The sequence below is a fragment of the Arachis hypogaea genome, chromosome 5 (assembly GCF_003086295.3).
Source record: "Arachis hypogaea cultivar Tifrunner chromosome 5, arahy.Tifrunner.gnm2.J5K5, whole genome shotgun sequence".
NCBI lineage: Eukaryota > Viridiplantae > Streptophyta > Magnoliopsida > Fabales > Fabaceae > Arachis > Arachis hypogaea.
Genome location: NC_092040.1, coordinates 69,944,245 through 70,016,333, shown reverse-complemented (window position 1 = coordinate 70,016,333; position 72,089 = coordinate 69,944,245). Strand labels below are relative to the sequence as shown.

The window sequence follows — 72,089 nt, the reverse complement described above, 5'->3', positions numbered from 1 at the left end:
GACTTTAGCTTACAGCTTAAATCAATAAACCTTTATTAGAGATAACTTATGACATAGTATCAAAGTCTCTTTGACCAATTAATCTTGAACTCGATTATTGTTGCCTACCATTCTTGAAAAAAGATTAAATATAAATTAAACTTCAAAGAAGGTAAACTGAACATATGCATTGCTTAAGCTTCAACTCCAATAGACTCTTTGTGAAACTGCATGTTAGTTAACAAATCATTAAAATGCCTCTATCCAACTATTAAGCTTTTAGAAGAACAAGCATGATGATATAAGTATCAAAATAGATTTTTAGAAAATAAAATAAGGCTCTGCACTGGTGCTCTCTTAATTAACTATTAATTAATACATTTATATGTTTATGATATTGGTTTCTTGATTCTTAATTTGATGCAAAAAAGTTAAAAATGAGCTGAAGTGTTTATGGATCACACTCTTGCATTACCTACATTACTGCCATGGCAACACATATATGATTTATGAAAGGGATTTCAGATTTCAAATTTGAATTCCAACTAGAACAACAACAACACGAATCAACAGCAATGTTAAATCAAGCAGGATTTCAGTATCCAATTTTAGAACTGCAATCAAATTTAACTATAAATCTAGAAAATCACTTACTCTCAGAAACAATTACAAAGAAAGTAGCAAATTGCAACAATAGATGAGAAATCAGAGCATCTTTCGAAGAGTCAGCAAAACCGCTCTTCTCGTGGGGTCATCAATAGCGATGTTCACGTTTGCGGGACAGAGACGATGCATAAGGGCGGTGACCGTGATCGGAGGCGGTTCTGCGATGACTACAAAGCCAGGAGCAACGGATGGCCTACCTGCAAATCGACGGTGACAATGACGATAGCTATCGCAGCAAGCAGAGGCAGGAACAACGAGCATCGATAATTCAGATATGGAAATTAGTAATAGTTGAGAAATTGAAGAACTCCGTGAATAGAAAAAGATTAAAGAAGAGAGAAAATTCTTACCGCAGTGGAGAGTGAAATTGAGAATTTGAATCTGAAGGAAGAGCAAGATATGATTGAGGTTTGAGGAGGAGCGAGATAGGGTTTATAGCGTTTTATAGCCTGAATAGGAGTGAGAACTGAGAATGATTACGAGTGATTTTTATTTACCCTTCAGATTTGTTTTATTTAGGAGTGACTTTTAAATGACAATAGGTAACACTTTTAGGAAGTTTTTGGTGGACGAAATTGTGATCATCAACAATGGCTCCAAAGACTTGATGCTCTCAAACATAAATCACACTTTGTCACAACTCCGCACAACTAACCAGCAAGTGTACTGGGTCGTCCAAGTAATACCTTACGTGAGTAAGGGTCGATCCCAAAGAGATTGTTGGTATGAAGCAAGCTATGGTCAACTTGTAAATCCCGGTCAGGCGGATTCAACTATATTAAGAGATTATTGGATTTTCGCAGAATAATAATAAATTTAAATAGAAAATAAAGATAGAGTTACTCATGTAATCCAATGATGGGAATTTCAGATAAGTGTATGGAGGTGCTACGTTCCTTCCGAATCATTGCTTTCCTACTGCTTTTATCCAATCTTTGTCACTCCTTTCTATGGCAAGCTGTATGTAGGGCATCACCATTGTCAATGGCTACATCCCATCCTCTCAGTAAAAATGGTCCAAATGCTCTGTCATAGCACGGCTAATCATCTGTCGGTTCTCGATCATCTTGGAATAGAATCCCTTGATTCTTTTGCGTTTGTCATCACGCCCAGCAAACGCGAGTTTGAAGCTTGTCACAGTCATTCAATTCCGGAATCCTACTCGGAATACCGCAGACAAGGTTAGACTTTCCAGATTCCTATGAATGCCACCATCAATTCTAGCTTATACCACGAAGATTCTGATTAAGGAATCCAAGAGATATGCGCCCGGTCTAAAGTAGAACGGAAGTGGTTGTCAGTCACGCGTTCATAGGTGAGAATGATGATGAGTGTCACGGATCATCACATTCATCATGTTGAAGTGCAACGAATATCTTAGAATAAGAATAAGTCGAATTGAATAAAAAATAGTAGTAATTGCATTAAAACTCGAGGTACAGCAGAGCTCCACACCCTTAATCTATGATGTGTAGAAACTCCACCGTTGAAAATACATAAGTGATAAAGGTCCAGGCATGGCCGAATGGCCAGCCCCCAAAGTATGATGTGAATTTGAAAAATAAAGGAGAAGGACCAGATATGTGGTCAAAAGACTGGATAGTCAAAGACATCTAATAAACTAGTAAAAAGTTCTATTTATACTAAACTAGCTACTAGGGTTTACAGAAGTAAGTAATTGATGCATAAATTCACTTCCGGGGCCCACTTGGTGTGTGCTTGGGCTGAGCTTGATCTATCCACGAGCTGAGGCTTCTCTTGGAGTTGAACACCAAGTTGTAACGTGTTTTGGGCGTTCAACTCTGGTTCGTGACGTGATTCTGGTGTTTGACTCCAAAATACAGCATGGAACTGGCGTTGAGTGCCAGTTTACATCATCTAATTACGAATAAAGTATGGACTATTATATATTGTTGGAAAGCTCTAGATGTCTAATTTCCAACGCCGTTAAGAGTGCGCCATTTGGAGTTCTTTAGCTCCAGAAAATTCATTTTGAGTGCAGGGAGGTCAGATTCCAACAGCATCAGCAGTCCTTTGTTAGCCTCCTATCAGAGTTTTGCTCAGGTCCCTCAATTTCATCCAGAAAGTATCTGAAATCACAGAAAAACACACAAACTCATAGTAAAGTCCCGAAATGTGAATTTAGCATAAAAACTAATGAAAACATCCCTAAAGGTAACTAGATCATACTAAAAATACCTAAAAACAATGCCAAAAAGCGTATAAATTATCCGCTCATCACAACACCAAACTTAACTTGTTGCTTGTCCCCAAGCAACTGAAGATCAATTAGGATAAAAAGAAGAGAATATACCATAAATCCCAAAATATCAATGAATATTAATTCTAATTAGATGAGCGGGACTTGTAGCTTTTTTTGCTTCTGAACAGTTTTGCCATCTCACTTTTTCCTTTGAAGTTTAGAATGATTGGCTTCTATAGGAACTTAGAATTTCAGATAGTGTTATTGATTCTCTTAGTTAATTTTGTTGATTCTTGAACACAGCTACTTTGTTGAGTCTTGAACGTGGCCCTAAGCATTTTGTTTTCCAGTATTACCACCGGATACATAAATGCCACGACACATGACTGGGTGAACCTTTTCAGATTGGACTCAGCTTTGCTAGAGTCCCCAGTTAGAGGTGTCCAGAGCTCTTAAGCACACTCTTTTTGCTTTGGATCACGACTTTAACCACTCAGTCTCAAGCTTTTCACTTGGACCTGCACGCCACAAGCACATGGTTAAGGACAACTTGATTTAGCCACTTAGGCCTGCATTTTATTTCCTTGGGCCCTCCTATCCATTGATGCTCAAAGCCTTGGATCCTTTTTACCCTTGCCTTTTGGTTTTAAGGGCTATTGGCTTTCTCTGCTTGCTTTTTTTTTGCAAGCTTTTGCTATTCACTAATTTTTCTTGCTTCAAGAATCTATGATTTTTCAGATCATCAAAAACATTTCTCTTTTTCATCATTCTTTCAAGAGCCAACAATTTTAACATTCATAAACAACAAGATCAAAAATATGCACTGTTTAAGCATTCATTCAGAAAACAAAAAGTATTGTCACCACATCAATATAATTAAATTAAATTCAAGGACAATTTTTGAAATTTATGTGCTTCTTGTTCTTTTGAATTTAAAACATTTTTCATTTAAGAGAGGTGAAGGATTTATGGAATTTATTCATAGCTTTTAGACATAGTTACTACATACTAATGATCATGAAGTAGAGACACAAAACATAGATAAAAACAAAAAAACAGAAAAAATAAGAAGAAGGAATGAATCTATGATGAGCGGATAATTTATACGCTTTTTGGCATTGTTTTCAGTATGTTTTTAGTATGTTTTAATTAGTTTTTATTATATTTTTATTATTTTTTAGTTAAAATTCACTTTTCTGGACTTTACTATGAGTTTGTGTATTTTTCTGTGATTTCAGGTATTTTCTGGCTGAAATTGAGGGTCCTAAGCAAAAATCTGATTCAGAGGCTGAAAAGGACTGCAGATGCTGTTGGATTCTGACCTCCCTGCACTCGAAGTGGTTTTTTCTGGAGCTACAAAAGCCCAATTGGCGCGATCTCAACGTCATTGGAAAGTAGAAATCCTGGGCTTTCCAGAAATGTATAATAGTCCATACTTTGCCCGAGATTTGATGGCCCAAACCGGCGTTGCAAATCAGCTTCAGAATTCCCAGCGTTTAACGCTGGAACTGGCATAAAAATTGGAGTTAAACGCCCAAACTGGCATAAAAGCTGGCGTTTAACTCCAGAAAAAGTCTCTACACATGAAAGTTTCAATGCTCAGCCCAAGCACACACTAAGTGGACCCAGAAGTGGATTTTTACGTCATTTTACTCATTTCTGTATACCCTAGGTTACTAGTTCACTATTAATAGGATCTTTTGACATTGTATCTACACCTCATGACACTTTACACATTTCTCATTGTATCTTCTACGGCATGAGTCTCTAAACCCCATGGTTAGGGGTGAGGAGCTCTGCTGTGTCTTGATGGATTAATGCAATTACTACTGTTTTTCATTCAATCATGCTTGCTTCCATTCTAAGATATCATTTGTTCCTAAACCTGATGAATGTGATGATCCGTGACACTCATCATCATTCTCAACTATGAACGTGTGCCTGAAAACCACCTCCGTTCTACCTTAGATTGGGTAGATATCTCTTGGATTCTTTAATCAGAATCTTCGTGGTATAAGCTAGAATTGATGGCGGCATTCAAGAGAATCCGGAAGATCTAAACCTTGTCTGTGGTATTCTGAGTAGGATTCAAGGATTGAATGACTGTGACGAGCTTCAAACTCCTGAGAGTTGGGCGTTAGTAACAGACGCAAAAGAATCAATGGATTCTATTCCAACCCGATTGAGAACCGACAGATGATTAGCCGTGCTGTGACAGAGCGCGTTGAACATTTTCACTGAGAGGATGGGAGGTAGCCATTGACAACGGTGAAACCCTACATACAGCTTGCCATGTGATCATCAACAATGGCTCCAAAGACTTGGTGCTCTCAAACATGAATCACACTTTGTCACAACTCCGCACAACTAACCAGCAAGTGTACTGGGTCGTCCAAGTAATACATTACGTGAGTAAGGGTTGATCCCACAGAGATTATTGGTATGAAGAAAGCTATGGTCATCTTGTAAATCCCAGTCAGGCGGATTCAACTATATTAAGAGATTATTGGATTTTCGCATAATAATAATAAATTTAAACAGAAAATAAAGATAGAGTTACTCATGTAATTCAATGATGGGAATTTCAGATAAGTGTATGGAGGTGTTGTGTTCCTTCCGAATCTCTGCTTTCTTACTGCTTTTATCCAATCTGTCACTCCTTTCTATGGCTGACAAACCCCATTTGTAGGGTTTATCTTGTATTGATTTTAGGGGATTTTATCACCTTTTACCCACATTTATTCAATAAAATAGCATGGTTTTATAACTTCTCCCTTAATTGCGCTTAAGAGTGAAAACATGCTTTTTAGGTCTTAAAATAGATAAATGTAATTTACCTTGATTCCATTAGATGCCTTGATATGTTTGTTAAGTGATTTAAGGTTTAGGAGGCAAATATTGGATCAAGGGAATGAAGAAAAAGCATGTAAAGTTGGAGAACTCATGAAGAAATGAAAGAACCGGAAAGCTGTCAAGCCGACCTCTTCGCACTTAAACGATCATAACTTGAGCTACAGAGGTCCAAATGATGCGGTTCTAGTTGGGTTAGAAAGCTAACATCCGGGGCTTCGAAACGATATAAGATTTGCCATAGTTGCTACAAGTATGGTGGCGCGCACGCGCATAGTACGCGCACGTGCCGTTGCTGCCACCTAGTCCACTTGAAGCAAAACGTGGCCAGCGATTTTAGAAGCCTTGTGGGCCCAATCCAACTCATTTCTGATGCTATTTAACCCAAGGAGTAAAGAGGGAAACACATGTTAGTTACTATTAGTTTAGTTTAGTTCTAGAAGTAGTTTTTAGAGAGAGAAGCTCTCACTTCTCTCTAGGATTAGGATTAGGATTAGGTTTAGTTCTTAGATCTAGATTTTAATTCATCTTCTTCTACTTCTATCTTCTCAATTCCTTGTAGTTACATTCATTCTTCTTCTATTCTTTTGGTGTAATCTCTTTTATGTTGTTCTTATGTTTTGTTGTAGATCTACTATTGTTTCTTCCATTTTCTTTCAATTCAATAAAAGGTAATTCATTTAGATCTTGTTTCCTTTAATTGTTGTTGCTAATTCTTTACATTTGATTGTTGTTAGAATTAATTCTTGTTGTCAATTTACTATGCTTTTCTTTTGTGCCTTCCAAGTGTTTGATGAAATGCTTGGTTGGATTTTAGAGTAGAATTTTATACTCTTGGCTTGGAAAGGTAACTTAGGAACTCTTGAATTACTAATGTCCAAGTAATTGATGATTGGGAGCCATTTACTCTAGTTCTCACTAATTGAATTAGTGGAGAGTTAGGACTTATGGACTAGGATTGATATAGCTCATTTGACTTTCCTTTACTACTAGTTAGAGGATGATTTAATGAGATTAATCCTTGCCAATTCTCATATTGTGGTTAGTGATTAGGATAGAGATCCTTGACCACCAACCCTTGCCAAGACCTTTTTAGGCCTTAGTTTACTTTCTTGCCATTTATCTTTCATGCTTCATATCAAAACCCCAAAATAACTCACAACCAATAACAAGACACTCTATTGTAATTCCTAGGGAGAACGACCCGAGGTTTCAATACTTCGGTTTATAAATTTAGGGGTTTGTTTTAGTGACAAACAACTTTTTGTATGAAAGGATTATTGTTTGGTTTAGGAACTATACTTGCAACGAGAATTCATTTGTGAAATTCTAAACCATCAAAAATCCAATCGTCAAAATGGCGCCGTTGCCGGGGAATTGCAATGGTGTTATGTTATTGGTTATTGTATATATGTGAATAGTGTGAATATCTTGCTTTTTGCTTTAATTTCTAGTTGTAGAATTTTGTTTCTCTTGTTTTCTATTAGCTTTTGTTTTTACTTTCTCTTGCTACCATGAATTCTCACTTCGGCTATGAGTGTGATTACAACTATGTTGTAGGTGATGAGGACTATAATGAAGTTGTGTATCAAGGATGGGATAATCAAAGGTGGGAAGAGCCATATGCTTATGATCAATCCTCATGGCAACAACCTCCACCAATGCATTGTGAAGAAGAGCCATTCTATGATGCATACCGATCAAATGGCTATGGTGAATCTCCTTGTGATTTTCAAGAACCACCACCATATGCCTATGAGTCATATCCTCAACATGAACCACACTCACAAGTCTCTTCTTACCAACAACCTTCATATGACCCCGATCCATATTCATTACACCAACCAACTTTTGAACCATATGAGCCATACATGGAACCACAATTCCAAGATTACTACTCCCAAGAACCACCTCAATACACACCACCACCTTACCAAGAAGAACCACCTTCCTATAATGAACCCTTTCTCCAAAATGATGAACCCTCCCATCCACCCCAATCTCTAATGGATGAAACCCTCGGTGTTCTTCTTCAAGGACAAGAGGAGATGACAAGGGATGTGCAAAATTTCATGGCCGCCTTGGATGCGGTAACAAATCAATTAGCCTCCCAATGCTTGAACACTCAAGGAACTCCCATGGCTACATGTGGAGAATCAAATGAAGAACATAGCATGAAGGAGAGATTGGAAATTCCGGTGGGAAATGAAGGAAGTTGCTTTGTATTGGAACAATTGGAGGAAGCTTTAATTGTTGAAGATAAGGAAGAAGTGGTAGAAGACTTAGGAGATGCGGAGCCTCCATGGGAACATAGAGTTGAAGAAAACCCCTCCAAGATGATTAAAATTGATGCTAGGGAGGAAAGTGCACACCTTCCAAGGCATATTCCATATGAAGACTTGGATGGGATAGAGAAAGAATTGAGTTCCCTTAGAGATGAAGATCAAGCATCAAGTCTTAGTGGTGAAGAATCCTTTGAGCATGAAGAACCTTCTCCGGTTGGATTTGAAAGCGTTAAGGAGGTAAATGTTTCTCACCCTCCCTATTATGATTTGATTAAAGGAAAAGGTTTAGATAAAATTGTTGAACAAAGGATTGAGATTAAGAGATATTGTGAAGAGGTGGAAGTCCTTAGAAATAGAAGGATGGGAGTGGAATATGCTTTGTCAAGATCTTTGGAAGCTTCTTTACCTAGGTTGCCATCTATTCCCTCACTTGAGTGGGTAAAGTTCATTTCTATTAGCTTTATTGTCCCACTTGAGTATGGCTTGCTTGAAATGGATGGTCAACTTAGGATGCTTTGTGGGATGAAGCGTAAGCGAAAGATGTTTCGTGGTTGGCATTGCAAATCAAGGCTCATTTTGGTTGATACTTCAAGAGTTGAATACAAAGGTTGGAATAGTGCACAAATAGATGGGTCTAGAAGGATTGTTGGGCACTTCATAGAGAATTCGCCTTACTCACCACCCGGTTGGACTAATAATGATGATCAACCTCAAGACGGGTGTGAAAACAAAGTGTGGGATCCCGGATCACAAGAAGAGGATCAACTTTGGGAGCCCCAAGCTTGTGAAGAACTCCATCAACACTTGGCTCAATCCATAAGAAATCTTGGGGCGCAATGGAGAACCAAGCAATGGTGGGAGTTCCAAGATGAGTACAAGCACAAGCCACCTTGATGAGGAGCTCCCCATAAGTCCAACTTAAGGACAATAAACAAAAGTGCTAGGTGGGAGACACCCCACCATGGTAAACTCTTTCCATACTCTTTTAGTTTTGTTAATAAGTGACTTGAGTTGCCATTGTAGGTAGATTCTCATTTTTATTTTTATCTTTTGTAAATATTGGTAGAATTAGTTTAATTTCTTGTTTTTATTGTTTTATTGAGTTTAGTTACTAGTATAGTATGTTGAATAAGGTTCTAGGGTGTTTTGGTAGCTGTTTGGAGGATTGAAAGGCTTGGATTGGTGCAAGAACTTAGAAAAATTTTGAAAAACAGAACACCATCCACGCGTGCGCGCACCTAACGCGTACGCGCACCTGAGCATTTTTTGACCATCCACGCAGACGCGCACTGTACGCGTACGCGTGGATGCAAAATTTCACCTCCAGCCAAAAACCCGAGAGTTAGGCCTGCACTGCGCAAACATTGGGCCTAAGGCACAAGTCTATGCACGCGTGCGTGCACCTGGCGCGTACGCGCACATGATCCTAAATTGGCAATGCATGCGCACGCACACTGTGCGCGCACGCGTCGATTGCACGATTCACACTCCTGGTACTTTTACCCGAGAGTTGTGCCAGACTTGGGCCAACATTATGCCTCTCGCCTAACTCGACGCACGCGTGCGCGCACCTGGCGCATACGCGTCCTTCGACCAATATACCCATCGACGCGTAAACGTGCATGACGCGCACGCGTCGGTAAAAAAAAAAAAGAAAAAAGAGTTTTTTTCTCCCCTTCCATTTTCTTTTGCTTATTACATTCGCATACTTCTACTCTTCCCATTTTCATTTAGTTTTTGTAGCATGTTTTCGTTTTTTTTCTAAGTCATTTTAATAATGGTGTTGCATCTTCCTACTCAATTGTTGAGGATTCCTCGCATTACTTTGGTGCCTCTTCATATGCCATTTTCTCTTATTGTTTCCTCCTCTACATGTTGTAGCTACCATGTAGTAGAGAACCATACCTTTACTTGGCATTAGCCCCCGCCTATGTTCTATTTGCTTTGATATCTTTGTTATAGGCCTAATATTCCTTTCCTTTTCTATCCTTTTAGGTTGGCCACCACGGAGGAGAAAGAAAACTTTTAAATAGGGCAATCCGCACAACCATTGGAGGAACTTATCAATTGTAGCAACCCGTCCACCCTGCTCTTCTTTGCATGCACCGAGGACGGTGCAAACTTTTAAGTGTGGGGAGGTCGTCCGACCGTTCGGCGATTTTGGGGTGACGAGTTTCTAATTCCAACACTTTTGCATTTCATTTTAAGATTTTAGGATTTTTACTTGTTTTCTTAATTTTTGCATATGTATACACAATAAGCATAGTCAAAATAATGAAATTTTCAAGGATTTCTATCTATAGGGCACCAATTGATTTGAGTGAAAACTTTTCATAGAACTTGCTTGAAAAATATATATATTATGGATCATATTTTTTGAGCTAAGAACACAAGCAAGTGAGATTTGAGCCTAATGGTGTGGTTACATCTTATAACCACTTATTTTCCTTCTTGTGTGCATTATTCTCCTCCTATGATTGTAATCTTTGATTTGTTTGATTCTTTATGTCCATTATTTTGTGTATTCATGCATTTATATGATTGAGGCCATCATTTCATTTAGCTCACTTACCCAAATAGCCTTACCTTTGATCTTCCATTGTTAGCCAATTTGAGCCTACGCTTAACCCACTTTGTTCTTATTTTAGCACATTACAAGCCTAACGCGGAAAACAATAAAAGTCCTTATTTGGATCTTTGATTAGCTTAGGCTAGTGTGTGTGAGTATCATTCAAGTGTGGAAATCTTGGGACATTGGGTGAATAAAAGGGTGTATTTTGTATTATTATTGGAAATATTGGGAATTGGGTACATACTCATGTATTAATCAAATGTAAAACCTTATGCATTGAGGTTCTTGTATATAGAAAGAAAAAAAATGAGAAAAACAAAAGAAAAAAGAAAAGAAAAATAATATGGAAAAAAGAAAAAAAATTGAGAAAAACAAAAGAAAAAGAAAAAGCAATAAAAAGGGGACAAAATGCCCCAAAGCAAAGTGTAGCTCAATAAAATCAATGCATATGTGTGTGAAATTAAAAAGGAATACATGAGTATGTGAAAAAGTGAGGAATGGGTAGTTAGATTAGAACTTAATTGTATAGGATGTCATAGGTTAGGTGGGAAGTTTAAGCCTATCAAAGATTCAAATTTCAAGCTCACTTAACCAAATATGCATCCTACCTTGACCCTAGCCCCATTACAACCAAAGAAAAGACCTCATGATACTTGTATGCATGCATGAAATATATGTTGATTGTTAGAAGAAGAACAAATCTTAGAAAGCATGATTAAGAGAGAATTGAGTGAATCAACCCTAAACACTTGAGCGAATAGAGTGCAAACACATCCGGTGAGGGTTTGATGCTCAATTATATGTTTTCACCTATGATCATAATTTTCATGCAAGTTTGTAAAAATATTTAATAACTCAATTCAATTGTGAATTAGACTTGCTAGTCCTTAGCCCTAGTGCATATATGCTTCTTGGGAATTGATTTATTTTGACCAAGCAATTGCATTCATTTAGATAGTTGCATATAGTTTAGGTTGCATATAGTTTATTTACATTGAATAAATGTTGATGCCATTTGCTTTCTCTTGGCTTAAGCATGAGGACATGCTTGGTTTAAGTGTGGGGAGGTTGACAAACCCCATTTGTAGGGTTTATCTTGTATTGATTTTAGGGGATTTTATCACCTTTTACCCACATTTATTCAATAAAATAGCATGGTTTTATAACTTCTCCCTTAATTGCGCTTAAGAGTGAAAACATGCTTTTTAGGTCTTAAAATAGATAAATGTAATTTACCTTGATTCCATTAGATGCCTTGATATGTTTGTTAAGTGATTTAAGGTTTAGGAGGCAAATATTGGATCAAGGGAATGAAGAAAAAGCATGTAAAGGTGGAGAACTCATGAAGAAATGAAAGAACCGGAAAGCTGTCAAGCCGACCTCTTCGCACTTAAACGATCATAACTTGAGCTACAGAGGTCCAAATGATGCGGTTCTAGTTGGGTTAGAAAGCTAACATCCGGGGCTTCGAAACGATATAAGATTTGCCATAGTTGCTACAAGTATGGTGGCGCGCACGCGCATAGTACGCGCACGTGCCGTTGCTGCCACCTAGTCCACTTGAAGCAAAACGTGGCCAGCGATTTTAGAAGCCTTGTGGGCCCAATCCAACTCATTTCTGATGCTATTTAACCCAAGGAGTAAAGAGGGAAACACATGTTAGTTACCATTAGTTTAGTTTAGTTCTAGAAGTAGTTTTTAGAGAGAGAAGCTCTCACTTCTCTCTAGAATTAGGATTAGGATTAGGTTTAGTTCTTAGATCTAGATTTTAATTCATCTTCTTCTACTTCTATCTTCTCAATTCCTTGTAGTTACATTCATTCTTCTTCTATTCTTTTGATGTAATCTCTTTTATGTTGTTCTTATGTTTTGTTGTAGATCTACTATTGTTTCTTCCATTTTCTTTCAATTCAATAAAAGGTAATTCATTTAGATCTTGTTTCCTTTAATTGTTGTTGCTAATTCTTTACATTTGATTGTTGTTAGAATTAATTCTTGTTGTCAATTTACTATGCTTTTCTTTTGTGCCTTCCAAGTGTTTGATGAAATGCTTGGTTGGATTTTAGAGTAGAATTTTATACTCTTGGCTTGGAAAGGTAACTTAGGAACTCTTGAATTACTAATGTCCAAGTAATTGATGATTGGGAGCCATTTACTCTAGTTCTCACTAATTGAATTAGTGGAGAGTTAGGACTTATGGACTAGGATTGATATAGCTCATTTGACTTTCCTTTACTACTAGTTAGAGGATGATTTAATGAGATTAATCCTTGCCAATTCTCATATTATGGTTAGTGATTAGGATAGAGATCCTTGACCACCAACCCTTGCCAAGACCTTTTTAGGCCTTAGTTTACTTTCTTGCCATTTATCTTTCATGCTTCATATCAAAACCCCAAAATAACTCACAACCAATAACAAGACACTCTATTGTAATTCCTAGGGAGAACGACCCGAGGTTTCAATACTTCGGTTTATAAATTTAGGGGTTTGTTTTAGTGACAAACAACTTTTTGTATGAAAGGATTATTGTTTGGTTTAGGAACTATACTTGCAACGAGAATTCATTTGTGAAATTCTAAACCATCAAAAATCCAATCGTCAATGGCAAGCTGTATGTAGGGCATCACCGTTGTCAATGGCTACATCCCATCCTCTCAGTAAAAATGGTCCAAATGCTCTGTCACAGCACGGCTAATCATCTGTCGGTTCTTAATCATGTTGGAATAGAATCCCTTGATTCTTTTGCGTTTGTCATCACGCCCAGCAATCGCGAGTTTGAAGCTCGTCACAGTCATTCAATTCCGGAATCCTACTCAGAATACCACAGACAAGGTTAGACTTTCTGGATTCCCATGAATGCCGCTATCAATTCTAGCTTATACCACGAAGATTCTGATTAAGGAATCCAAGAGATATGCACCCGGTCTAAGGTAGAACGGAAGTGGTTGTCAGTCACGCGTTCATAGGTGAGAATGATGATGAGTGTCACGGATCATCACATTCATCATGTTGAAGTACAACGAATATCTAAGAATAAGAATAAGTCGAATTGAATAGAAAATAGTTGTAACTGCATTAAAACTCGAGGTACAGCAAAGCTCCACACCCTTAATCTATGGTGTGTAGAAACTCCACCGTTGAAAATACATAAGTGATAAAGGTCCAGGCATGGCCGAATGGCCAGCCCCCAAAGTATGATGTGAATTCAAAAAATAAAGGAGAAGGACCAGATATGTGGTCAAAAGACTAGATAGTCAAAGACATCTAATAAACTAGTAAAAAGTTCTATTTATACTAAACTAGCTACTAGGGTTTACAAAAGTAAGTAATTGATGCATAAATTCACTTCAGGGGCCCACTTGGTGTGTGCTTGGGCTGAGGTTGATCTATCCACGAGCTGAGGCTTCTCTTGGAGTTGAACACCAAGTTGTAACGTGTTTTGGGCGTTCAACTCTGGTTCGTGATGTAATTCTGGCGTTTGACTCTAGAATGCAGCATGGAACTGGCGTTGAGTGCCAGTTTACGTCGTCTAATTACGAATAAAGTATTGACTGTTATATATTGCTGGAAAGCTCTGGATGTCTACTTTCCAACGGCGTTGAGAGCGTAGGGAGGTCAGATTCCAACAGCATCAGCAGTCCTTTGTCAGCCTCCTATCAGAGTTTTGCTCAAGTCCCTCAATTTCAGTCAAAAAATACCTGAAATCACAGAAAAACACACAAACTCATAGTAAAGTCCAGAAATGTGAATTTAGCATAAAAACTAATGAAAACATCCCTAAAAGTAACTAGATCATACTAAAAACTACCTAAAAATAATGCCAAAAAGCGTATAAATTATCCGCTCATCAGTTTTGTAAAAATTAAATATATTTACTAACATTTATAGATAAATGTTACTTAGCATCTAATTTTATGACCATTACTAACACTTTAACAAATGTTAAAAGAAAATTGTTACTAAATCCTCAAAATGTAGTAGTGTATCTCTATTGAATTAATCATAAAGGTTAATAAAATATAATGGCATAAATTTCACCTAATTGTAGCAAGTTTCTCCATTGAAAATATTTGCTAATTATTACTATGTATAATTAGTGTGTGTGTGTGTGTGGATTAATAGTGAATTGTTACAATTATTTATAATCTAGAAAATTCGTACCTCAGACATAGATCTTCTGTTTATGATTTTTCATACCTAAGGACTACTAACTACGATTCTATCAACAGTATTACTTATGATAGATTATGTAATGAAAAAGTTTGAAAAATAAAGACAAGAATTATAAACAGGGGCAAAGCTCGAACCCCTTTTAGAAGGGGGCTAACATGAAAAATACAACTAAATAGAGAACAAAAAATAAAATTAGGAAGGCCAAATTATAAAATTAGAGGACTTTATAAGTAAAATTTATTTATTTGGGAGGGCCATTGCCCTTTTCATATATACTAAGCTTCGCCCCTGGTTAAAGGTTATGGAAAGTCACATCTAATTTGACAAGAACAAGACGACTTACATAGAAATGATTCTCATTGATGATAAGGTAAGTTGATTATTTTTCATGATTATTACAAGTGATGCTAGGTCTATTTTATAAATATTTTTTGTTCATATTTTAAGTTTATTTGATAAGTAAACCCTTGCATGAATTAAAGACAATGCAATTTTATAGATTTATAAATGCTAATAGCTTTTACATTTAATTTGTTTTATAGTATAATAATGGCCAATATATTTGTTGATAGATTTGACTATTATTATATTATTTAGAATTACATTCAGTATATATATTTAATTTATTGAAAAAAATAGATTATTAAAACTGACTAATAACTATTTTATAATTAATTTAAGTAACACTAAATTAAAATAAAAATCAAACAATACATAATATATTATTTTTTATTAATTAAATTATTATAATTAAAATAAATTTTTAAAAAATAATTTAAAATTATAATTTTAACCTGTGCATAGTACGACTAATTACCCTTGTGATAAGTCTATTTGATACTTTCTCTTTGTAAGTCATACGATCACCCACGTTAAGTCTATTTAACACTCTCTCTTTATATGTCACAAGTGAATAGGATGTTTATTAATGACTCATGACTACACTCTCTCTTTATATTTTATCATTTCTATTTAACGCACTACTTTAAAATAAGGACTTCTATAATAACTTTTTAAATACAAAATAACTTATTTAAAAGTTGTTATTAATAAAAGTCCTTATATTTTAAATTCTTTTTGTAAAATAACTTATTTAAGAAATTTAGCCTAACTGGCGCTAAATATGAGTGATAAAATAGCTTTTAAAAATAGGAGAAGTCACATTTTTTAATTTCTTCAAAAACTCTTAAATAACTTTTCTGAAAAATTAAAAGTTTATCTAAAAAATTGTACCAAACACTATTAATGTAACTTTTTATAAGTTAAAAGTTAAAAAAAAGTAGTTTTTTGGTGTTTCCCAAACGGACCCTAGATATGCTAAGGGCCAGTTTGATTAAACTTCTTAAATAAGTTCTTTTGAAAAAAAAGCTTAAAATATAAGAACTTTTATTAATAATAACTTTTAAATAAGTTATTTTGAGTTTGAAAAGTTATTATAGAAGTCCTTGTTTTAAAGTTGTGCATTAAATACGAATGATAAAATAGCTTTTAAAAATATGAGAAATCATATTTTTTAACTTCTTCAAAAACTCTTAAATAACTTTTTAAAAAATTAAAAATTTACCTAAAAAATTATACCAAACACTATTAATATAATTTTTTATAAGCCAAACGTAAAAAAAAAAAAAAAAAAAAAATAGCTTTTTGGTGTTCCCAAAGGGACCTTAAGCTATATATGCTTGGTGCATGAAATAATAAATAGTGTACATACACACTTGAAGCAAAAACTATCACAATAATTAGATAGATACTCACTGGTCACTGGCTGCAAATTTAAAACACACATGTAATGTAGCTTGTTAGTAGTGCGAATTAAATAACACTTTGAGAATATTTTCTTTTCTTCAACTTTCTTTTTCCCTCTAAATATTCATATTTTTCTAAGAACCAGAACAAAAGTGATGGGTTTTATGTCCTCCTTGACCACTTCATCATCCAAAAGTCTAGCAAAATTATCAAACAAAGCGTCTAAGATCTTTTCCCCAAAGTGGCTTGAGATCATTGATTCTTGGATGGCTCTCACCGCCTTTGCAACCGTTGTACCATAGCTTTCAATGCCTTGTTCAATTGTATCCATCTCAACGGTATCTAGCCTCTCCAATTTTATTGACTCTTGTTTTCTAACCTCCTCTTCTACTTCTTCCCTTGAAGGTGCATAGAAATGCACATCATATGAATCAAGCTTCTCTTGTTCTATTCCTCCCTTTTAGTCAAACCATAGATATCGGGAAAAAAAAGAAAATTAAGAAAGAAGGAGACAACGAAATTCATTATTATTTAATCATGTATAAAAAATATAATTCTGCACCAACTATATTCAATTGTTATTGTTGGATGTTTACATTTTGTGGAAGATGATTGATTTCATAATATATTATTAGAACACTTAGTACCAAATATTATGATCTAAAAATTTAAATTTTGATTTTTATTGTATAGAATTTCAATATATGACAAAAAGAAAATTTATATATAATTCATGTTTCAAGTCTAAAAAGTTATTGCGTGAACATGTGTTAAAATATATAATTGTTTATGTATATCGGTTTAATCCTCCTTAGGTGAATTCATGAGAGTCTTGTATGTATAGAAAACTTTTGAAACTTTATTGATGCCATGGATTTTTGTTGTTAAAAAATAACCGCAACAAGAACTTACAGCACTAGCTAGCTTAAATGAATGCCTCGACAATAAAGGAAAAAGTTAGAGGAAAAAGAAAACAGAGAGAGAATATAAACAGCGCATATGATAAGGACCTATGATATATTGATATAATGATATGGGGAGATTAAAATTTTGAAAGCTATACTAGGCTGGAATGTTAAGAAAAATGAATGGGTGTGATGAAACTGAACAAAATCAGTAAGAATATTTTCTTTCCTTTTCTAAGTTTTCTTAGGTGAATATATCCTTAATAAAATTTTATAAAAATAGTAATTAGTCATTACAAAAATGTGTTTTGATAAACAATGCGGACAGCCGGACACTGATTAAGAATCTCTTTTTATAGAGTTACCAAAAGCTAGGAATTAGTATTTCAAGATATAAGATACAGGGAATAGAGTCGAGAATACAGGAACAGGACTAAAACAAAATATGCAAAAAATGAAAATGAATCTTTTTAATTTTTCTCTATATTGATCTTATAAAGAATAGGCTTACGCAATACAAAATTTAAGTGAAGCAAAAAAAAAATTGTAAGTATTGGGAAATCACACTTTACAAGATCAATTATTTTTAAGCAGTAGCAAAGATATCCTTTTCCTCTTTTCGTTGGAGTATTAACTAGCAAAAATTCGGATAGTTATATTATTTAAATGAATCCTTCAATCCTTCTTAAGGTTATAACTAATAATGAGAGAGGTTAGATAACTTAGTGTAACTATGTTATATCAGTTAGTAGTTAGCAGTAGACGGTTAGTAATTAGTATGATATATAAAGTGTATAGAACTACACATCCAAATGTTTTGGCAATTAAGTCCAACTAAGTTGACTCAAACTCAACAAAAACCACTTTCATCACACCAGCACGTACATACGCGTATTTTAATAATGCAAAACATATCCTTCTTCGTCTTTGTCTTCGCAATGTTTCTTTTTCGTGTTCTTCCTTCTTCTTCTTTGCATTCCTTCTCTTTCTTCTTCACGTTCTTCTTTCTTTTTCTTTGCGTTCCTCCTTCTTCTTCTTCGCATGTTTTCTCTCAATCGTCATTCTTTTATTGCTGCTGTTGTTGTTGTGTTGTCTCTTTTTCTCCTTTTAATTGAGGTTCATTTGGATCCATAAATGAATTCAGTGTGTTTTTGTTGATAATAGTCTTTTTGACTGCTTATTCAAAATTGAACTAATTTCAATTCATTTGTGAATTAATTGAAGTTCACTTGATGTTGTTGATAAGTATTGACCAAATTTTTTATTCCTTAAGTAATTTCGGTTTATTTCTTAGTTAATTGAGGTTCGTTTGGATCCAGAAATAAATTGTATGTATTTTTATTGATGATTGAGTCTTTTTGATAGATTGTTCAAAACTAAACTAATTTCAGTTCATTTGTGTATTAATTGAGGTTCACCTGATGCTGCTGATAAGTATTGACCAAATTTTTTATTTCTTAAGTAATTTCGGTTCATTTCTTAGTTTATTTGAGGTTCAATTGGATCCAGAAATGAACCGAAATTACTTAAGAAATTTGGTCAATACTTATCAGCAGTATCAAGTGAACCTCAATTAACACACAAATGAACTGAAATAAACTAAAAAATGAACCGAAATTATTTTATGATGGTATTAGAGAAAATCAGAACTAATACAAATATTTACAAAATATTAGTGTTATTGGTCACGACGATAACAAAAGAGGAGGAGAAGGAAGAACAGGAGGAGGAGGAGAAGAAGGAGATTCAGGAGAAGGAGAAGAAGAAGGAGAAGAAGAAGGAGGAGGAGGAGGAGGAGGAGGAGGAGGAGGAGGAGGAGAAGAAGAAGAAGGAGAAGCGGAAGCAGAAGGAGGAGAAGCAGAAGAAGAAGGAGAAGAAGGAGAAGAAGAAGAATGAGAAGAAGAAGAAGAAGGAGAAGAAGAAGAAAGCGCGTGATTTGAAAGTTGTCATAACAACTTGGTTAGACTTGGTTAAGCATTTTTTGGATGTAGAGCTTTATTGTAAAGTGTATCATCTATTTTAAATCATAATACAATTCTACAATCAATGCTATTTTGTTTTGGAAAAATATAGGTTAATAATTTTTAGTTAATCAATTTTAAACAATTACAACTAATAATCATTAATTTTGTATTTTTAAAAAATAAAATTAAATAATCACTAATTAATAATAATTAATTAGTATAGAGTGCAATTTAAAAATACTAATTAGTTTGTTATTGGTTAGACTCTTACCTAACGGGATTGATTTGTTTTCTCTCATCTTTGATGACTTATTCTGAGTTTTCGAGATCTCTGTGTCCTTCTCTCTGCTCTTAACACATTATTCTTCTATACTAGCTTCCCAAGAAATGTTACAATCCTAAACTTTAAATATTATTGATTTTGGTTTTGATTTTTATATAATTTTTTTGGATTTTTTTAAATTAGTTATGATTCCTTTTATTTAAATATCTTTTTTGTGAAAAAAGAAGCAAAATTTTTCTTTTGGTTTGAAGTCAACAAAATTGGCTAGAGATTACAGATGATACAAGTGGAGCAAGATGAAATTTCAAGAAAATTAAAGAACATTATAGAACTTAAGCTTGGTGTAGAATCAAGTATGATGCAAATGGTTTTTATTATGTTAGAAGACTCATAAAACTACTTGCAAGTTGTCCAACTTGCATAGTCAAAGTTTTAGGCAAAATTTGCAACTTGAAGATAAGTTAGCTTAGTTACAATCTTTGACTTAGTCAAAGAATGAATTGTTACATAAGTTAATATTTATCAACTTGTTATACAACTTGATAAAGATGAATATGAAAGAAGACTCCAGTACACATACTTGTATAATTTGTGCACAACTTGATCAACTTATAAACCAAATACACCTCCACAAAATACTATATAGGGGGTTAAGGCATTTGTTAATGTATGTCACATTTTGCATAGAATTAGTGAGTGAAACTTCGAGAGAAAAGTAGTAAGGCCTCTCATATGTGTAATCTCTTTGTAAAAATTTTCATAATACGTAAGAGAGTATTATAGACTTCTTTATGTATTGTGAGACATTGTAATTTCACCACTTTGTCATATTATTTTCACTATTGTTTGAATTCTTGTTCAATTCTTCTCGTTCACAAATTGTAGTTGCATTATTTTGTCCCTATTGACTCTGGTACCTAACAGTGGTATCAGAGCTTTAGGTTCTTAATCTTCCACAGCAAAAGGGTAAATTGGTTTCAAAACCATGGAAACAAAATTTAGGATCGAGAAATTCAATGGGAATAACTTTTTTCTTTGGAAACTGAAGATCAAGGCAATTTTGAGATGGGGAAATTACTTAGAAGCAATAAAAGGCAGGCCTATCGGCACTCTTGATGACAAGTGAAAAGAGATTGAGGAAAATTCTGTTGCCAATTTATACTTGGCTATGACAGATTTTGTATTGTCAAGCATCTCGAAAAAACAGATAGCAAAGGAGATTTGGGAGGCACTCACTAAGTTGTACGAGGTAAAGTCACTTCACAATAGGATATTCATGAAAACAAGGCTATATACTCTTTGTATGAGTGAATCTACATCGGTGACGGATCACATCAAGAATCTTAATACTATATTTTCACAACTGATAGCCATGAAGTGTCAAATTGTAGAAAATGAATGTGCTGACTTCTTCTCCAAAGTTTACCAAACTCTTATGATCAACTTATCATTAACATCACAAATAACGAAATTGTTGATCAACTTTGATTTGATGATGTTGCTACCACTATTCTTGATGAAAAAAGCAGACACAAAAATAAAGATGGTCAAACAGAGAGTTCAAAGCAAGCAGAAGCTTTGTTGGTGATGAGAGGCAGATCAACGGAACGTGGCTCTAGTAAGAGTTAAAGTCGTGGGGGATCAAGGTCTCGAAAGAAGAACCTTACTTGTTATAATTGTGGCAAGAAAGGACACTTAAAGAAAGATTGTTGGTTTAACAAGAAGAGCACAGAAAAAATTACTAATGCAACTACCTCACATGGTCGTGTTGCAAACACCTCTGTTGATGGAGATGTCTTGTGCATTGAAGCTGTTATTGGTCATGAAGACAATAAACCACTAGCTGATGTCTGGCTATTGGATTGTGCAGCAACATATCACATGACTCCACATCAGAAGTGATTTAATACTTATGAACCTATTTCAAAAGGGTCTGTACTCATGGGAGATGATCATGCCTTAGAAATTATGGGAATCAGTACCATCAAAACTAAGATGTTTGATAGCTTCATCCATACAGTTTAGGGTGTAAGACATGTGAATGGCTTGAGAAAAAATTCGTCATCCGTTGGGCTGTTGGATTCACAAAGGTACAAGATTAATATTGAAAATAGATCGTTGAAGGTGACTAATGGTGCTCGTGTGATCATGAAGGCAAAATGGCTAACAATCAATCTCTACTTACTTTCTTGAGATACAGTTTGAGACGCAGAAGTATCAGTTGCATCTGCTGACCAAGAAGATACAAAGATGTTGTGGCATCGTAAATTAGGCTATATGTTAGAACATGGTCTATAGGTTCTTGCAGAACGTAATCTCCTTCCAGGGCTTAAAATGGTGAATCTACCTTTTGTGATCAATGTGTGACAAGCAAGCAGCGTATATTGAAATTTGAACGATCAACCGCTAGAAGCAAGCATATATTAGACTTGATTCATTCTGGTGTGTGGAAATCACCAGAATTATCACTAGGAGGAGCAAAATATTTTGTCTCCTTCATAGATGATTACTCACAAAGAGTGTGGGTATTCTCCATCAAGAAGAAGTCAGATGTGTTTCCAAAGGAATTTAAAGCACGAATAGAGCTCAAAACTGGGAAGAAAATGAAGTGCTTGAGAACAGACAATGTGATTTCATTGCATTTTGCAAGCACGAAGGTATTTAAAGGTAATTCACAGTTGCATATACACCTCAGCAAAATAGAGTTGCAGAATGGATGAACATAACTCTTCTAGAAAGAACTCGAGCTATATTGCAGATTGCAGGATTAACCAAGTCTTTCTGGGCAGAAGCAATCAAAACAGCCTGCTACGTGATTAATAGATCGCCATCAACAACAATTAGATTGAAAACTTCAATGGAGATATGGCAAAGTAAGCCACCTGATTATTCCTTTCTTCATATGTTTGGATGTCCTGTTTATGTGATTTTCAGTAGAGATATTATATTTGTTGAAAACGAGTTACAAAAAAAGCAAGAAAATAATAATACAACTAAAGAAACTACTTTAAAATACATGACTGATAAGTCTAGAGAAAAAGACTCTTCTGAAGCAGAACCTGAACAAGTTGTACAAAGAATAGCTGAAACTTGAGAACAACACGTGAACTGAGAAAATCATCATGGCATACCGACTATGTCAGGACTTGCCATGATGCATATTGTTTTGTTAATGAAGATAGAGACGATTGAAAGTTTAGAGTCTTCTTTTTGGATGACATCCATGCAAGAAGAAATGGAAGCACTACGCAAAAACAAGACGTGGGAGCTTGTCCCACTCCTGGGCAGAAGGAAAGCAATTGATAACAAATGGGTTTACAAAATAAAGCGTGACAATCACGACCAGATAGAATGTCATCGTGCAAGACTGGTGGTGAAGGAATTTGCTCAGAAAGAAGGTATTGATTTGAGTGAAAGTTTTTTCTACAATTGCTAGAATTTTTACAATAAGAGCAGTTCTTGCTATATATGCTAGATGTAAAGACTGCCTTTCTTCATGGTGAACTTGAAGAAGAAATATATATGCTCCAACCAGAAGGCTTTGAAGAATTAGGAAAAGAAAACTTGGTTTGCAAGTTAACCAAATCTCTGTACGGCTTTAAGCCGGTGCCAAGATATTGGTACAAGAGATTTGATTCCATCATTATTAGCCTTGATTACAACAGACTTCAGTCAGACCATTGTACTTATTACAACAGGTCTAGTAATGATGATTTCATCATTCTGCTGTTATACGTGGATGACATGTTGGTGATAGGCCGCAACAAAGATTGTGTCAAGGAATTAAAGGCTCAGTTGGCTATGGAGTTTGATATGAAGGATCTGAGACCAGCAAACAAGATTTTGGGGATGCAGATTTGGCGAGACATAAAAGATAGGAAGATTTGGCTATCCCAAGAAAATTACTTGAGGAAGGTCTTGCCGGACTTCAACATGCAAGAGTGTAGGTCAATATCTACCCCACTTCCTGTCAATTTTAAATTATCTTCTGAGATGTGTCCTAACAGTGAAGTAGAGAAGATAGAAATATCTTGAGTATGGTATGCATCTGCAGTGGGAAGCCTTATGTACGCCATGATTTACACCAAACCAGATATCTCTCAATCTGTCGAGATGGTCAGCAGATTCATGGCAAATCCAGAAAAAGAGCACCGGAGTGTTGTGAAGAGGATCCGAAGATATATCAAAGGAACCTTTAATGCTGCTTTATATTTTAGAGAATCTGAACTTACCATCAAAGGTTACATTGACTCTAATTTCGCTAGAGACCTTGACAAAAGAAAATCCACTATTGGTTATGTGTTCAATCTTGCAGGAAGTGCAATAAGTTGGTTATCAAAATTACAAGCAGTTGTAGCATTATCAACTACAGAAGCTGAATATATGGCAGCTACCCAATCTTGTAAGGAAGCAATTTGGTTGCAAAGGTTAATGGAGGAATTCGGGCACAATCAGGATATGCTTCCAATATTTTGTGACAGTCAGAGTCCCTTGCACATCGCAAGGAATCTATCCTTTCACTCAAGAACGAAGCACATAGGCATTCAATATCATTTTGTTCATGAAGTATTGTAGGATGGAAAAATGGATATGCAGAAAATCTACACTAAGGACAATCTTACAGATATCATGACAAAACCAATCAATACAGTTGAATTTGACTGATGCAGATCTTCTCTTGGCCTATTGAAAATATGAGCAATATGAATACACCAAAAAAATAATTTTGAGTGGGAGATTGTTAAAAAAAGAAGTAAAATTCTTCTTTTGGTTTGAAGTCAACAAAATTGGCTAGAGGTTACAAGTGATACAAGTGGAGCATGATTAAATTTCAAGAAAATTAAAGTATGATGGAAATGGTTCTTATCAAGTATGAAGAGTCATGAAACTACACATAAGTTAGCTTAGTTGTAATCTTTGACTTAGTCAAAGAATGAGTTGTTACATAAGTTGATATTTATCAACTTGTTATACAACTTGATAAAGATGAATGTGAAAGAAGACTCTAGTATACACACTTGTGTAATTTGTATACAACTTGATCAACTTGTAATAAACCAAATACACCTCCACAAAATACTAAATATAGAGGGTTAAGGCATTTGTTAATGTATGTCATATTTTGCATAAAATTAGTGAGTGAAATTTTGAGAGAAAAATAGTAAGGTCTCTCATATGTGTAATTCTTTTATAAGAATTTCCATAATACATAAGAGAATATTATAAACTTCTTTATGTATTGTGAGAAATTGTAATTTTACTATTTTATTATATTATTTTTATTATTGTCTAAATTCTTATTCAATTTTTCTTCGTTCGCAAATTTTAGTTGCATTATTTTATTACTATTAACTCTGGTACCTAATATTTTTAATATATGTTTAGCCAGCTCACCGATATATATAGATGTAGTTTCTAAAATATTATTGTAACTCAATCTCAGCAAGATTCTGAAAGTATTATTGCAAAGAATATGAGCAAAAATAGGCCCTTAAATAAGTTTTTATTTGCTATAACATACCTTTTCTTTTTGTTTTCTGTCCATATATATATATATTTTTTATTTTGAGCCAGTAAAAATCTAAAAATTGTGTACTTTAATTTTGTTATTAATTAGTTTGCTTTATTAAGTACGGATGACAATGGAGCGAGTTTTTATCTTACTCGATTTTATTTTGTTTTACAATAGTTCACATAAAATTTGTTTTGTTTTTATTCGTAGGCAGTAAAAAATTGAACTCTAATCCTTTCAATTCTTATAATTATTAAAATTCAACAAATAAAATAAAATTTAAAATTTACATAACCATCAATAAATAAATAATATAAATTAAAATATAAACTTAAAAATAATATAATATTATAAATTATTTTACTAATTATTTTACGTATATGACATTTATTATATATATATATCGAAACTATTACTTAAATCCAATTTCTTATTGTGTCCAAAATTACACCCTATTAAAAATTTGCCTTACATTCGAATGAGTAATTATCCGTCTTGAATGAATAAAAATAAAATAAATACCTACGAATCTGGATAGTATTATCATTCTTACTATTAAATATATTAATTAGACTAATTCTGTCGTGCTAATATTTTAGTCTGTTACTTTAGTATTTAGCCTATCAAATTAGCACTTACAAACCAAAACCATAAATTAAATTAGACAACGAACTTTTCATTTTTATTACCAAAAGAAACCATTCATAGGTCCAAAAGCTTATTTAAGCCAAATATCATATTTTTTGAAAACCATAAAATCAATATTAATTTCATATATAGATTACAAATTAAACAAAATAACAACAGGGACTTAAACTAAATTATTTTAAAAACATTTGGATTTAAACCGTTTTTATGTAAGGACTAAAATAAAACCAAAATATTTTCAATTTACAAGTAATATTAGACTTGATTACATGAATGATTTTTTTACATAAAAGAAATGATAATGTTTTTGTACTAATTAAAATATTATTTAATCCTGATATGAATAATCGATAGAAACCATTATAATTGGATTTCTCTTGGGCACTAAAATTGGTAACTATTCTAATTTTTTTTTTTTTTTTTGTAGTGATGCATTTATTTGTTGTAAATTGTCTCTTATAATAACTTAAATGATTAGGTAGATATATATAAATAGTTATATATTTAACAAAATTTTTTATCAAAAGTTTTTAGAAAAAAAAACTAAAAGCTTAGATTACATACATGTTTACATTTATTTTATGCTAAAATTTTGTCTCTCTTCAAAAATATGTGATAACTAGACTTTTTAATTCATGTAACCGACCCCACTTAGTGGGACAAGACTTTATTGTTGTATAATAATCAAATTGGTATCGAACAAATTTTAAATTGGATGTTTTGAATTTTAACAATTTTTTATTATTACTTTAGAAGTCTTAAAAAAAATTGGTTTTTCTCCAGAGAGGACTAGTTTATCTTATAATAATTTTTATTAGAATTTAGTTGCTTTATAATAAAATATGCTAGGAATTTATTTTTTCAATACACATATATTAAATATGAGCAATGCTAGGGCCAGCAACATTTGTTATTGGTAGCCATCAACTAGCCATCAATGATGATTTGATGATGTGAGATTGGTATGAGATTTCATTCAATGGCTCACCTTTTTCTGCTGCTTACATACTGGCCAAAATGCAATAAAATTGTTCGCTCTCTAGACTTTTCTATTAAATATTTTATTGTAAGATATAAAAAGAACAAATAATCTGATAAAACTAATACTTAAAGACTTTAAAAATAATAAAAATTTATTGAAAATTAAAATATCTAATTTAAGATTCGTTAATAAGGATCAATTTTTCAGGATATACTAAATTATACTTCTATCTATGCTTTTCCAATTCACGGGAAAAAAATGTACCTGTGAGACAAGAATAGCAAATGAACGAGAAAGAATCTGCCAGAAGAAAGAGTTGCCTTTATCAACATGTTCTGTGCCTCTCCTTCCCAGAAATATGAGTACCATCCTCCCATCCACAACTAGTTCTTCAGACCTTGATCTTAAGAACAATGAAAAATCCTGTTGGAACTGATTCAAGTATGCTTTTTGAACCACTTCAGGGCTTGACTCTGAAATGTATACACACCCTTTGTTCAATGAATTTCCCTCCTTGTCATATAGTGCTGGTGGAACCTGCATGAATAATCATTAATCATCATCATCATGATGACATAATAAACCATCAATGTGTATGGTCCAGGGCATGCGCATAATGAAAAAGGTGAAAAGCCAAATTAGGAAAATTATTCTCTGAATTGGGAAAATCAATCATTCATATAAATAGACCTCTTTATATGAAAATTATTTTTGAAATTGGGTTGGAAATGATTTTTTTAAGATTATAAATTGTTGAAATATTAATCTCAAACGTGACACTATTTAATTTAAAGTACAAAAATCAGACTTTGAAAAAAAAATTAGACCTCCAATTTCTACTTTTGTAGAATTAAAAAATTTTAAAATATTTTTTAATTTCTGTTTTAAAAAAAATAAAGATTTAAATTAGACTCTTCGATTTTTATTTCAAAAAAATGTTTAAAAATTTAAAATCTGAAATCGGACCTCTAGTTTTACTTTTTGCTAAACGGTCTCTATAATTTGAAAAAAATAATTAAAAAAAAACAATAGACTTAAAAATCTTACGTTTTAGCCCTACTATATGAATTTCTTTTGCTCCTCTTTATATACATAAGCCAGCACCATGTACAAATATATCTGCTAATAATAATTTGTGTTACATTCAGTGGCGGAGCTTAAAAAAAATTTTGGGTTAAAATTTTAACATAAAAATTCTATAATAATATTTATATTAAAATAAAATTTATAAATATAATTATTTTTAATTTTATTATTAATATGACAATAAATAATTAAATAATTATATAGATAGATATTATAAAATATTTTAAAAATTTAGAATTAAAATTGTAAAATAGATAACTATATAAATAAAAAAATTAATTTTACTTAATATAAAATCTAGTTGATAATGGGAATAATAAATGATAACAAAAATAGAATTTTAATTTATATGAATAAGTTAATAAGACTTTTAATTTATAAATATCTATTGAAATCAAGTCTGAAATGTTATTGTAAAATAAATAATAATTTAGATAAAAGAAATTAATTTTACTACAGTTAATTCTAACATTAAAATTGTAAAATTTTGTTCATAATAAAAATAGTAAATGATAATGAAAATGGGATTTTAATTTATATGAATAAAGTAATAAAATCTTTAATTTATGAAAACTTTTTGAAGTCTAAGCCCAAAATATTAATGTTTAAAACTAAAAATGATTGAATAAGTACAGAAAGTGAAAATAAATCTTACAAACTTAATATATATAAAAGTGTAAAACTTAAACCAATTAAACTATATTTGTTTTTTATATTAATACTATTAATTCTTTTATAAAAATTTGGGGGTGCAAAGGGACACGGTCCTCTGTCATCTGAACTAAGTTCCGTTCTTGATTATATTTGTATGAAAGTGAGATATTTTATATATATATATATATATATATATATATATATATATATGCTTCATGTACTGTAGTGAGAATAAAGTGAAAAATTCATGAATTAGATTCATTAATAAGGACATTATTTATGAATCTAGCTAGCACAAAATTTTATTTTACCCCTGTTTTTGGTAATTAATTATTTTACCCCTTTTCCATCCTATAGAAAATGCACGCCTAACATACGTTAAGTTGTGGATAAAGCTGGGATAAAAATATTCATGAATGAGTATATAATGTGTAAAATTATGAGAAAAACTCATCAAAATGTCTAATAATTTTCTATTTTGGGAATTATAAAAAATATAAAAAATTTATTTAATAATTTTTTATCATTTTAAATATAAAAAATAACAAACAAAAAATACCAATTTTATAGTGTCTATGAATTGGTGTTTAATTTAAATATTTAAATTATTTATATTTATGTTTTTTAAATAAACATTAATTTTTATTTTTTTAGTAAATTAGAAATAACAATCATAAAAGAAAAAATATCAAAATAATTTTCTATTTATGTCATTTTAAATATTTATTTTAAAGCAATATACCAAAATAAGTGTATTATTCTAATAATGCAAAAAACATTAGACATAACTCTAAAAACAAGGAAGATGTGAGATAGATAGATGTATATGGTGGCCTACTTACCCTTGAAAGCCAGTGTAAACTGTAGGAGGAGTGGACAAAGTGCAAAGAACTGTTTGGGAACAGTCTTCCATAAAAAGAGCCAGGGTAACCTCCCATGAAAATGGAAGGTATCAACCCATCATTATTATCTTTATTCTTGTCTTGCCTAAGAAGCCTGTGGAACTCAGGCAAGGCCTTGAAAATTGAGTTGAAGTCATTGGTTGGGAGATCATTTAGGTAAACCCTGAACTCATCCGAGATAAGGTGGTGGGGATGGTGGCGGCGGTGCATCATGATCTTGTGGCTTATGCTTTGAATTGCTTGAAATATGTCCTTGATTATTGAGAGAGTGTTGGGACCAGATGAACAACCCAAGTCAGCAATGCCTATGCTCTTTGGAGTTGTTGCAAGGTAAACCTCCTCAACGGCTTCTAAAATTATGTGCTTCACCTTATCACATGCCTTCTTCTATCATATGGTTAGAAAATTAAAAATGATAAATTAGATTGTGCAAGAAACACATGTAAATACGAAAATACATTTTTTTATTTTTTATATCTTCATAAAAGGATAAATTAAACAAAATTTATGTCACCGCTACTAAATTCAGTATATCTGGGATGGAAAAGAGAGTCGAGGAAAGTGATCAGGAGAGAATGAATGAACCTGTAGTGAGGAATTCTTGGCATAGCTAGTTTTGCCAACTCCGCCAGTCATGTGGAAGACTTTCTCTACATCCATTTTTTTTCTTTCTTCTTCTTCTTTTTTTTTTTTTTTCTGGTTGAATAGAATAGCCCTTTCTTTCTTTCTTTCTTTCGTTCGAGCTTGGTTGTGAACTTGTGTATGGTCTCCTTTTAAAGGTAAGATTTCCATGATGTGGTCTTTTATTTGTTATTTTTAGTTTGTTTTATTTTAGTTTGAGAGTGTGTGCCTTACTCTACCAAAATTTAATAACACTTTACATATCATGGGAGTTCAGAATAAACTATTTGGTGAGTGTCACAACTCACTCGTGACAGTGATTGTGTTGCTTTTGACACTCTCCTTAAAGAAACTAGTCAATCAATAAAATAAGGATGATAGTGAATGTTTGGTTTGGTTTGGTTTACCCTTTCAAAGGTCACAATTTTTTCACTCCTTTTAACTTTTTGTCATATCAAAATATCAAATTTTACTAAAACCGCAGTAAGTTATGAAATTAGCCTATTAGGTATTAGAGTCAATTAATGGATTAGAATAAAGTACCTAAAATGTGTATTGTGAATAAGAATTAAAAGTGTAAAAATGATGCAAGTAATTTAGATAATAAAAACTATTACAACTAAATGTTAAGATTATAATTTATAAAATAAAATCCAAAATAAAAATATAATTTATATTTCAACGATCACTCTAAATTAGAGTCAAGCTTCATTTAATAATAATAAAAAATATGAGTCCTTTCAATGTTAATATATGTATACTGATATAAAATAGGGTGTGAATAATAAGCCTGATACGCAATTTTTTTCTCCAAAATTTTTTATAATCTTTAAAAAATATATTTTGCTATTTTCAAAATTTAATATTTAAGACATCTTAGTTAGAGAGCATATAGATACTTATAATTTTAAGTAATATTAATTCTATTTATTATTTTTACACATATTTAATAAATTAAAAAATAAATCAATAGGTATATTAATGTCTATTATTGATGATATATAAATATGTAATGTATAAAATAGTCATTATTCATACACTTAATGGAATGAGCATTCAGCAGGGTTAATAGTAATACCCATCATTCCCAATTTCCCATGATACCCAAACAACAGAATTATTTAGAAGGCCTTCACATTAGGGTTTTGGTTTCTTTTCTTATCGTTTCTTTGTAGGCCGTAATGATTTCAGGCCCATCAGAAAAGCCATAACGTTAGGCATCATGCTCATACCGGTGAAAGTCAAGTAGTGGGGCATTCGCACTTTTTTGTCCTCAAAAAACGAAAAAAGTTTTACTCAATTTAGAAAAGATAAACTACTAAAACCGCACTGATATTTTGCAACGCTGATAAAAATAATTTTTATTTTTTATAATGATGAAATTATCTTTAAATATTATAAATTAAAACAAAAATAATTAAAAATAATACTTTTTTATAAATTATAAATAATTTTTGTAATTAATAAATTACTTATATATTTATACAAAAATTTGTAGAATATTTGGATAAAACTATTTATAAAATACATAAAGAAAACTTAATAAAAATTCGATTTTTAAAATATTTTTTATATTTTAAAAGTATTTTTGGTTATTAATAAAAGGATAACAAAAAAATCTACATAGTATAAAATTATCAATTTTTTTTAGGAATAAAATTGTCTTATTTTTTCAATTATGTTTGTACAAAATTATGTCATAATTTAATCACTAAAGCACTTTTTGAGAATTTATATTTAGTGTTAGATATTTTTATCGCGTTTTAAAATATTTTGAGAATAAATTTTGTTGTTAACAAAATTTAGAGATATTTTTGTGAATGTGTTCAAGAATCTGAGATTTTAGTAATTTACCTATTTTTCAGGATTTGTTTTAGCGATTAACCAATATAAAATAGTGAATCACAAATAATAAATGTTTTAATTATATATTTTGTATATAAAATTATAAATACATTTTTTACGAAGAATATTAGAGTGAAATAAAAAATTATTATTTTTGACTATCTATTATTTATTAATGTTTAAAAATATAGACTAAAGTATTTAATTAAATTATTAGACTAAAAAATTTAAATTTATAAAAAAAAGTGATGAACAAAAATAATAAATTTTAATAATTTTTTAATATTTTTTATTTTATTAAATTTTAAAGTATAAATATTAAATTTTTAATTCAATTAAATTTATAAACGGTTAGATTTCTAATTCCACTTATTTGATGATTGGCTTCATTTTTAAAATATTAAAATTTTGAGTTAGATACAAACTTTTTTTAAATTTGAGCTAATTATTTTATGTATTAGGATATTTATAAGTCAATGCAAATTAGTTATCATATTTGATAATATTAAATATTCTAATGTTAAATAAATAAGAAAATAGTAGAAAAAAAAAAGTTTACTTACACGAGAGAGTTGTGATTAAGTGGAAAATGGACCTAACTTGTGAATGGTGCCTGTCAGTGTCACTTTGTTTGGATCACCCAACTTTCAATCCATCAAATCATTGAAGCTTTAGTTGGGTAATTAGATATTATCTTTTTATATATTTAAAATTAGTTTGGTCAATTATTTGTCCAACAAGACAATGGAATGATGACATATGTTGCTAAGGGGTTGAAGGAAAACTGTTTCCTATACTCAAGTTTTTGTTTTTTTCTTAGTTATACAATATAATGCAAATATTTTAAATTAATATATTAGATGAAACATTAGATTCAATCATGCATACAAAATTCTATACTTGGTTTTTTTTTGGTGATTATACTTGGTTTATTAATACGGAAAAGTAAATTAATTAATTAATTCAATTACCAAAAAAATATAATTTTATATAACATATTTTATAATTGAAGAGTACTTAACTATTTTTTTTTGGTGACTAGAGTACTTAACTATTTGTCTATTAAAATAATCACCTTATAAATATTTGGTAATATAAAATATTTTAAACGAATGACCATCTTTTTATTTTTTACTTTTGCTAAGATTAGTATTTAATTTGCAAAAATCATATGTTACCCAAATTAAAATAGAGAGGTAGTAAAAAAATTTACAAGGATGGAGGTAAGAATTATTAGGAAATGAAAATGCTGGAACTCCAACGATAGTACAAGAAGTACTCATCGCACACCTAAAATAATTTGCTAAATCTTTATTAAAAAAATAATTACCTGAAATGATAATATAATTTATGAATTTATATATAAAAGGTTAAATTTAAAATTTTAATTATTATTGACTTTGTTAATATAAAATTTAAAGAGTACTATCACATAAATGTGATCAATAATCAATGAAGAATTTTATATTTAGCATAAATTAATCTTAAAATGTTATAAACAAATTTTTTGTATTTTTTTCAATTTTAAAGATTATTTTTTTAATAAATATATTATAAAGTTAAATGTTTTAGGTTATATCATATTAAATTATTTTGTATTATTTATTATGTTGTATTAATTTTTTTATTAATACCCATACATATTTGTAGAGGTTGATTTAAAGTTATTGGTACTTATTATTATATCAACCATTACTGTCCAAAAGAATTTTGCCCTTAATATAGTCTAACAACACTCACCTTCCATTGTGGGAGTAATTAAATGTTAGTTTAAATTTTTCCAATATAATATACGAATCTTGTAAATTTTATTTCAGAAGATAAATTGAGATCTTTTATCATTATTTTAAATCTCATCTATAAAATAAATATTGATAGATTATATTTTATCTTGTAAAATAAAATTAAAAGTTTAGAGAATCTAAAACAATAATATCCAATAATTCATCATTGATTTAATCTATCGTGCATTGTTGATGAACACTAAATTGGACAAATTATAATGTGATTTAATGTTCATGCATCTTACAAGATAAATGGGATTCAATATGTATAACATAGAGCATCCACTATCAACCAAACATTATCTCAAGACTATTCAGACTAGCAATTTTTATAAATAATCAGAAATCAGTCTTATCAAACCAAGTTTATGCATCTTACAAGATAGATAGGATTGAATATGTATGGTTATAGAGTATCCACTATCAACCAAACTTTGTCTCACAACTATTAAGAGTAGCAATTTTTATAGATGATCAGAAATCAGTCTTATTTTTTTTTTTTACAGTAAATCCAATATATATTTATAAACTATTACATGCAGTTTCCATGATAGTAAAAAATATAATATACATTCTAATGTCTGACCACTTTTAAGTAGTTTTTTTCAAACTAATCTAATTTTTTATGAGTATTAAATTAGTTTTCATATTTCATAATAAAAAATATGAGCATTAAAATATTATCATTAAAATAATTGTATGTTTATTCTAATTGAATGATATCAATATAAGTTGGAGTATAATTCATTGAAGCAGAAAATGGTTAATAACGAGAGTATTGGAGAATACTAAAGTACAATCAAATAGCATAATCTCAAAGGACAGGTGATATTGGAAGAGAGACTCTCCTATATTAAATGAGAGTTGAAAGAAGAAATGATAATACAGACATGCCTTCTACAGATTATTTGAACTTCACATATCGAACCCTTTAGTCAACTTTGTCACTAGTGCTCTTTGAAGGTTGTGGTAAGCTTAGAGAAGGGGTTGAATCTATGCCTTTTTTTTTAAGTTGCTGTTAAGATCTTTTTAAACAAACTTTTAATTCTGCCTCTGTTTGAACTTAGCAGCGAAAAATTTATGAGAAAATTTATTTTTGTCTCATGAATATCAAAAAATAGAACACAGGAGAGAAGAGAGAAGCTAATACCAGCATGTATCCTGGTTTGGTTTCCTTGTGCAATGCAACCTACGTCCAGTCTCCTCCACAACAATGGAGGAATTTCCACTATAGTTAAAAGTATTACATACACCAATTCCATAGTATTGACACAATCCTTTCGCATTCAAGTTCTAACCTAACTTGACATTGGCTATGCTAATACCTAACTTTTCACTCTTGGTGCTCACCCAACTAAGAAAGGGGTACCTCACTGGTACAAGATGCAAGATACAGACTTACCTAAAGAAATCTGAAATTAACTCTAGACTTTTCTCTCAAGTGTTTCACTCAACCTCTCTTCACTCATTGGCTTTACTTGAGCCCACTCAATATGGCTTTTCACTCAAAAAATTACAGAAAGATAAACATTAAAAAGAAAATTACAATCTATAAAACATGAAGGAGATTGACTCATCAACAGCCTCTTTGCTACGTGATAAACCAGATTTGCATGTCTCTGATTCAGTTCTTCATTTTTGGTGGAATGCTTCTTTGAAAAAAAGCATTGTCCAAGTAGATGAACTTCTTCAGAGAACTTCTTTATAGAACAAAATCTCAATACACTGGGTTATCTTTCCTTGGTTTCTGAATGAACAGCAAACCTCTTTTATCTCCTTGCATGTTGCTTGGTTGCTCGCCCTTGTTCAACTTCTTGAGCCTTGAGCTTCACCAACCTAGCTGCTCACTTTTTCCCAGTAATCCTCAAAGTGGGAACTTTGCTTCTGACTTCTCTATCTTGACTGAAAGCCACATTATCAGCAGAAAGGAATTTCTTCAATGGTAAACCCAGATCTTGACCATTGAAATACAACTTTGTCCCCAAGTATCACTTGTGACCGTAGATACACAGTAGTGAAGAACACAGATTAACTTTCCTTTGTATCCCATTTTGGACTGAGTAGAGAGTTGGGAAGAGGCGAAGAAGATATGTTGCATGTATAAGGAAATGGATTACCTTTTAGCTTATGATCTTTCTTGATGTTGTTTGAAGTGGTTGATTAGACCTTACCCTTCTTTGCTTAACCTTCTCTTACATTCTTCTTCCGTGACAAGCTTAGGAGCTAAACTTTCTTTCTTACTTTTTCTGAGTTATGTGATTTGAATGAGACAGAGAAAAGGAACGTTGCTTTGGAGGCAAGACGGAGGGGTTTGCTGAAATCAAATCTAGCTTGGATCGGATATCCATTAGGCAACCCGTTTGATTTCTTTGGATTTGTTTTCTTTTGGGCTTCTCTTGATTAACCTACCCATTAGCCTTGATATTTATTTTCATTCCAATTTGGGCTATAGGATTGAATTTTGGCCTGCAACATTTAATAAATAATTAGCAACATGTAATTATTAACACTCAACACTAATTATTTACTTTGCCCAAAAATAATATTTGTCATCACTAATTAATTTAGTTAATTTCTTAACTCAACACTCTCCCCCTTGAAGACAAACATATTTAAGGAATAACCAAAAGAATTGAATTTTAGCAAAGTTAGAAAACTTCCCTTTGATTGATGTTTCTTGCTTTTGTGTTGTTCCCCCTTTCCTTTTCAATAGTAGCTCCCCCTAGATTTATGCTTTCCTCTTTGTTCCTGTTTTACATTGTAGTTATAGAGAACACAATAAAGAGCTATACACATTTATCTTGTCTAAGGGATATAAAACAAACAACACCACAGAATCAGCCCAACATATCATGTCAACAGCAAAAACAAAGTATCAAGATTAATCAAGGGCAAACTGATATCATATGAAAGCAATTTCCAATTTGCATGTCGATTCATTCCCTGCAGTAGCACAGTTGCAACTCAAAATTTATATGCTCAACACTATCATCGGCAGCAATAAGAAATTCACAATTAAATCACAAAAAAAATTTAGTAGCAGCAAAAGTAGAAAAAGTCAATTCAGCCCCCTTTTGTCATCAAGGGTGGATAATAATCAAGATCAACAAAAACATCACCTTAAATCCTGCAAGAAAGAGTTAGTGCACAGTTCAAAATATGAAGAAAACTAAAATTAACTGCAACAGTATTTAGATAATTACAGTCATCCAAGACAACAACAGAAAAAGTTCAAAAGTAGCAAAATAAGCAGAATTCATGAGACAAGAAAAAAGATAGTAGCAGCTTCATGTAGCAATCCTAGGCATCAGAATCGTTCCCCTCAGAGTCAACTTCTTCATCAGCGTCAGTGGCAGGGTCTTCATCCTTCTGTAGGTTGTCAATAAATGTCATAAACACAGCCACTCTATTCCTTGATTTTCGGAGAAAGTTTTCATGTTTGCTGGCTAGCTTTCTTTGCTCCTTGCTCATTGTAATCAAGTGATTAGATTGGGAGACAAACTCCTGAACAACATCCTTTACAACATTCATCAGAGCAGATTTCTTGCCAATAGAGATGGAAGTACCCTCAGTGGAAGAAGGAGGAGATTCCTTAGGGACAAAGTCATCATCTTCATCATCTAAGACCATTCTTTCAGATCGAGTAGGTGCTTTTTGCTATTTCACTGCACCACCTCCCTTTAAATAGGAATGTCTATTTTGATAATCCTCATTGTTCAAGTCAACACCAAAATACTCAAATATGCAGGTTAGAAACATGCCATAAGGAAGTGCTTTGTCTTTCTCACTCCTAACAGAGTCAAACATGTATCTAACCATCAAATATGCAAATGAAATTTCTATTTTAGTGAGAAGGGCATATAAAACAAGAGTATCAGTGTAGGAAACCCTTTGATATAAACCACTTTGAGAAAGTATGATGTGGTTGACCATTCGGTGCAACTGAGTATGTTCATATCCTACGGCTTTGTGAGTGGGTGTAATGCCATCAATTAAAGAAACATGTTCACAAATGTGAGCCAATGCATCATTGTAAGAAATTCCAACACCTTCATCCCCACTTAACTGAAGTGTAAGCACAAGGCCCAACATCAGTGTACTTCAATACATCACTAATTGTTTCATTGCTCAACACAATGTCTCGGCCTTTAACATAAGAATGAACAGCCCCTTCATGATATGTCAGATTTGCATAAAATTCTTGAACTAACAGAGGATAAACGGGCTTTTTGATTTTCAACAAAAGGAAATCCTTTCTTTTTCAAAGTTGGTAAGTCAACAAGAAAAGATGGACACAGGATACGGTACTTAACAACTCCTTCAAAGAAATCATTGTTCATGGCAGACCTAAATCTATATGGATTATAATTTAAGTGTGACGTCATGAAGTGGGATTTATAAGCAAATGGGTCAATATATGGTTCTCTAACAGATTTGAGAGAAGGATGAGATTTACCTCACTGAGAACGTAATGGAATAGACCTAGACATTGGTTGTGCGGGCTCAGATGGAGGTTCAGGAGCAGCTGGTCGCTTCCCCTTTGATGAACTTGGCTTCGATGACCCTGGTTTGGATGTTGGTTCCTTCGAAGGTGGAGGGTTTGGCGTCGGCTTGGCTGAAGAGAGGAACCTTGAAGGGTTCTTAGTGCGAGCCATGGGATCGGTTCGTGGAGGAGAGGTAGGAGGAGAAGGTGAGGGAGTGAAAGTTTTGTCTTGGGAGCGAGTTGAAGGTTTAGTAAGAAGCTTGTAGATTCTTTCACGAGGAGGCTTGTGTGCTACTGTTTTCTTTCTCATTTGCTGGTTTTTGAGTTTTGAAGAAAGAGAAATAATAAAGATAGTGGGAAGAAACCGAAAGGTTTGAGGAGGAGTTATGGAGGGAAGAGAAAGAATATTGGTAACCGTACCAAAAAAATTTTCTTAAACCATGCAACTGCATCACCTGTTGATATGACTTGAAAATATATGACCTCATAAAAAGAAAGATTTTAATTGATTTTAAAATGAAACAGGAAATTAATATTAAATTTTTAAAACCCGTTAAAAAAACAACCCAAAAGCCTTTTTAAACAAAAAAGAACTGAAACACACAAGCGAACGAAAAAGACAAATATTAACAAATGTAACATTCATATTGGCCCCATAGGTGGTTTGAATAAAGAAAACACATAGGACCACCCATGATATGATTTTTGAGGTTGGCCCATATCAACTTTCACTTGCAACAAGCCTAGAACACGCTGATTGAAGGGAACGTTCTTTACATGCCTAGAATTGTCTCATACCTGTTTATGAGTCAAAATGCTCCAGAAAACACATTAGCAACTTTCAAACAAAGAATCATAACTTAAAATTCATAGACTAGTTCTAAGCATGCAGAATCTGTCCTCAGCAAGTGGTTTTTTGAAAATATCTATTAATTGCTCCTCCGATTTAACAAATTGAATGCTAATATCCCCCTTTTGGACATGTTCTCTTATTGAGTGAAATTTCACTTCAATATGCATAGTCCTAGAGGGAAAAACTGGATTTTTAGAAATATTAATGGCACTCATGTTATCACACAGCAAAGGAATATTTTCAACATTTAATTTGTAATAAGCAAGCTGTGTTTTTAACCACATAAGCTGAGAACAACATGAAGAAGTGACGATCGGATTTCCTGTCGGTAAAGAATTTTCACAAATATAATCGCATTGTAAGTATAGCTTCTAAACCAACAGAAAATCCTTTCGTATAAACGTTTGGTTGTCACAAGTAACAAACCCAATAAAATTTATAAACCGAAGTATTCAAACCTCGGGTCGTCTTCTCAAGGAATTGCAGGGAAGTATGATTTATTATTGGTTATGGAAAACAATATTTTGGGTTTTGAACAAGAGAAATAGATTGCAGGGAATTAAATCAATTAGTAAAGAAAAACTCTTGGCAAAGTATGAAAACTGGAAGTCCTATCCTAGTTATCCTTATCAGGTGTGATGAGTATTGTCCGTTGCTCCTACTTAGTCAACCCTTACTAACTAAAGGAAAGTCAAGTGGACCAATTAATTTGATTCCTCAAGTCCTAGTCAACTCCTAAGGAAAGACTAGCTTTAGAGGGATCCAAATTAATCAGCAAACTTCAAATATTAATCAACTGCTAAGTTTGATAACTTAAGAGTCACCAATCAATCAACTAGAGCCAAGAATATAGGAAACTAAATAAAAGTCATATGTCTGAAATACCTCAAATATTAATAAAAGAAATTAAATCCAACATCAAAAAGTTCATAAGTCAAATTGGGAAAATAAAAGGAACATTGAACCTGTAATGAGGGGAAGTAGTCTGAACATAATAGAAATCCTAATCCTAATTCCTAAGAGAGAGGAGAGAACCTCTCTTTCTAAAAACTACATCTAAATCCTAAAACTATGTATGAATGTATGTTGTAACATCCCCCTGATGAATGGATGGATTCCTCAATATATAGTCTTTAATCTGTGTTCTCTGGGTTTGGATTTGGACCAAAAAGGGTCCAGAAGTCACTGGGGCCGACTTCTGCAAATTTTGCAGATCGCGCACGTCACGCGTTTGCGTGGGTCACGCGGTCGTGTCATCTGGAGTGTTACTCTTTGGTGCACGAAATTGTGATCATCAATAATGGTGCCAAAGACTTGGAGCTCTCAAACGTGAATCACACTTTGTCATAACTTTGCACAACTAACTAGCAAGTGCACTGGGTCGTCCAAGTAATACCTTACGTGAGTAAGGGTCGATCCCACGGAGATTGTTGGTATGAAGCAAGCTATGGTCATCTTGTAAATCTCAGTTAGGTAGATTCAAATGGTTATAATGGTTTTCGAAAATATAAAGATACATAAAGTATAAAATAAAGATAGAGATACTTATGTAATTCATTGGTGCAAATTTCAGATAAGTGCATGAAGATACTGTGTTCCTTTTGAATCTCTACTTTCCTATTGCTTTCATCCAATCCTTCTTACTCCTTTCCATGGAAAGCTGTATGTAGGGCATCACCATTGTCAATGGCTACCTCCCGTCCTCTCAGTGAAAATGGTCCAAATGCTTTGTCACAGCACGGCTAATCATCTGTCAGTTCTCGATCATGTCGGAATAGAATCCAGTGATTCTTTTGCGTCTGTCACTACGCCCAACACTCGTGAGTTTGAAGCTCGTCACAGTCATTCAATCCTTGAATCCTACTTGGAATATCACAGACAAGGTTTAGACTTTCCGGATTCTCAAGAATGGCTGCCAAAGGATTCTAGCTTATACCATGAAGATTCTGATTAAGGAATCCAAGAGATACCCGCTCAATCTAAGGTAGAACGGAAGTGGTTGTCAGGCACGCGTTCATAGGTGAGAATGATGATGAGTGTCACGGATCATCACATTCATCATGTTGAATGCAGCGAATATCTTAGAATAAGAATAAGTTGAATTGAATAGAAGAACAATAGTAATTACATTAATACTCGAGGAACAACAAAGCTCCACACCTTAATCTATGGTGTGTAGAAACTCCACAGTTGAAAATACATAAGTGATGGTCCAGGCATGGCCGAATGGCCAGCACACATGAAGGTCTAAGAACTAAACGTCCAAAGATATGACAAGACTAATGGTCAAAAAGACACTGAATACAATAGTAAAAAGTTCTATTTATACTAAACTAGCTACTAGGGTTACAGAGATAAGTAATTGATGTAGAAATCCACTTTCGGGGCCCACTTGGTGTGTGCTTGGGCTGAGCTTGAGCTTTATACATGTAGAGGCTTCTCTTGGAGTTAAACGCCAAGTTGTAACGTGTTTTTGGCGTTTAACTCTGGTTTGTGACGTGTTTCTGGCGTTTTACTCTAGAATACAGCATGGAGCTGGCGTTGAGCACCAGTTTGCATCATCTAAAATCGAATAAAGTGTGAACTATTATATATTGCTGGAAAGCTCTGGATGTCTACTTTCCAACGCAATTAATAACACGCAATTTGGAGTTCTGTAGCTCCAGAAAATCTATTTCGACTGCAGGGAGGTTAGATTCCAACAACATCAGCAGTCCTTTTTCAGCCTTAATCAGATTTTTGCTCAGATCCCTCAATTTCAGCCAGAACATACCTAAAATCACAAAAAAACACAAAAACTCATAGTAAAGCCCAGAAATGTGAATTTTTCATAAAAACTAATAAAAAAAATCCCTAAAAGTAGCTAGATCTTACTAAAAGCTACCTAAAAACAATGCCAAAAAGCGTATAAATTATCCGCTCATCACAACACCAAACTTAAATTGTTGCTTGTCCCTAAGCAAATGAAAATCAAATAGGATAAAAAGAAGAGAATATACTATAAATTTCAAAATATCAATGAATATTAGTTCTAACTAGATGAGCGGGACTTGTAGCTTTTTACTTCTGAACAGTTTTGCCATGTCACTTTATCCTTTGAAGTTTAGAATGATTGGCATCTATAGGAACTCAGAGTTCAGATAGTGTTATTGATTCTCCTAGTTAAGTATATTGATTCTTGAACACAACTACTTTTTGAGTCTTGGCCGTGGCCCTAAGCACTTTGTTTTCCAGTATTACCACCGGATACATAAATGCCACAAACACATGACTGGGTGAACCTTTTCAGATTGTTACTCAGCTTTGCAAAAGTCCCCAGTTAGAGGTGTCCAGAGCTCTTAAGCACACTCTTTTTGCTTTGGATCATGACTTTAACCACTCAGTGTCAAGGTTTTCACTTGGACCTGCATGCCACAAGCACATGGTTAGGGACAGCTTGATTTAGCCGCTTAGGTCTGTATTTTATTTTCTTGGGCCCTCCTATCCATTGATGCTCAAAGCCTTGGATCCTTTTTACCCTTGCCTTTTGGCTTTAATGGCTATTGGCTTTTTCTGCTTGCTTTTTCTTTTTCTTTTATATATTTTTTTTCTTTCGCCCTTTTTTTTCTTTTTTTCGCAAGCTTCTTTTTTTTCACTGCTTTTTCTTGCTTCAAGAATCAATTTTATGATTTTTCAGATCATCAATAACATTTCTCTTTTTCATCATTCTTTCAAGAGCCAACAATTTTAACATTCATAAACAACAAGATAAAAAATATGCACTGTTCAAGCATTCATTCAAAAAACAAAAAGTATTGTCACCACATCAATATAATTAAACTAATTTCAAGGATGAATTCAAAACTCATGTACTTATTATTCTTTTGTATTAAAAATATTTTTCATTTAAGAAAGGTGAAGGATTCATGGAATTATTCATAGCTTTAAGACATAGACACTAGACACTAATGATCATGTAATAAAGACACAAACATAGACAAACATGAAGCTCAAAAACTGAAAAACAGAGAGATAAGAACAAGGAAGTTAAGGAATGAGTCCACCTTAGTGATGGTGGCGCCTTCTCCTTGAAGGACCAATGGCGTCCTTGAGCTCCTCTATGTCTCTTCCTTGCCTTTGTTGCTCCTCCCTCATAGCTCTTTGGTCTTCTCTAATCTCATTGAGAATGATGGAGTGCTCTTGTTGTTCCACCCTTAATTGGTTCATGTCTTGACTCAATCCTTCTAGAGAAGTGTTGAGTTGTTCCTAATAGTTGTTTGGAGGAAAATGCATCCCTTGAGGCATCTCAGGGATTTCTTGATGATGAGCTTCCTTAAGTGTCTCTTGAGATCCATGAATGGGTTCTCTTGTTTGCTCCATCCTCTTCTTAGTGATGGGCTTGTCCTCTTCAATAAGGATGTCTCCTTCTATGACAACTCTAGCTAAGTAGCATAGATGGAAAATGAGATGAGGAAAAGCTAGCCTTGCCAAGGTGGAGGGCTTTTCGGCTACTTTGTAGAGGTCTAGAGAGATGACTTCATGAACTTCTACGTCCTCTCCAATCATGATGCTATGGATCATGATGGCCCGATCCACAGTTACTTCGGATCGATTGCTAGTGGGGATGATGGAGCGTTGGATGAACTCTAACCATCCTCTAGCCACAGGTTTAAGGTCCAGTCTTCTTAATTGAACCGGCTTGCCTTTTGAGTCTCTTTTCCATTGAGCTCCTTGCATACATATGTCCATGAAGACTTGGTCCAACCTTTGATCAAAGTTGACCCTTCTAGTGTAGGGGCGTGCGTCTTCTTGCATCATAGGCAAGTTGAACGCCAACCTTACGTTCTTCAGACTGAAATCTAAGCATTTCCCCCGAATCATTGTAAGCCAATTATTTGGGTTTGGGTTCATGCTTTGATCATCGTTCCTAGTGATCCATGCGTTTGCATAGAAGTCTTGAACCATTAAGATTCTGACTTGTTGAATGGGGTTGGTAAGAACTTCCTAACCTCTTCTTTGGATCTTCTCCGGATACTCATTTTCTTGAGCATGAAATGGACCTCAGGGATCACCTTTTTCTTGGCCACAACTTCATAGAAGTGGTCTTGATAGACCTTTGAGATGAATCTCTCCATCTTCCATGACTCAGAGGTGGAAGCTTTTGTCTTCCCTTTCCTCTTTCTAGAGGTTTCTTTGGCCTTAGGTGCTATAAATAGTTATGGAAAAACAAAAAAGCTATGCTTTTACGACACCAAACTTAGAATGTTGCTCGCCCTCAAGCAAAAGAAGAAAGAATAGAAGAAGAAAAAGAAAATATGGGGGAGAGGGAGATAAGTGTAGTTTCGGCCAAGGGGGGTAAGAGAGGATTGTGTTGTGTGAAAATAAAGAAGGATGAAGGGGTTTATATAGTTGAGGGAGAGGGGTAGGGTTCGGTCATTAGGGGTTGGGTTTGGGTGGGAAAGAGATTTTGAATTTGAATGTAGGTAGGGTGTATGGGGAAGAGAGAATGGATGTGAATGGTGAGGAGATGATGGGGAAGAGTGATTGAGGTGATTGGTGAATGATGTTTAGGAAAGAGTGTTATGAAAAGGTGTGTGAGAGAGAGAGAGAAGGTAGGTGGGGATCCTGTGGGGTCCACAGATCCTGAGGTGCCAAAGATTTCTCATCCCTACACCCTTTAGGCGTGTAAAATGCCCTCTATATGTAGTCCTGGCGTTTAACGCCAGACTGCAGCTTGTAGGGGTTGGGTTTGGGTGGGAAAGAGATTTTGAATTTGAATGTAGGTAGGGTGTATGGGGAAGAGAGAATGGATGTGAATGGTGAGGAGATGATGGGGAAGAGTGATTGAGGTGATTGGTGAATGATGTTTAGGAAAGAGTGTTATGAAAAGGTGTGTGTGAGAGAGAGAGAAGGTAGGTGGGGATCCTGTGGGGTCCACAGATCCTGAGGTGCCAAAGATTTCTCATCCCTACACCCTTTAGGCGTGTAAAATGCCCTCTATATGCAATCCTGGCGTTTAACGCCAGACTGCAGCTTGTTTCTGGTGTTAAATGCCCAAATATAGCCTGTTTCTGGCGTTTAACGCCAGCCTGATGCTTGTTTTTGGCTTTAAACGCCAGCTTGGTGTTTGTTTCTGGCGTTAAATGCCACTTTGCTTCTTGTTTCTAGCGTTTAACACTAGCTTTCCTTAGGGTGCAATCCTGGCGTTTAAATGCCAGACTGCTGCCTGTTTCTAGCATTTAATGCCAGCTTCATGCTCTGTTCTGGCGTTAAACACCAGCCAAATGCTCCTTACTGGCGTTTAAATGCCAGTAAGCTCTTTCTCCAGAGTGTGCTGTTTCTTCTGCTATTTTTTATTTTGTTTTTAAATTTTGCAATTGTTTTATGACTCCACATGATCATAAACCTAATAAAACATAAAAGAACAATAGAAATATAGATAAATAAAAATTGGGATGCCTCCCAATAAGCACTTCTTTAATGTCAATAGCTTGACAGTGAGCTCTCATGGAGCTTCACAGATGTTCAGAGCATTGTTGGGACCTCCCAACACCAAACCTAGAGTTTGATTGTGGGGGCTTTGTTTGACTCTGTATTGAGAGAAGCTTTTCGTTCCTCTTTTCCATGGTTGCAGAGGAAGATCCTTGAGCTTTAAACACAAGGTAGTCCCCATTCAATTGAAGGACTAGCTCTCCTCTGTCAACATCAATCACAGCTCCTGCTGTGGCTAGGAAGGGTCTTCCAAGAATGATGGATTCATTCTCATCCTTCCCAGTGTCTAAGATTATGAAATCAACAGGGATGTAAAGGCCTTTAACCTTCACTAACACGTCTTCTACCAATCCATAAACTTGTTTTATTGTCTTGTCTGCCATCTCTAATGAGATTCTTGCAGCTTGTACCTCAAAGATTCCCAGTTTCTCCATTACAAAGAGTGGCATAAGATTTATACCTGACCCCAGGTGACAGAAAGCCTTCTCAAAGGTCATGATGCCTATGGTACATGATATTAAGAATTTACCAGGATCTTGTTTCTTTTGAGGTAGAGTTTGCTGAACCCATGTATTTAGTTCACTAATGAGCAAGGGATGTTCATCTTCCCAAGTCTCATTACCAAACAACTTGGCATTCAGCTTCATGATGGCTCCTAGATATTGAGCGACTTGCTCTTCAGTTTCATCCTCATCCTCTTCAGAGGAAGAATAGTTCTCAGAGCTCATGAATGGTAGAAAGAAGTTTAATGGAATCTCTATGGTCTCTATATGAGCCTCAGATTCCTTTAGGTCCCCAATAGGGAACTCCTTTCTGTCTGGAGGACGTCCCATGAGGTCTTCCTCTTTGGGATTCACGTCCTCCCAGCTCTTTGGATTCGGCCATTTTGATTATATCAATGGCCTTGCACTCTCTTTTTGGATTCTCTTCTATATTGCTTGGGAGAGTACTAGGAGGAGTTTCAATGATTTTCTTACTCAGCTGACCCACTTGTACCTCCAAATTTCTAATAGAGGACCTTGTTTCATTCATGAAACTTAAAGTGGCCTTAGATAGATCAGAGACTATATTTGCTAAGCTAGAGGGGCTCTGCATAGAATTCTCTATCTGTTGCTGAGAAGATGATGGAAAAAGCTTGCTATTGCTAAACCTGTTTCTTCCACCATTATTAAATCCTTGTTGGGGCTTTTGTTGATCCTTCCATGAGAAATTTGGATGATTTCTCCATGAGGAATTATAGGTGTTCCCATAGGGTTCACCCATGTAATTCACCTCTGCCATTGCAGGGTTCTCAGGATCATAAGCTTCTTCTTCAGAAGATGCCTCTTTAGTACTGTTGGATGCATTTTTCCATCCATTCAGACTTTGAGAAATCATGTTGACTTGCTGACTCAACATTTTGTTCTGAACCAATATGGCATTCAGAGCATCAATTTCAAGAACTCCATTCTTCTGAGGCGTCCCATTACTTACAGGATTTCTTTCAGAGATGTATATGAATTGGTTATTTGCAACCATGTCAATGAGTTCTTGAGCTTCTGCAGGCATTTTCATTAGGTGGATGGATCCACCTGCAGAATGGTCCAGTGACATCTTAGAAAGCTCAGATAGACCATCATAGAATATATCTAAAATGGTCCACTCTGAAAGCATGCTAGAAGGACACTTTTTGGTCAACTACTTGTATCTTTCCCAAGCTTCATAGAGGGATTCACCATCTTTTTGCTTGAAGGTCTGAACATTCACTCTAAGCTTGCTCAGCTTTTGAGGAGGAAAGAACTTGGCCAAGAAGGCCGTGACCAGCTTATCCCAAGAGTCCAGGCTATCTTTAGGTTGTGAGTCCAACCATGTTCTAGCTTTGTCTCTTACAACAAAGGGGAAAAGCATGAGCCTGTAGACTTCAAGATCTACTCCATTAGTCTGAACAGTATCACAGATCTATAAGAATTCAGTTAAAAACTGATAGGGATCTTCTGATGGAAGTCCATAGAACTTGCAGTTCTGTTGCATCAGAGCAACTAGTTGAGGCTTTAGCTCAAAATTGTTTGCTCCAATTGTAGGGATTGAGATGCTTCTTCCATAAAAATTTGAAGTAGGTGCAGTATAATCACCAAGCATCCTCCTTGCGCCTCCACCATTGTTATTGGGTTCGGCCATGTCTTTTTTTTCGAGATTCTCTGTAAGATTTTCTCTAGATTGTTGTGCTTTAGCTTCTCTTAGTTTCTTCTTCAGAGTCCTTTCAGGTTCAGGATCTGCTTCAACAAGAATGTTCTTGTCCTTGCTCCTGCTCATATGAAAAAGAAGAGAACAGGAAAGGTAGAGGAATTCTCTATGTCACAGTATAGAGATTCCTTTATGTGAGTAGAAGAAGAAAAGAATAGAAGAAGGTTGAGAAAAATTCGAACATAGAGGATAAGAGAGAGTTCAAATTTTTAGATGAATTGAAGAGTGTTAGTAATTAAATAAATAAATAGAAGAAGATGAGAGAGAGAAATTCGAAAATTGTTTTTGAAAAATAGTTAGTGATTTTCGAAAATTGAGAGAAGAAGTACAATTAAAATTAAAATTTGAAACAATTAGTTAATTAAAAGAATTTTGAAAAAGAGTGAGGAATTTCGAAAATTAGAGAGAGAAAAGTAGTTAGGTGGTTTTGAAAAAGATAAGAAACAAACAAAAAGTCAATTAGTTAGTTAAAAAAGATTTGAAAATCAATTTTGAAAAGATAAGAAATTAGAAAAGATTTTGAAATTAATTTTGAAAAATATATGATTTGAAAAAGATATTTTTGAAAAGATATGATTAAAAAGATATTTTGAGAAAGATTTGATTTTTAAAATTAAAATTGATTACTTGACTAACAAGAAACTAAAAGATATGATTCTAGAATTTAAAGATTGAACCTTTCTTAACAAAAAAGTAACAAACTTCAAATTTTTTAATCAATCACATTAATTGTTAGTAAAGTTTTAGAAATTTTGAAATAAACATAAGAAAAAGATTTTGAAAATTATTTTTAAATTTTCAAAAATCATAAAAGAAAAATGAAAAAGATTTGATTTTTAAAAAAAGTTTTGAAAAGATAAGATTTTTAAAATTGAAATCTTGACTTGACTAACAAGAAACAACTAATTTTAAAAATTTTTGACTAAGTCAACCCAAAAATTTCAAATTTTATGAGTAAAATAAGGAAAAGATATTTTTTTAATTTTTTTGAATTTTTAATGAAGAGAGAGAAAAACACAAATATGACCCAAAACATGAAAATTTTGGATCAAAACCACTAATGCATGCAAGAACACTATCAATGTCAAGATGAACACCAAGAACACTTTGAAGATCATGATGAACATCAAGATTTATTTTTTGAAAAATTTTCAAGAAAAGAAACACATGCAAGACACCAAACTTAGAAATTTTTCATGTTTAGACACTATGAATGCAAAAATTCATATGAAAAACAACAAAAGACACAAAACAAGAAAATATGAAGATCAAACAAGAAGACTTATCAAGAACAACTTGAAGATCATGAAGAACACCATGCATGAATTTTTCGAAAAAAATGCATAAATTTTAAAAACATGCAATTGACACCAAACTTAAAAATTGACACTAGACTCAAACAAGAAACACAAAATTATTTTTGGTTTTATGATTTTAATAATTTTTTTGTTTTTTTAAAAAAATTATTTTTTTTTTGAAAAACAAAAACAAATAAAAATTTTTGAAAGATTTTTGAAAACTTTTTGAAAAGAAAATTACCTAATATGAGCAACAAGATGAACCATCAGTTGTCCAAACTCAAACAATCTTTGGCAACGGCGCCAAAAACTTGGTGCACGAAATTGTGATCATCAAAAATGGTGCCAAAGACTTGGAGCTCCCAAACGTGAATCACACTTTGTCACAACATTGCACAACTAACCAGCAAGTGCACTGGGTCGTCCAAGTAATACCTTACGTGAGTAAGGGTCGATCCCACGGAGATTGTTGGTATGAAGCAAGCTATGGTCATCTTGTAAATCTCAGTTAGGCGGATTCAAATGGTTATAATGGTTTTCAAAAATATAAAGATAAATAAAGCATAAAATAAAGATAGAGATACTTAAGTAATTCTTTGGTGGGAATTTCAGATAAGTGCATGAAGATACTGTGTTCCTTCTGAATCTCTGCCTTCCTATTGCTTTCATCCAATCCTTCTTACTCATTTCCATGGCAAGCTGTATGTAGGGCGTCACCGTTGTCAATGGCTACCTCCCGTCCTCTCAGTGAAAATGGTCCAAATGCTCTGTCACAGCACGGCTAATCATCTGTCGGTTCTCGATCATGTCGGAATAGAATCTAGTGATTCTTTTGCGTCTGTCACTACGCCCAACACTCACGAGTTTGAAGCTTGTCACAGTCATTCAATCCCTGAATCCTACTTGGAATACCAAAGACAAGGTTTAGACTTTTCAGATTCTCAAGAATGGCCGCCAATGGATTCTAGATTATACCACGAAGATTTTGATTAAGGAATCCAAGAGATACCCGCTCGATCTAAGGTAGAACGGAAGTGGTTGTCAGGCACACGTTCATAGGTGAGAATGATGATAAGTGTCATGGATCATCACATTCATCATGTTGAAGTGCAGCGAATATCTTAGAATAAGAATAAGTTGAATTGAATAGAAGAATAATAGTAATTGCATTAATACTCAAGGAACAGTAGAGCTCCACACATTAATCTATGGTGTGTAGAAACTCCACTGTTGAAAATACATAAGTGATGGCCCAGGCATGGCCGAATGGCCAGCCCCCATGAAGGTCTAAGAACTAAACATCCAAAGATATGACAAGACCAATGGTAAAAAAGACACTGAATACAATAGTAGAAAGTTCTATTTATACTAAACTAGCTAATAGCGTTACAGAAATAAGTAATTGATGTAGAAATCCACTTTCGGGGCCGACTTGGTGTGTAGCGGCTGAGCTTGAGCTTTACACGTGCAGAGGCTTCTCTTGGAGTTAAACGCCAACTTGTAACGTGTTTTTGGCGTTTAACTCTGGTTTGTGACGTGTTTCTGGCGTTTTACTCCAGAATGCAGCATGGAGCTAGCAATGAATGCCAGTTTGCGTCATCTAAACTCGAATAAAGTGTGAACTATTATATATTTCTGGAAATCCCTGGATGTCGACTTTCCAACGCAATTGAGAGTGCGCCATTTTTAGTTCTTTAGCTCCAGAAAATCTATTTTGAGTGCCGGGAGGTCAAATTCCAACAGCATCTGCAGTCCTTTTTCAGCCTGAATCAGATTTTTGCTCAGATCCCTCAATTTTAGCCAGAAAAATACCTGAAATCACAGAAAAACACACAAACTCATAGTAAAGTCCAGAGATGTGAATTTTCATAAAAACTAATAAAAACATCCCTAAAAGTAGCTAGATCTTACTAAAAACTACCTAAAAACAATGCCAAAAAGCGTATAAATTATCCGCTCATCACTCTTCCACGCGGTCGCATCAGTCACGCATCCGCGTCATCTATGTTTCGCATGATCTATGTGTTCGCGTCATGCACACATTCGTGCAGATGCCAATTTGCGCAAAGCACGCGTTCGCATCGTCCATGCGGACGCGTCGCTACCAGTTTCTTCAAAAACTCCATTTTGTGCTTTTCTTCCATTTTTGTATGTTTTCTTTCCAACCTTTAAGTCATTCCTGCCCTATAAAACCTGAAAGTACTCAACACACAAATCACGGCATCGAATGGTGTTCATACCCTGGGTCGAGCTATCTGACCCGAGATGTTCTACCGACAAAGTGACCGACCTCCTTAGGTCAGGACAACCGACCTCTTCTCAAAGAGCTCGACCAAACTACCAGGAAAGCCTAATAAAAGGCCCAAACAGAGGAACACGGCCCAAAATCCAAGGGCAGCCCAAGCCTATAGAGATAAAGGCGGTTCCCTTAAAGATAAGATGACCTCGCTCGAAGATAAAGATAAGATAAGATAACTAACTTATCTTATCCAAGGAAGGTCTCTACACCATTATAAATACACTGGAGCTCCCAGGTATAACTCATACTCTAATTCTACTCAATACCTACTTAATACTCTTGCTAACATAAGCATCGGAGTCCCTTGCAGGTACCCCCACCCTCTGGGGACGAAGGAATCAGCATCGCCACCAAGTCCAACAAGTCGGACACAGCAACTCCGACCATTACAGAAGATCTCATCCGAGATCGACCTATAGTTTCAGGTAACCCTCGGAACAAATGGTAATAAAGGACAATTAAATTTAATATTTTTAAAGCATAGGAAACATGTTTTCTCATAAATCATAATACAAGGAAGGAATAGTAAAATCATGCAATTTACATGAATAAGTGGGTCAAGATTTGATAAAAACACTCAATTTAAGCACAAGATGAATCATAAAATAGGGGTTTATCAATCTCCCCACACTTAAACAATAGCATGTCCTCATGCTAAATCCAAGAGAAAGGAGTAAAGGTAAAATGGTGGAATCTTATGCAATGTAATCTATTCTAAATGCAACTACCTAAATGAGTCATGCAATTCTAGTTATTATTCACTTGTATATAAGGCTTACATGTAGTTAAATTAATTCATATCTTCAAGGAATCATATATGTACAATTAGGGACAAATCATATTAAAGGACAGTTACAATTGAGTTGAGTTAAGATAGTTCACAACTTGCAAGACAATTAATTAATTAAATATGGATATATGAGAATGAGCTATTGAACCCTCACTGGATTTTGTGTTTACTCTCTAATCACTCAGTGTTTTGGGTTAATCACTCTCTTCTTTTCTAGTCATGCTTTCTAAAACTTTGTTTTTCATCTAACCAATCAACAAATATTGAATATAGACATACAAAAATCATGATGTCTTTTCCCAGGTTGTAATGGGGCTAGGGTAAGGGTAATGGTGTGCATATAAGGCTAAGTGAGCTTAACAAAGTGAACCCTTGATTAGTCTAAGATCTTCACCTAACATATACACTTTACATAATTTCAAAGTTCTCTTACCTTCTTACCCAAATTTTCCCACTTTTGTATTACATGCTCATGCACCAAATTTAATTTTTGAATTCTGTCTCATGTGCATTGATTCTTTTTATTTTGCATTGGGGAGATTTTTGTATCCCCTTATTTAATTAAATATATATATATTTTTTTAATGCACATGGTAATTTAATTATTTTGATTTCACATGAGCATGCTTCCCAAAATTTTAAATAACTTATTTAATTTAATTCTTTACCTTTTTTCTATCATCCCATGTTCCCATAAAATTCCCCACACTTAAATTATACACAATATCTATCTTAAGCTAACCAAGGATTCAACTTGAGATTTTTTACTTTGTTTTTCTGCTTAAGGCTAGTAATGTGGTTATAAAATAGAAGAGGGGTCAAAAGGCTCAAGGGGGCTAGCAAGGGTGATGTAAAAGGGTAAGCTTTTTGGGATAAGTGAGCCAAATTATGAATAATGGCCTCAATAATCTCTTGGTATGTATCTATATTCTATAAGTGGACATATAGATTAAAACGAAATAAAGATGCAAGCATAGAAAAGAAGTACGAAACATACAGGAATGAAATTTATGGTTTGAAAGAACCATACAATTAAGCTCAAAACTTACAGGTTGTGTGTTCTCAAGCTCATAAATCATATATCAGTTATGTATGTCATGCAAGTTGAAATCAAGAGTTTCCATTTAACCCAATGTAAATCTTAAGGTGCCCCTTAAAATCTTAGTGTTTCTTCTTGAAGAAATGTTGTTAACTAACTAACATGTAATGCTACATATACAAGGTGTGTGGATTGTTTTAATCTACTAAAGTTTCTAGTTTACTCTTTTTATTTTCAATTAAACCAAACTATCATATGCTAAAAAGGGTAAACTATACTAATTAATCCACTTAATGTATAACTAGTAAACTAAAAGTGCAAACTAAGCTAAAATATCTAAGATATATACAGCCCAAAGTGCAGAATGCAAAAATAAAGCAAAAGCAAAAAGGAGAAAAATGGGCAAATAAAATACAGAGAATGAACAAAATAAGATAAGAGTCTGTAGTGGTTCATAAAAAAAATATATGCCAGAGATGGTGACCTCTCCATACTTAAATAATAGCATCGTCCTCGATGCTCACTCAAATTGGGTGTGAAGAAGTGTCATCTCCAGATGGATGGGCTGCCGATATCTCAGTGGTAGGCTGAAGGTCTGCAGTCTCTGTGAGTGTATGAGGAGCGGTCTGCTGAAGCGGAGGCTCTGTCTGTAGAGGAATCTCCAGATCTATGGCCTGTAGCTGGTGGTGCTCCTCATGGTGTGGTGCAGTGTGCTTAGATCCTCCCTGCTCAGCCTGGGTAGGTGCCTCCTCCTTATGATCACTCGCCTCCTCCTCAGATGTCTCTGAAGGTGTGTCGGGCTCTGAGATGTCGCCACCAGATTGGATCATCAGCTTGAGGTGCTCATAGCGTCGCTTGTGCCGACGCTCAGACCTCTCAAAACGTCGCTTGTTGCGATGTTCAGACCTCTCAAAGTGCTGCTGGTGGCGGCATTCCATCTGGTCTAAGCGGTCAAAGAGTCGGTGCACCAGAAGATAAACGGGCTAGCTGCTCTCAGTAGAGTCAGTGAGAAACGGAGGTTGGTAGCCAAGAGCCTGAAACTTCCTACTGTGAGGGATGATCTTCCTGCAGTCCACGGCGGATGGCTTTTCATCAGCAATTTCCTAAGGTACCTCAGCTCAATAACCCAACTGAGTAATCAGGAATGGAAACGGGAGGGTGCCTCTGACATGGACCCTAGTCATGTAATGCCGGATGAAGCAGGGCAGATATAGGTCCTTACCCTCTATCACACACCAGATGAGGGTAATCATAGCAGCTGGCACCTCGGTCTCATGAGTGCTCGGCATTACGTAGTTACTCAGAATCTGCTGCCATAGTCGAGCCTCATCATTCAGATATATGAGCCTGATTCTCTTAGGTACCACTGTGCTCTTTCCCATGACCCATGGAACAGAAGGATCAAGAGCTATAGCCCGTTTTACTGTATCCCAGTCAAATCTCATGAATCTCATATCCTCTTCAGCTCTTTGGTAACCGTCTGGCTGATCTAATTTAGGTGGGAGCTGGAGGATGTCTTCTATGGCTTCCTCAGTAACCAGAATTTGTTGGCCTCTGAGCTGTACTACATCCAGGGATGTTATAAAGTAGTTACAGTAGAATTCTCTGACCTAGGATGAGTTGATCTCAGTCAAGTTTCTCTCCAGGAAGAACCATCCTCTCTGTTTAATTTGGTCTGAAGTGTACTACCTGAGTTCTTCTGAAATTTGAGTGTTCATTCCAGGTATAGGTTCCTGGATGTGGCAAAAACTGGGTACTTCAGCTCACAGTATTTGTTTGCAAATTTTACTGGGTCAGCTACAGGTACAAACTGATCAGCTTTTTCCTACGGGGTAAAGTTCTTCTCCCGCCAAGAATCATCATGCAAGATGCCAAGGATGGACATAGAGGATTCGCCTCTTTTCCTTTTGCCAGTGGTTGCTTTGCCTTTTCCTTTGCTTTGAGGGTCAGCCATCCTGAAAAGTAGAAATTCCAGGATAAAATTGAAGAATAAAAGTAGGAAAACAAGTAGGCAAATAGGGTAAAAGCAATATAAGCACAGAGTGGCAAAAGAGCGAGAGAAGCATGAATTGAGTGAAATATATGTGCATTATGGATTGTATGCAAGTGGAAAGGTCTGAAAATAGAAATCACAATCCAAATTATATGATAAGTGGAAGTCATGTTAATTAGGAAAAACAATGATCATGCCCTGAGTTAGAAAGTTAAAGTAGTCAGGTAAAAAGAGAAGTTTGAAAGTTAAAATGGTGAGTAGGTAAAAAGGAAGTTAGAAAGTGAAAATAGTGAGTCAGTAAAAAGATAGTTAAGGTAAGTGGCATGATGATGGGTTTCCTAGTTAACAAGAAATCCACAAATTTAAAGAACAATCAACTCAAATTCAAGCAAAGATATCAATTTATTGATGACAATTCAGATAGATACAAGAGTTGCAAAATTAAAATGAAATCATCAATAAAGCAATTTAGTAACCAGGGAGTCAAAAGGAATAAGAATGCTAGCCCGTGCAGTCATGACTCGGTTTGGTTGAAATCAAGTAATGCAAAATATTAAGTATCCAAACTCAATACATGAAAACAAGTTGCAGAAAATTGGGCAGCATTCCGGCTAAAACTGGATGTTCCTAGGTAATAAATAGCAAGAAAAAAACAGTCAATATGAGAATAAAAGGTGCTGCAAAGAATCATAAATATAGGAACAATAAAGATCAGTGTAATAGCAGCATGAAAAATGAAGAACAGCATATGAACATAATTATTCATCACAGCCAGATCAAAATTGCAAAATAGATAAAATAGGTAATCAAGAACGGCATAATTATCAGGCCTAAATCCACTAACCACATCCTAGCTACCTAACCACGTAAAATCCACTACAATCATGCATTTCTAACTATCCTAATTTGAACAGAATCTGAAAAATATGCAACTAACTAACTAATGAACTGGTAAAGGGAACGATGATCGGTGGAACCTGGTGTAGGTGGGACCAGAATTTGAGACAGAGAGGGGAGTAGTGGCGCTGGTGGCTGCACAGCGGTGGCACGGTGGTGGCACAGTGGTGGTGGGAAACGGTGGTCTGAGGGTATCCATTTTGTGCTAAACGCACACCAGCCACACGATTCCAACCTAACTTTCTAGGCGTCAGATCTTTACACCGATTATCATTCCACGCCCACACGTGGCCTGCGTGCTCGCGTGGGGTGATTTTTTTATTTTTATTTATTTTTATTTATTTTTTTTATTTTTATTTATTTTTTGATGCAGTATGCAGAATGCAAAATGCAATGAATGTTATGCACAATTCCAGGTGCAATCAAAGTTCAAAAAAATAGACTAAAATGGAAAAGGAACGATCATACCATGGTGGGTTGTTGCCCACCTAGCACTTTTAGTTAAAGTCCTTAAGTTGGACTGTTGGACATTCTGGTGAGCTTCTTGTTATGGTGGCTTGTGCTTGAATTCATCAAGGAATCTCCACCAATGTTTAGAATGCCAGCATCCTCCGGGGTCCCAAACAAGGCATGTAAAGCCTTTGAGTAGTTTCAAACAGGTTTCCAGGCTCCCAGGGTGTTGAATGTCAGAACAGATTCTAGGATCCCAAATTTTACTTTTACACCCGTTTTTGTCTTGATCTGCATTTTTCCAGCCGGGTGATAAGTAATCTGAATTCTCACTGTAGTGACCAAACAGCTTCTGAGATCCTTTCAATTGAACTTGACACCAATCCTTGCACCTTAAATTGAAGTGTGAAACCTCATTGAATCTTGCATACCGGCTCTGAGTGTGAGTCAATTCCCTTTTGCTCTTAAAGCCGCAGAGAGCTCTAAGCTGGCCATCTGTTTCAAGTAAACCATATTTAAGTGGAAATGTAAAGATAAAGGTCAAGGATTTTACCCACTTGAAGTTGGAGTTGGGTGGTAGTGGCCTTGGGAGAAGTGTTTCCCGTGGCTCTGCAAGCTCTACTCCCTTGTGGTCTTTGGTGAATTCCTCCACTTCTTTGCAAATTTCATCAATTTTAACCATGTCTTGATCAAAGTCTTCGATATCTTCCTCATCACTTGAGTCATAATTGGGAGGTTGAGAAAAGTCTACATCTGCATCATCTTCGTATTCACTTGAGGCAGATTTTTCTATCTCACAGAATTCACTTGCGGATGCAAGTTCATTACTAAGAGAACTTGAATTGTGATTATCATCATCAAGGAAACTTGCGTCTTGGGTTATTCTGTCCAGTTCCTTATAGGATACCTGCTTCGGGGGTTGTGCACTATCCTCCTTAACATCAATTGTAACATCCTTGACGGAATTCTCCACAACTTTGGATTCCCATGGGGGTTCAGCGTCTCCTAAGTCTTCAATCAACTCTTCTTCTTGGATAATTTGGGCTTCCTCCAATTGTTCCAGAATAAAGTCATGCTCCTTACTGTCCATTGGAGTTTATAGTGTCTTCTTCATGCTACGTTCTTTATTAGATTCTCCACATGAAGTCATGGGGATTACTTGAGTGTCCGGGCGTCTCGAAGATAATTAATTTATTTCTTGCTCTAGTTGATGAAGGGTTGCATGAAATTTATCTACTGATTTTTTGAAGCGAACCTGTGATTCTTGGCTTGATGGATATGGACATGGTGCATAGGGGAGTAGTGGTTCTTGGGAGTGTGGTGGTTCGAAGCTATGTTGAGAGGATGGTCGCTGAGCACAGGGTGGGGCTTGTTGGTAACTACAAGGGGGTCCACGATATCTATCAGCTTGGTATGCATTATAGAATGGTCTTTGTCCATGATATCTAAGAAGGTGTTGCTGCCTAAAGGGTTGATCAGATCTTCTTGGCTCCATCAGTCTTTGATTGCTTAGACCTTGATGCATAGTCCTGTTATAGCTTCTATTCCTTTCAACAGAAGTAGAACCAAACTCAAAGCGAGAGGGGTGAGAACTCATAGTAGCTAATAGAAATAAAAAGGGAAAATAAAAACAAATAAACAAGTAAAAGAAAAATATTTACAATAACCAATAATAAGGCACATGTTTGGAATTCTCCGGCAACGGCGCCATTTTGACGGTCGGATTTCCTGTCGGTAAAGAATTTTCACAAATATAATCGCGTTGTAAGTATAGCTTCTAAACCAACAGAAAATCCTTTCATACAAACGTTTGGTTGTCACAAGTAACAAACCTAATAAAATTTATAAACCGAAGTATTCAAACCTCGGGTCGTCTTCTCAAGGAATCGCAGGGAAGTATGATTTATTATTGGTTATGGAAAACAATATTTTTGGTTTTGAAAGGGTTTTGAACAAGAGAAATAGATTGCAGGGAATTAAATCAATTAGCAAAGAAAAACTCTTGGCAAAGTATGAAAACTGGAAGTCCTATCCTAGTTATCCTTATCAGGTGTGATGAGTATTGTTCGTTGCTCCCACTTAGTCAACCCTTACTAACTAAAGGAAAGTCAAGTGGACCAATTAATTTGATTCCTCAAGTCCTAGTCAACTTCTAAGGAAAGACTAGCTTTAGAGGGATCCAAATCAACCAGCAAACATCAAATATTAATCAACTGCTGAGTTTGATAACTCAAGAGTCACCAATCAATCAACTAGAGTCAAGAATATAGGAAACTAAATAAAAGTCATATGTCTGAAATACCTCAAATATTAATAAAAGAAATTAAATCCAACATGGAAAAGTTCATAAGTCAAATTGGGAAAATAAAAGGAACATTGAACCTGTAATGAGGGGAAGTAGTCTGAACATAATAGAAATCCTAATCCTAATTCCTAAGAGAGAGGAGAGAACCTCTCTTTCTAAAAACTACATCTAAATCCTAAAACTATGTATGAATGTATGTTGTAACATCCCCCCTGATGAATGGATGGTTTCCTTAATTTATAGCTTTTAATTTGTGTTCTCTAGGCTTAGATCTGGACCAAAAATGGTCCAGAAGTTGCTGGGGCCGACTTCTACAAATTCTGCAGATCACGGACGTCACGCGTCCACGTGGGTCACGCGATCGCGTCATCTGGAGTGTTGCTCTTCCATGCGGTCGTGTCAGTCATGCATCCGCATCATCTGTGTTTCGCATGATCTATGCGTTTGCGTCATGCACGCGTTCGCGCAGATGTCAATTTGCACAAAACACGCAGACGCGTCGCTACTAGTTTCTTCAAAAACTCCATTTTGTACTTTCCTTCCATTTTTTGTATGTTTTCTTTCCATCCTTTAAGTCATTCATACCCTATAAAACCTGAAGTACTCAAAACGCAAATCATGGCATCGAATGGTAATAAAGGACAATTAAATTTAATATTTTTAAAGCATAGGAAACATGTTTTCTCATAAATCATAAAACAAGGAAGGAATAGTAAAATCATGCAATTTACATGAATAAATGGGTGAAGATTTGATAAAAACACTTAATTTAAGCACAAGATGAATTATAAAATAGGAGTTTATCAGCAAGCATCTATATACTCAGCCTCTGCAGTGGATAAAGTCGCTGTGGGCTGCTTCTTACTTGACCAAACATTCAAGAACCTTCCAAGAAAGCAACATAGTCATGAAGTGCTCCTTCTATCAATTCTATCACCGGCAAAATCTATATCATAGTAACCAACTGCAGAAAAATCATCAATCTTAGGATACCAAAGACCAAAATTGGATGTGCCATGAACATATCTAATGATCCTCTTTACTGCAGAAAGATGTGACTCTTTTGGTTTAGATTGGAACCTTGAACATAATCCAACACTTTACACAATATTAGGTCTAGAGGAGGTTAAGTACATAAGAGAACCAATCATTCCTCTATACCTAGTCTCATCTACATCTTTCTTAGTTTCTCCCTTATCTAATTTTGAACTAGGGTGCATGGGAGTTCCCTTGGGTTTGGCATTTTCCATGCCGAATTTCCTAACTAGTTCCTTGGCATACTTCTCTTGATGAATGAAAATACTATTTTCAGTTTGTTTAATTTGCAGTCCAAGGAAAAAATAAAGTTCACCCATCATACTCATGTCAAATTCACTTGTCATGAGTTTTCCAAATTCAAAACAAAGGGATTCATTGGCTGATCCAAAAATAATGTCATTAACATATATTTGGACTAGAATGAAAGACTCATTAGAATTCTTGATAAATAGAGTTGTGTCTGTGGTGCCTCTTTGAAAACCATTTTTCAAGAGAAAAGAGCTAAGCCTCTCATACCAAGCTTTAGGAGCTTGTCTTAAACCATAGAGAGCTTTTGATAATTTGAAAACATAGTTAGAATGCTCTTTATTTTCAAAACCGGGTGGTTGCTCCACATACACTTCTCTATATATCACACCATTCAAAAATGCACATTTCACATCCATTTGATATAATTGAAAACCACAAAATGTAGCATAAGCTAAGAGAAGTCTTATGGCCTCCATTTGGGCGACATGGACAAAGAATTCATCAAAGTCTATTCCTTTTTCTTGGTCATATCCTTGTGCCACTAGCCTTGCTTTATTTCTTGCAATTCTGCCATCTTCTCCTAATTTGTTCTGAAATATCCACTTGGTGCCAGTCAGTTTTGATGCCAGGGCATCTAGGCTAGTTTCACTGACCTTTTCTTTACTGTTTTAAAGTAGTTTCATGTATTTTCTTAGAGAATAAGGCAGGTTTTGGATGAAAATACACTCACACCTTGATTCAAGCAACTATTGTAAATTTCACATGATTTCATGAGGATTCTGCAAGAATTGAATGACAAATTGATGATGCATAATCTCATGACTTTGACTAGAGCTTTGATGCACTTTATTTGCTTGATTTCAGGACAAAGGAAGCAAGGAAGAACCACGTTAGTAGCCACGTTAACCTAGTGAACTAACGCTCCAAAATGTGAACACCACTGACACTCCAACATGTGGCAATGAACTACATTAAGAGTCATGTTAACTTAGTTAACGTGAACTCTAACGTGGAGGAGAGGAACAATGCCAACGTTAGTGACACTCACCTTTGTCACTAACGTTGGAGCAAACTAGCATTGACCACGTTAGTGGTCATGTTAAGACCACTAACGTGAAAGCTAACGTGGAGCTAAGATTGATGAGCCAACGTTAGTGACACTCACCTTTGTCACTAACGTTGGAGATGGCATTCACTACCACGTTAGTAGCCACGTTAACTTAGTTAGCGTGGGCTCTAACGTGGAGAGTAGGGGCACTTGGAGCGTTAGTGACAAAGGTGAGTGCCACTAATGCTCTCGAAGATGAGGCATACCCACGTTAAGAGCCACATTAGTTACACTAACGTGAACTCTAACGTAGGGACAAGGGGCACAAGGCAACGTTATTGGGAAAGGTGAGTCCCAATAACGCTTGTGAAGGTTTATAAGGCAAACGTTAGTGGTCACGTTAGTGCTACTAACGTTGGAGTTAACATGGGTTATATGGGGTTGGAACGTTAGTGAAAAAGTTGATTGCCACTAACGTTCTCGAACCCACAATGTCACTTAACGTTAACTTCACTAACGCCCATGCCTAGTTCATACTTTTCTGCAAGCTGAGCCCACTAAAGGTTGTAACTGCTTCGACTCAAGTCTAAGGCCCACATCCAAGGCTTGAAGAACTCATTAGAAGATCAAGAGAAGTAGTATATATAGGAGTAGTTTTGAACTATAGAGAAGCTTGGCACTTTGGAGAACTACCCTCTGTGTATTTACTTTTCTGCACTTTTAGCTAGGGATGTATTCTTTTTTGCCATTTTCCATTTCTAGAGCTATGAACAACTAAACTCCTTTCATTGGGTTAGGGAGATCTGTTGTAATTTGATGGATCAATTATAGTTTTCATTCTCCTCTTCTTTCCTCTCTTTTGATTTAATAGAAAGCTATCAATCTTAATTCAATTAGTTAGTTGTCTTGGAAAAGAAACTCTCCATAATTAGATCTCCTCTGAGCCTTGGAAAAGGGATGAGGAGATCATGCTAGAAATGCTTTCTCATGTTGGACCAAATTGGGGTCTGGGCGGATATAGTGACATGTAATCCTCCCAACACTTTGATTTGGAAATACATGTGCTATAATCAGTGACTACACTTCATCTCTTCCCATGAGCAATTAAATCAAGGAATTGGGCAATTGTTCATGCTTAGAGAGATTGGGTTGCCAAGGAATTGGAACCCAATCACTTAAGATTGCCAAGGAGATCAATAGATGCTTTGATTGAGGAAGAGATGAAATTGAATTTGATCCAGAGAATACAACATCTCCTGACCCCAATGAACTCCCCATTTCTGATCTTACCCATTCTCTTTACTTTCTGCCATTTATTTACATGCTCATTTCCCCAAATCCCCATCTAAGATTCTGCACTTTATTTTCTGCTATTTACTTTCCCGCCATTTAATTTTCTGTAATTCTCAAACTACATTCTGTTTAGCTCAACTAGCATACTCTTTCTACTAAAGTTGCTTGACCAATCAATCCCTGTGGGATTCGACCTCACTCTATTGTGAGTTTTTACTTGATGATAATTTGGTATACTTGCCGAAGAAAAAATTTGTTGAGAGACAAGTTTTCATGCATCAAGTTTATGGCGCCATTGCCGGGGATTGATTTTGTATCAACAATGATTAAGTTGGAAGTTCACTAGATTGAGCATTTTTCTTTTGTTTGTTTACTTTATTCAGTTATTTACCTTCAGTTTGTTTCGTTTCTTCCTCACCCCCTATACCCCCTCTATTTTCTTTCTTTCTTTATTATTATTTACGATTCTGCTCACTAACCTACTAACTATTTGATAATTTGTACCACTCACACTAATAATTACTCTAACAAGAATAATCTCTTCATTTCATCTCTTGCTGTGTTTTTTTGTTAGTTGTATGACAGGGAGAGGAGAGGGAGCTTTAACTTCCTTCGATTCAGAACCTGAAAGAACCATACGGAGACTAAGGAGGGAAGCAAAAAGGAAAGGAGTTGTTGGTGCTGAGGAAGAGGAAGAGTATTTTGAAACCAACATGGAGGAGAACTTGGAAAATAATCATGAAGGAGAAGCTCACAACCATGCTAGAGAAGGCCCTGCAAACTATGCTGGGCAAGAAAGGAGAGTTCTAGGCTCCTACATCAATCCAAATCCAGGAAACTATGGAAGTAGCATCCAAAAGCCCACCATACATGCCAACAACTTTGAATTAAAACCCCAGCTAATCACCCTTGTTTAGAACAATTGCTCATTTGGAGGAAGTGCTCAAGAAGACCCCAATCAACATCTAACCACCTTCCTGAGAATTTGTGACACTGTGAAGTTTAATGGAGTCCACCTGGATGTCTATAGGCTACTTTTGTTCCCTTTTTCACTCAGGGACCAAGCATCCAAGTGGCTTGAATCCTTCCCAAAGGAGAGCTTGACAAATTAGGAAGATGTGGTGAACAAGTTTTTGGCAAGATTCTACCCTCCTCAAAGAATTACCAGGCTGAGAGCTGAGGTGCAAACTATCCTCTCTTATGAGTCAAAGAAGGCTGTAGACCATTCATCAGGGGGCTCTCTAAACAAGAAGAAAATCATTGAAGAAGCCATAGATGTCATTGAAACAGTAGCTGAGAATGACTACTTCTATGCCTCTGAAAGAAATAATACTTAAGGAGTAATGGAGCTGAATCACATGGATGCATTGCTAGCTCAAAATAAGATGATCACCAAGCAGCCAGCAGATCTTACCAAGAAGGTGGAGGAAAACCAAGTTGCAGCAGTCATCACTTCATCACCAGCTCAAGAAGGAGTGAATATAGGAGAAGACGGTGATTGGGAACAAGGCAACTATGTTGGAAACTCACCGAGACAAATCCATGATCCATACTTTAAAACTTACAACTCTGGATGGAGAAATCACCCCACTTTGGGTGGGGAAATCAACAAGACCAATGCCAAGACCAAAGACGCCACAACCACAACCCCAACAACAATGCAACTCACCAACATCCCTCACAGAGGTCCTATCAACAACCACCTAATCCCAACCCACCATCACTAACCGAGGAGAGACTTTCAAAGATTGAGACTCTACTTGAAGACAGATGTAGAGAAATCCAAGACAATAAGGTGTTTAAGGAGGAAGTGCGAGCCAATATAAAAAAACAAGGGAAAAACATCAAGAAACTGGAGTCTCAAGTAGGGTATCTAGCTCAACAAATTCCCAAACCGACTGATGGTTTTCCAAGTGACACAGAGAAAAACCCAAGAGGAGAAACAAAGAAAGTAAGGTGGGAAGAATGTAAGATGATCACCACAAGTGATGAGAGGAGTATGGAGGAAGTAGAACACCCCCAAGACAGTCCAAAGGAAAATCATGAAGAAAGAAACTATGCACCACAACTCACACTCAAGGAAGAGCTGAAGGAGAGGGAGATACTGAACCCATATGCACCCTTCCCCCCACAGGCTTAAGGGTGGTTTAGCAGGGAGAATGTATTCAAGATTCCTTGACATGTTTGCATCTCTTGATGTAAATATACCATTCATTAAAGCCCTCCAGCAAATGCCCTCCTACATCAAATATATAAAAGAGCTACTAGCCAGAAAAACTTCATTGAAGGGTGGACAAACAATAAAGATGAACAGGGATTGCAGTGCTCTCATTCAAACAGAGTCACCCACAAAGAAGAAGGATCCAGGGAGTTTCCACATTCCCTGTGCTATAGGAGAGGCAATGATTGATAAGGGGCTCTGTGACCTGGGAGTGAGCATCAACTTAATGCCTCTATCCCTGATGAAAAAGCTTCAAATCAATGAGCTAACACCCACAGATGTAATCATCAAACTGGCTAAAAAAACCCAAAAGCAGGCATTAGGAGTGGTTGAGAATGTGTTAGTGAAGGTTGGAAACTACTTCCTTTCCACAGATTTTGTCATCCTGGAAATGGATGAGAATCCTATTCACCCCATCATTCTGGGAAAGCCATTCTTAGCCACATCCAAAGCACTTATAGATGTGGAGCGAGGAGAACTAGTATTGAGAATACATGATGAGCAGCTCACCTTCAATGTTTTTAAACTCTCACAAGAAGCAGATCATGATAACAAAGAGCTGAAGGAATAGTCAAACAAGGGAGCTCAAGCACCACCCTAAGAACTCCTATGGCTAACAACTACTGTGATCAGAAAGAACATCAACCGAGTGCAATCCAAAAGGAACCAGACCCACCAGAGTCATATGAAATAGGCAACAAAACCATTCTTAAAGAGGAAACCACAAGGAACAAATTGACATCAAGGGACACAAGAAAAAATATCCCAAGGGAATGGAAAAATAAGAAAATCCCTACAGAAGATTTCTTGCCAGGAGATGAAGTGGTCTATACATACTTTCCATCTATACCACCTCACCTCCCCACTATTCCATCTTAGCTGCCTCCAGTATACACCATCAACAAAATCTTATCTCTGGAACATGTGGAACTGCTCAACAAAGCCAATGGAAACAGATTCACTGCAAGGGGGGAAGATTTTAAGCACTACCAACCACCTTGACAAGGACCAAACATCAAGCTAATGACGCTAAAGAAGCGCTTCATGGGAGGCAACCCATGTTCTATACCCTCTCTCTTTAATCTTTAATAATAGTAATAAAGCAATTTTCATGGATTTTTAAATCAATTTTGACAACCAATATAAGACCCCTTACATGCAGCATATAGTACATGCTAAATTTGGTGTTCAAGGCACACCAAGAGGGCTTGAACACACTTCATGATGAGAGATTATTTCTGAATCTTGTTGCACCATATGATCACAAACAAGTTTGGTGTACCAACGTTGCATGCATGGACAATTTAGTGGTTGATTGATTTACATTCATAAAAAGCATTTAGTATTTAAAAACAAAAGAAAAAGATTTTTTTTTAGTAGCTAGTTCACACCTTAAGTCTTCCCACCAAAATTTTCAATTAACCATTTGCACTCCTTTTGTCTTGTATAGGAAATCAAAAGGGGCATTGATGGTACTTGATAGGACAATCCAAGAAGGGAGATTCGGCCACTATACCAAGGAAACTTCACACTTGTCTTCAAGAGGAGTATCTTGGAAAGTGTTGCCATGCAACATTGGGAGTTGGAGAAGCCTTGGAGACTAAACCAAAACCTTCATAAAAGGGGTGATCCTTGTGCTCATCCAATGGCAAACCCCAACCATCCATCACTAAACCAACATCATCAATCCACACCTTTCAAACAACCATCACTCTTTTATATAAATGATCCCCACTCTACAACCTCTCCATACACACTTCCTACTCTCATTCCTCTCCCTTCCTTCTCTCGGACACACACATTTCATCATCCACTAAAATTTTCATACACACCCTCCTAGCCGTCTTGTGAGTAACAAACACATCAACTATCTTGCATGGCATTATCAAGCTCCAAGAGACAAAAAGGGAAAGAACCTATGGAGCAGCCTCCTTTTGATGAAAAAAATTTTAGAACCTTTTACCATGCACTACAATTTGGGTGGATGGCTGACAAAGAAATCATATATGAATTAGGTTTTCAAGTCACACAAACTGAATACCCGGAAATCATAGAGAAGGTGGAAAAACGTCGATGGGAACTCCTCACCGATCCGATTACAAGGGTGAACGCAACTCTGGTAAGAGAGTTTTATGCAAATGCAGTTAGACATGATAAGGCAGATGAATCCTACACAGGTTTCGTGAGAGGGGTCACGGTAGATTTTAGTCCCATGAGCATCATGAGTGTGCTAAAGCTGTGAACCATACCCTTTGCAGAAGAGAGCTATCACTCAAGAATGGATAACAACCCCAACCACGACCAGATTATAAAAGATATCTATGTGCAAGGAGTAGATTGGGACAGAGACCCCAATGGAAAACCCAGATTTATAAAAAGAGGAGACCTCCTTCCTGAGACTAAGGGTTGGTTTGAAATTGTAAGGAGATCAATCCTCCCAGCCGGAAACAACTCAGAGGTAAACCTTAAGAGAGCAACAATGGTGCAATGCATAATGAAGGGAGGAGAAATCAAGGTTCATAAACTCATAGCCCAAGGCATTCGGAAGCTTGCTGAGAAGAGTGATTCTGGTGGAAGGTTGGGTTATCCCAGCACTATTCTCCATCTTTGCAACAAGGCTAGGGTGGTGTCCGAGGATGGAAACCCCAAGTGGATAAAGGTTGGCCTTCCAATCACTTATCGTCGGATGCATGCTGCCGCAACTCCCCTACCTCAACGAAGGGTAAGAAAGAGGCCAGCCCATCAAGCTGAAGAAAACAACATCCACGGGAGCAAGCCCCAACCACCTTAGGCATGCACCAATTACAAGAGGCTATTGATACCTTATCTAGGCAATACATGGAGAATCAAGGTGCACAAAAGGAGCTTCAAATGCAAATAATGGACCGTCAAGAAGAATCACTGTCTAGATGGATGAATCAGCAAGGGGAATGGCAAAAATAGTTGATGGAACAACAATTGGACTAAGGGAGACAATGGAGTGAGTCCTTCCATAACCTGGACCAAAAGCAAGATCAACAACAAGAAGCCATCCAAAAGCTAATCAACATCTAAACACATCAAGGTGCACACATTCATGAGATGCATAGGAAACAAAGAGAATAGGCAGATCTTTTCGATGAATATAGAGCATTTTCAGAAGGGGTTTACATGAGTAAAACTGGATATTATGTAAATACCCAAGCCAGGCTTGGGTACTTGGTCGGATTACTACCTGTATTGCATCCTCGGATCACAAAATATGAGGATGTAAAGGATGAATTAGCACGAGTGGAACGCGAAAGAGCCGAAAAGAGTCATGAGTCAGTAAGGAAGGCACTGGAAGATTGGAAAATAGCCAGAATGAATCAGATGAAAGGAAGCACAAGTGGACAAAGTGGACAAAAAGAAGACAATGAAGCAGAGGAACATAGGCATCCCCATGAATAAAAGGTGGTGGAGTTCCTTCTTAGTTCGATCTTTTTCAAAGCTTTAAATAAGGAAAATCATGTATGAAATAGAACATGCTTCCATAGTAATTTAGGAATTTTCAAATATGCTTTAAGATCTTGTTGCTTAGGTCCATGCTCACTAGTCTAGGTCCCTAGGTTTCATCTTCATCTTGCTTACTTGTATGCTTGTCCTTCAAGTTAATCAAAAAGAAAATGTTATGATAAGAACAAGAGTGGAGTTATTTTGTGAAGTGAATCCTGAATGTTTGTGGTAAGGTGATTAGTTAGCTAAGTTGGTTCACCAACAAGGAAAGAAGGAAAGTATCTATCCTGAATCCTATGCTTGAAACACATCCTATGAGACTAACTAAATAATAAGATCCCAATAAGAAAAGAGAAAGAGCAATAAAAGTGAAAAGGAAAGAAACACAATAAGAAACAATGCTAGGCATCAAAGGTTTTAAGATTGAGGCATGTGTCTGTGGTGTTCATGTGCAAGGGATATGCTTGGATGAATAAGCTCTTAGGGGTGCCTCATCACTTGGTAACTTAGATTAACTAATCTGGGATTATCAGCTGAAAGTCTACTATCAAGAGTGACCCTTGCTACAGAACACTTAGTAACCTAAAGAGGTGCTGAACACTAAGGTCTCAAGAAAGAAAAATAACAAACCATGTGCCTGTGGTGTGTATGTATGAGGGAAAGAGACTTGAGGGAGTAAGTCTTTAGGGGTGTCTTAACACCTAGCACCTTGAACCAACTATTTCGGGAGTATTGACTGAAAGCTTATCATAAAGAGTCGCCCTCTTACAAAGCACTTAGCCAAAAGAAGAATGCAATAAATCTTGAGAAAACAAAAGAAGGAAGGATCAACAACTAGGAAGTCTCAAGGGATGTAAGTAAGCAAGTATTCAAGGGCATGATAAAGGCCTGAAACCTGGTAAAGGAATGAACCTAAGTTGCTATGCATGAAATCCAATAAACCAGGAATTTTACTTTTATATTGTTCATCTTGTTCTTTCATTCATTATTCTTATGTTCCAGTACTTGCTTAGGGACAAGCAAGCTTTAAGTTTGGTGTTGTGATGCCAGGGCATCTAGGCCAGTTTCATTGACATTTTCTTTACTGTTTTAAGGTAGTTTCATGCATTTTCTTAGAGAATAAGGCAAGTTCTGGATGAAAATACACTCACACCTTGACTCAAGAAACTATTGTGAATTTCACATGATTTCATGAGGATTCTGCAAGAATTGAATGACAAATTGATGATGCATAATCTCATGACTTTGACTAGAGCTTTGATGCACTTTATTTGCTTGATTTCAGGACAAAGGAAGCAAGGAAGAACCACGTTAGTAGCCACGTTAACCTAGTTAACGTGACCACTAACGTGGAATGGGGAAGAGCTTGCAACGTTAATGAGAAAAGTGATCACCAATAACGCCTGCGAAGCCATCATAAGCCCACGTTAATTGCAACGTTAACTAGGTTAACGTGGTAGTTAACGTGGAGACAAAGAAAGCTCCAACGTTAGTGGTAAATGTGAACACCACTAACGCTCCAAAATGTGGCAATGAACCACGTTAAGAGTCACGTTAACTTAGTTAACGTGAACGCTAACGTGGAAGAGAAGAACAATACCAACGTTAGTGACACTCACCTTTGTCACTAACGTTGGATCAAACTAGCATTGCCCACGTTAGTGGTCACGTTAAGACCACTAACGTGAAAGTTAACGTGGAGCTAAGATCGATGAGCCAACGTTAGTGACACTCACCTTTGTCACTAACGTTGGAGATGGCATTCACTACCACGTTAGTAGCCACGTTAACTTAGTTAACGTGAGCTCTAACGTGGAGAGTAGGGGCACTTGGAGCGTTAGTGACAAAGGTGACTGCCACTAACGCTCTCGAAGATGAGGGATACCCACGTTAAGAGCAACGTTAGTTACACTAACGTGAACTCTAACGTAGGGACAAGGAGCACAAGGCAACGTTATTGGGAAAGGTGAGTCCCAATAACGCTTGCGAAGGTTTATAAGGCAAACGTTAGTTGTCACGTTAGTGCCACTAACGTTGGAGTTAACATGGGTTATATGGGGTTGGAACGTTAGTGAAAAAGTTGATTGCCACTAACGTTCTCGAACCCACAATGTCACTTAACGTTAACTTCACTAACGCCCATGCCTAGTTCATACTTTTTTGCAAGCTGAGCCCACTAAAGGTTGTAACTGCTTCAACTTAAGATCTAAGGCCCACATCCAAGACTTGAAGAACTCACAAGAAGATCAAGAGAAGTAGTATTATAGGAGTAGTTTTGAACTATAGAGAAGCTTGGCACTTTGGAGAACTACCCTCTGTATATTTACTTTTCTGCACTTTTAGCTTGGGATGTATTCTTTTCTGCCATTTTCCATTTCTAGAGCTATGAACAACTAAACCCCTTTCATTGGGTTAGAGAGCTCTATTGTAATTTGATGGATCAATTATAGTTTTCATTCTCCTCTTCTTTCCTCTCTTTTGATTTACTAGAAAGCTTTCGATCTTAATTCAATTGGTTAGTTGTCTTGGAAAAGAAACTCTCCATAATTAGATCTCCTCTGAGCCTTGGAAAAGGGATGAGGAGATCATGCTAGAAATGCTTTCTCATGTTGGACCAAATTGGGGTCTGGGCGGATATAGTGACATGTAATCCTCCCAACACTTTGATTTGGAAATACATGTGGTATAATCAGTGACCACACTTCATCTCTTCCCATGAGCAATTAAATCAAGGAATTGGGCAATTGTTCAAGCTTAGAGAGATTAGATTGCCATGGAATTGGAACCCAATCACTTAAGATTGCCAAGGAGATCAATAGATGCTTTGATTGAGGAAGAGATGAAATTGAATTTGATCCAGAGAATACAATATCTCCTGAGCCCAATGAACTCCCCATTTCTGATCTTACCCATTCTCTTTACTTTCTGCCATTTATTTTCATGCTCATTTCCCTAAATCCCCATCTAAGATTCTGCACTTTATTTTCTGCTATTTACTTTCCCGCTATTTAATTTTCTGCAATTCTCAAACTACATTCTGTTTAGCTCAACTAGCATACTCTTTCAACTAAATTTGCTTGACCAATCAATCCTTGTGGGATTCGACCTCACTCTATTGTGAGTTTTTACTTGACGATAATTTGGTATACTTGCCGAAGGAAAATTTGTTGAGAGACAAGTTTTCATGCATCAACTTTCTTTCCACTTGGCCTTGGAACCAAAGTCCACACTTGGTTCTTCTCAAACTCAAGAAGTTCATCCTCCATTGCTTTAACCTAAAAAGGGTCACTAAGGGCTTCCTTGACATTTTGAGGCTCTATTTGTGAGAGAAGGGCAATGTTTGTTCCTTCATTTGCCTTTCTAGTTGAAGACCAGATTTTCACCCCATGAGAGACGTCCCTAATGACAAATTCCTCAGGATAATTCTTTTAGAATCTCTATTCACGAGGTCTGGTGGACTTGTAGGCAGATTCAGTCACCAAGGAATTCTGGGTACTGCTGATTTCAGGATCTCCTTCAGATTCATGAGACAAAATGGAATTGTCTCTTGAATTTTCAGCAGCTGTAGTTTCTGGTTCAGCTTGTCCAAAATTTTCATTTTCATGATTTTGAGCAGTTTCATTGTCCTTTTGAGCTTGATTCCCTGCATCACAATCTTCCAAAATACTTTACACCAAGTTAGTATCACAAAATATAACATGTATAGACTCCTCAATAATCCTAGCATCTTGATGATAAACTCTATATGCTTTACTTATTGTGGAATATCCTACAACAAACACTCATATGCCTTTGGATCAAATTTACCCAAATTATCCTTGTTATTTAAAACAAAACATTTGCATCCAAAGATGTGCAAGTAGTTTAAGTTTGGTGGGTAGCCTTTCCAAAGTTCATAAGGGGTTTTCTTAAAAAATTTCCTTATGATTGTTCTATTCAAAATGTGGCAAGCCGTGTTAACCGCTTCAGCCCAAAGGAATTTTGGAACATTACTCTCACAAA

At 35.3% G+C, this 72,089-nt stretch overlaps 1 protein-coding gene and 1 non-coding gene across 4 annotated transcripts; one reads left to right on the top strand and one right to left on the bottom strand.

Annotated features, from left to right (window-relative positions):
• Window positions 1-13,607: 13,607 nt before the first annotated feature.
• LOC112801654 (probable methyltransferase TCM_000336) lies at window positions 13,608-30,375 on the bottom strand. Of its 3 annotated transcripts, none has more exons than XM_072237296.1 (4): window positions 29,999-30,375; window positions 29,354-29,800; window positions 27,036-27,308; window positions 13,608-14,256 (listed from the first exon to the last, which is right to left on the bottom strand). In XM_072237296.1, the coding sequence occupies exons 1-4, from the start codon at window positions 30,203-30,205 to the stop codon at window positions 14,242-14,244; spliced, it is 942 nt and encodes a 313-aa protein (XP_072093397.1). In that variant the 5' UTR covers window positions 30,206-30,375; the 3' UTR covers window positions 13,608-14,241. The 3 variants fall into 3 exon arrangements, with proteins under 3 accessions (XP_072093397.1, XP_025700310.2, XP_025700311.1); XM_025844525.3 differs by lacking the exon at window positions 13,608-14,256 and adding an exon at window positions 16,447-16,934; XM_025844526.3 differs by lacking the exon at window positions 13,608-14,256 and adding an exon at window positions 18,149-18,486.
• Window positions 30,376-47,121: 16,746 nt separating this feature from the next.
• Window positions 47,122-47,225, top strand: LOC112804615 (small nucleolar RNA R71). Its single transcript, XR_003203230.1, has one exon. It is a non-coding gene; the product is annotated as a small nucleolar RNA R71 (small nucleolar RNA).
• The last annotated feature ends 24,864 nt before the right edge of the window (window positions 47,226-72,089 follow it).

What these genes read in the sequence shown, in the direction of transcription:
- LOC112801654 (XM_025844525.3), bottom strand. Translation starts at nt 30,205, where the DNA reads ATGGAAATCTTACCTTTAAAAGGAGACCATACACAAGTTCACAACCAA. An exon ending in CCAAGAATTCCTCACTACAG is followed by an intron (nt 29,801 to 29,998) that starts GTTCATTCATTC and finishes ACCATATGATAG; the next exon opens with AAGAAGGCATGTGATAAGGT. An exon ending in TTGCTATTCTTGTCTCACAG is followed by an intron (nt 16,935 to 27,035) that starts GTACATTTTTTT and finishes TTTGACTAAAAG; the next exon opens with GGAGGAATAGAACAAGAGAA.